Source organism: Nicotiana sylvestris, chromosome 8, assembly GCF_000393655.2.
Source record: "Nicotiana sylvestris chromosome 8, ASM39365v2, whole genome shotgun sequence".
NCBI classification, from domain to species: domain Eukaryota; kingdom Viridiplantae; phylum Streptophyta; class Magnoliopsida; order Solanales; family Solanaceae; genus Nicotiana; species Nicotiana sylvestris.
The window spans coordinates 4,854,487-4,926,575 of NC_091064.1; the positions used below are offsets into that span (position 1 = coordinate 4,854,487).

At 36.6% G+C, this 72,089-nt stretch overlaps 3 protein-coding genes across 3 annotated transcripts; all 3 read right to left on the minus strand.

The window, feature by feature from the left end:
• Window positions 1-23,879: 23,879 nt before the first annotated feature.
• LOC104224690 (protochlorophyllide reductase-like) lies at window positions 23,880-28,015 on the minus strand. The gene is made up of 5 exons (XM_009776373.2): window positions 27,832-28,015; window positions 27,504-27,602; window positions 26,167-26,692; window positions 25,210-25,568; window positions 23,880-24,246 (listed from the first exon to the last, which is right to left on the minus strand). Exons 1-5 carry the CDS (start codon window positions 27,883-27,885, stop codon window positions 24,091-24,093), a joined length of 1,194 nt encoding a protein of 397 aa, XP_009774675.1. The 5' UTR covers window positions 27,886-28,015; the 3' UTR covers window positions 23,880-24,090.
• A 1,054-nt stretch (window positions 28,016-29,069) lies between these two features.
• LOC104224691 (uncharacterized) lies at window positions 29,070-35,089 on the minus strand. Its single transcript, XM_009776374.2, has 7 exons — window positions 33,262-35,089; window positions 32,142-32,232; window positions 31,768-31,925; window positions 31,584-31,635; window positions 31,396-31,478; window positions 30,692-30,785; window positions 29,070-30,145 (listed from the first exon to the last, which is right to left on the minus strand). The coding sequence occupies exons 1-7, from the start codon at window positions 34,795-34,797 to the stop codon at window positions 29,541-29,543; spliced, it is 2,619 nt and encodes an 872-aa protein (XP_009774676.1). The 5' UTR covers window positions 34,798-35,089; the 3' UTR covers window positions 29,070-29,540.
• A 14,618-nt stretch (window positions 35,090-49,707) lies between these two features.
• LOC138874631 (uncharacterized) lies at window positions 49,708-52,770 on the minus strand. The gene is made up of 5 exons (XM_070153402.1): window positions 52,466-52,770; window positions 51,325-51,634; window positions 51,038-51,132; window positions 50,502-50,621; window positions 49,708-50,230 (listed from the first exon to the last, which is right to left on the minus strand). The coding sequence occupies exons 1-5, from the start codon at window positions 52,768-52,770 to the stop codon at window positions 49,708-49,710; spliced, it is 1,353 nt and encodes a 450-aa protein (XP_070009503.1).
• Window positions 52,771-72,089: the final 19,319 nt, after the last annotated feature.

Genomic DNA, 72,089 nt, shown 5'->3' on the forward strand with positions numbered 1-72,089 from the left:
GTTTACAAATTATTACAGACCATTTGAATGAATTACATAAGTAGATAAGAAAAATAAGAAGTTATCCTATAGGGAGCCTACAAATAGGCCCAGATTTCCAAAGCCTCTGATAGCCTCAAATGCCCAAATTCCATAGACAATGTCATTGTCTAGGTGCGTCAGAGTTCCCTAAGCATCTCAAGAATCCTGGGCAGTGCTCACACCTAGACTTGGTACCCAAATTGAGTAAGAGCAGTGTGGAAGGGACAACCTCAGTGTGCCAGAGTTCAGAGGGTTCTCAAGAGGATCCCAAGGCAGTACACACACTGGAGGGGGCAGAACCTAATGACTTAGGAGTAGAATGAGAGTGCTTGACACGGTTGGAAAGGTTTTAGTGGGAAAACAGTGTTTAAAAAGAGATTTGCTTGAAATAATTAGTAAAGCAATAGAGGAGTTATTCAATGAGACAGTTTTGAAAAGAGTAGGGCAATCAACAAGCGATAGACCAACCTCAAAACCAAAACAGGTTCACTATCACACATAGAACAAAGAACCAAGACAGGTTTAGCACCACAAGCCTTCGCACAGGGGTAAATGGGAATTGGGGACAGGTGAAGCACATAATAGTAAACACAAAGCAGACAGAAGTCTTTGGAATTGGTACATATATGCTTAGAAACACTGACTAGACATCGTCACAGAATCAACAATACTTAAGGGGTTTAGTATAGGATCAACATGATTTAAAATCAATCCCATGATCATACAAGTTTAGGAGTGCAGACTACTTTACAAGGAGATTCATATCAGAATCCAGATAGAGCAAGATTACATGGAGACAGACTACATAGAAGGGGTAACATGATCATACTGATCCTAAGGAAGGGGAGTACATAACATGCTAATCATGTAAACATATTAACTACAAGTTTCACAGCAAAATCATAAGTAAAAGCAAACTAGAAATAGGATGAGTTGAAGTAATAAAAGGACCATATTGTTTTTTTGGAACTTGAATTGAAATTAGAACATACCAGTAAAGAAGGTAGTAAACACAAAGTGAGGAGCAAGAGAGTAGAGTAATCAGCCTTCGCTTGCAGCCGGCTGACTTAGAACAATAGCAAGTAACCAGAGAAAAGAGAGCAGAAGAGAGTTTTTGTGTGAGAGAGAGTTTTGAACCAATCAGTTTTCTTTTTTTTTTGTTAATGAGAGTGTGTGTGTATATATAGTAGTTCGAAAATTAGGTAAAATAAGGCAAGAATCACAGTAGTATAGTAATTATGGAACCAAATACTAATCAGAATCAAATCAATGAAAGTACTCATTTAATTAAGGAGTAATCAACCAACGGTAATAGGCAGAAAATGTTTAAGGAAAGAAATCAAGTAGGGCATCAGGTACAAAATATACAATTAGGGGTAAGTAAATAAGGGTTCAATTAAGGAAACAACTAGTAAAGAATCAGTAAAATACTCGGTTAACCAAATAAGGTAAGAAAATAAAATAAAGTTGTAGAATACGGAAATAATCAAAAATCAGCATATAGTAAATCAGTGAATCAAGGACTCGAAATTACTGATTTAAGGAGAGTAACAGGGGTTCCCATGAATAAGCAAATAAACCAAGTTTAAACAGGAGAATCGAAGGTCTAAAGGGAAGTTTTCAAATCAAGCCAAGAAACAGGGAGCTGAGAGTCAATCAAAGAGAGAGTTTTAGCATATAAATAGAGTGAGGTAGAAGTAACCAAACATAGCAAGCAAAAAGGCCAGTATTGACTAGTCAAGATGAACAAAACACATAGAGGTGATATAAGAGTTAGGCTAAAAACTCAGTAGGAACATATTCGAAGCAAGTTAGTCACAGAAACTCAAACAAGCAACGATCAGTCATGCTAACACACAGAACCAAACGAAGAAAATCTAGAAAATTAGGGATTTTAACATAGTAGAGTTGAAGAGGTAGTAAAATCAAAGAATCAGTCGAAATATGTTAGAGATAGAAGTTTAGACATAAAGAATCAGTTTAAACAAAATTTTAAAAGAAGTTCTGAAACCCTAATTTTTAGAAGAAGGCAAAAACACTTGAAATCAACGATTCTGGTAAAAGAGTTCCGAGGACAGTGTAAAACATTAATGAAACAAACTCGAATCGTCCTAGATCTGTACAGATCTAAGAGATATAGGAAGAAAATAGGGGTTCAGAAGAAATCCATATAGAGATGAAAGAACCTGTCTAGAATCCCAAGAATCGTAACAAATACAACATGATTTTGCTCGAAAACACACTGGAGTAGCCAAGAACAGATGAGTGATGAACCCTAGATGCAAGTCGACATGGCCCAGGGCCCTTGAAGACCTTAGAGAAGGCAAGCATGGTATTGGAGAAGCCATTGGAGGCTTAGGAGTCAATAAGAGATCACCGGAGAAGACCGGAGAAGAGAGGTTGGGGGTTTGAAAGGCTAGGGTTCGGTTGCGTTACTTAGAGAGGAGAGGAGATGAGAGAATACAGAGGCGTCGGTCTATGAAAAATGGTTAAGGTTAGGGGTCGTTTACAATTAAAAAAGGAAGGAACGAACGAGAAGATCAACGCCCAGGATTTGACGGGTCTTGGGTCGGGTAATTTCATTTAGGGCCTGGGTCGGGTAATTTGATTAGGAATTGGGCTGGGTATTGGGTTTAATTGAGGCTATGATTGAAATATAATCTGGCTATATTTTAAATAGCTAATTTATTCCTATATAATTTATAATAAATAACAGATAATTTCTGAAAAATAGTTTTGTGTACTAAAATAATTTAAAATAGATATTTAACATTTTAAAAATATATAAGATCAATTTTATGCATATAAATGTAATGATACATTAATGAGGCTAATATCGTAATTATATGCAATTTAGCTTTAAAAATGCAAAATGCAATTATAAAAATGCACTAAAAATATTTCAATAATATTTTGGCATAAATATAGAATTTATATGACTAAATCACCACAGAAATAATTTGAGGGATAATTATTGGGGATTTTATGAGTAAAAGGGAAGGAAATAAATCAATTTAAAATCTTTAAAATTATAGGAAAATTATAAAAAAAAACTTGTGCATGCTTATATATGCATATATATGCTTTTTTGAAAGTATCTATGCATATTAAAAATATATAGGGAAAAATTGGGTATCAATAGTTCGTGACTGGGGTAACGCGAACGCGATGCACAATTAATCTGAGCACCAGTAGCAGCTATGACAACAAAAATTCTAAGTCTCAAACATCCCGAACCCCATCCGAAACTCACCCGAACCCTCGAGGCTCCAAACCAAACATGCATACTAACCTAAAAACATCATACAGACATGTTCGTGTGATCAAATCACCAAAATAACACCTAAAACTATAAGTTTAGCATCAAAATCAAAGAAAAATCTCAAGAACTCTTAAGTTTCAAATTTCACAACCGAGGGTCCGATTCACGTTATATGAATTCCGTTTCTTACCAAATTTTACAGGCACAACTTAAATACCATATAAGACCTGTACCGTGCTCTGGAACCAAAATACGGGCCGAATACCATCAAATTCAAACATCTTTAAATTTTCAAAAACTCTTATAATTTCAATGAAACAATTTTCTTCAAAAATTCATTTCTCGGGCTTGGGACCTCGGAATTCAATTCCGGGCATACGCCCAAGTCCCATATTTTTCTACAGACCCTACTGGACCGTCGAATCACGGGTCCGGGTTTGTTTACCCAAAATATTGACCGAAGTCAACTTAAATTTAATTTTTTTGGCAAAATTAGCATTTCCCTCAAATTTTACATAAAAGCTTTACGAATTTATGCCCGGACTGCGCTATCGATGTGAGATAAAAGGAGATTTTTAAGGCCTCAGAACACATAATTGACTTTTAATCCAAGTGATGACCTTTTGGGTCATCATATTTATTAACTAACTAACCAACATAGTTAATGATTACAATAACAATTAACTATAGTTAAGTATCAGCTTGTTGATTCAATCCTGCATCAAGAACAAATACGGTATCCCAAGAACGAGGTTAAAGCTTATTTACCCTGTAGGATATTCACGGTATCTTCTTAAAGTTCCATCACATTATTATTTCCTCTTTTAGACTCTTACTTATTTTATTTTGTTTCTAGACTCTTCGAAACCTAAGATTCTATTTTAGTATTCCATAAATCACTAATACAAGTTATTACATTAATTAATGAGTATGAATTAGTTAGCTGTTAGATCTGCTTAATTAGGTCTCCTCGTTAGACGTAGTTTATTCATATAGATCAGGAGGACCACTTATAATTAGTTTATTTTCTTCATATCAATTATTGAAAATGCACTCAAACAATGATTACTTAATATTTTAAACAATATTGTCTCATATCTACTACAAGTTGATAAGAAATCATGTGTTAAAGAGGCATTTTCAAAAGAGTACGTACAACAAATTTATAACAGTAACTTTTTATACTAGGAAATTTATTCATATACTGGAATTAACCAACATTCACGGGCGGAGGTAGAGTGTGGAATGTGAATTCGGCCGAAACCAGTAGATTTTGTTCAAATCTTGTATTAGTCTTAAAAAATGTGTGGAATATATACAAATTATCAATTTAGAACCCAATAACTTAAAAAAATTACAATTCCGAACTCATAAACATTTACTTTCGTGATGATAGTTAACATGAGAAAGAATTTTAAAGCTTTTATAATCCAAAAAATCAGCAGTTTGCTTAATTTAATTTGACTTTTGTGCTTTATGATTATGAGTTTAACTTCTATATACATTATCGATTATTCACACAATCAGATTATTTAAAAGTAACTACAATTAACTTTATCCAACAACAATGATTGTAACTTAAAATAAATACTCCTAGCAAGTAACATGGTATAAGAGGTCAAATTTCACGGACAATGTAAAAAAAAAAAATTATGGCATATATAAATAACTCCTTAAAACTTGTATAATATATATATATATATATATATATATATATATATATATATATATATATATTTGATTGTGAATTCAATTATCATTAAATTTTACTTGTCGATATAAAAACTCATAAACTTTAAATTATGAATCCATCTCTATACTGGCAACATATTAGGCATGCACAGTAGGGCTGTTCATTCGGATCGGATATCCGAAATCCGAACCGATCCATTCAATTTTGGATTTCGGATTTCGGATTGTGTTTATTAAAATTTCGGATTGTGTTTATTAAAATTTCGGATTTCGGATCGGATTCGGATTGGTTTATTTTAATCCGATCCGATCCGAAATCCGAAATTATTAGGTAATGTGTAAATACTACACTTTAATTTCGGATAGTCAGTACTTCCTTTACATCTTCTTCCAAGTTATTATCTTTACAATTGCTAGATTTAGCTATATTGGTACCGTAGTACTCTCATAATCGCATAAACATGAATTTTTCTTAATATCTCGCCTCTTTTACAAAGAAAATATACATATTAGTTTGTAACCTTGAGGCATAATAATATTCGAAATCCGATCCGATCCAATCTTTAAAATCCAATCCAATCCGATATAATTCGGATCGGATTCGGATTGCATTTTCTAGAATCCGAAATCCTAAATCCGAATCCAAAATGTACGAAATCCGATCCGATCCGATCCATGCACAGAGCATCTCTCTTTTTCTCTCTATGTACAAACAAATATGAGGCATCTGCGAACATGCTTTTGCTCTGAAGACGTAAGCATATACGATATATTTTAATCTTGGAAGCTTCATATTTTATTTTGTTAGAAGAATTAACTTAAATAGTCACTAGTATATATATAATTTATGTAGATCAGCTAGGAAAACTAAACAATGAATTTAAGTTTTATACATTAATGGTGTAAAAAAATTATACAATTAAGTCATTTTAAAAGTTAATTGTGCATAACTCTGTTTATTAAACATTCATTGGTAACTTATAATAAATAATACGATTACCTACTAAAATCAATAGATTAAATATACACATCTCGTATAAAAATTTATAATACTGACGCCTGACGGTAGATATAATTTAAATCCTTTTATTATATATCTGTGATAATTCCCTTCTTTTTTTAAGCTTTACAAATTTGTGTTTGTACATTCTGCATCCAACCCAAGATATAGGCTACATGCGTCTCACACGACATTATTGACATTGCTTGTTTTGCTTTCATCTTTCTGTTTTGTTTATATAATTAATTATTTATATTTAGTACTCAAAGTATTTCATCAGAATTTTCCGATTTGTGAATATAATATATATATATATATATATATATATATATATATATATATATGTGTGTGTGTATTTTAAAAAATATTTTTCATTTACAAATCAAATAAAAAAATATTTTTAAATTGACTCCATCGTGCCAAACTAACTCAATGTCTTAAGTTAAAATAGATGTTATACCAATTAAACAAAGAAAAGATTCCATTGGTAATTAAGCCTGTATATGACTATATGGTGCTGAAGTAGATTCGCGATGACAGCTCAGAGTGAAAGTAACATTCTTAACAACTAAGGATTATTATCATGATACTTTTATTGAGTTTAAGTTTTATAAAGTTATTATAAGTTGATAACAAGTATATATTAATGATAAACATTAATGATTAATCTGATAAAAATAAAAACTAACCTAATATATATATATATATATATATATATATATATTATAAGTTAAAATTCACTAAGCATTGTCTATATCAGAGATGGACGCACAATACAGGTTGAGGGGTTATTGGCACCTGAAAATTACGTCAAAGATTTTACGTATACTTGCAAATAACTTCAAAAGATAGTTGGTATTAGTATAGGCCATCGTATTAATCTTTATGAGCAATAATAAATTTATATTGAATGTCATGGTGCCTCACGAATGTGGAATCCTGGGTCCGCCCGTGTCTACATATATAACTATAATCCTATTTTTTTTCCTTTTTACAATTTAAAGTCGCCCAAATTTACACGGCTCTTCATCTAGTTATTCATTCACTAGTTAATTTGACCGCGCGAAGCGCGGTCCTCAAGATTGATTTCATTATAATTTTATTGACATCCACATATTTTTATTCAAATAATAACATATCTGCATCTCAAGAGCATTCAATGAATTATCAGGGAAATAGTACTCTCTAAACAATCTTATTTTTTGCATAATCTGATAATCTTACATTTTGAACTCCGTGTCTCGTGATCTTTTAATCTCTGTTGCTAGCCAACCTACAAGAATCAGACGTAATAGAAGAAGAAACAATAATAAAGAAATCCTAAAAGACATTACTTATGAACCTAAATACATTTTTTCTTATTAGTAAGAACTCACACATTTACATACCCAAAAAAAATAATCCAACCAGTTAAGTACCATGTTACCACCCTGAAGTTCAATGCATATGAATAAACCAAATTAATAACTGAGTAATACAATAACATAAAAAATAAAAAATAAAAAAAATTAGGAAAGCATATTAAAATGCTAAAACTCATAAACAATTGAGTTGGCTAATATCATGCTTCTCATCGTATAAAATTAGTAAACAAACGTAAGATCTAACATAAGAGTTGGACCTTTTTATAAGCCAAAACATTCTTGAATTATTATGCATATTGAATCTCCATTGAAATTAGCTATAAAGGTGAGCAATTATTTTTGTAACGGTTAAAGAAAAGAGTATGGTGTAATTAAAAGAATAAAAGGCTGACTTTGAAACGGATGATCTTAGTTTTGTAACTGTCATTTTTTCTATTCCTCTATTTATCATTATCATGGAACTACAATTAAAACATTAATTTTTTGGTTTAAATAATTAAATATAGTACTAAAATGAGAGAAAACTCTTAAAAAATCGAGAAAAAAGATAAATCATATCCTAGATTAGGAGAGCTACCACATCAGTTTTCTCGTTCACTACTTTATACTTTATATATAGAGAGAGATTCAATACATAATTGAAAACAGAAATTAAGAATTGTAACGTTTGTATAATTAGAAACATGATTGAATACTAAAAGTCATTAAGGAGATCTAAACGTGTAACGAAAAAGATTAAAAAAACAAAGAAGAATAAAAAGAAGCGAAAAAAGTAGTGGGAAAAGGACTTGATAAAGGTGGAAACACGGGTGTAAAGAAATAAATGATAATAACGAATGACATAAATAGGTTGTGTTGAATTTTCTCATTTTGTAGACATCAAATGAGGGGAAAAAATCAAAAAAAAAAAAAAAAGGAGAAAAAAGATACGGTACTTTCATGGCTTATGAGATGTGTCACATCATCTGTCACGACCCAGAATTCCCACTTTTAGGAATCGTGATGGCGCCTATTAATGTGAGCTAGGCAAGCCAAACCTTTGATCTAATTACTTCATTAACCGATTATTTCTTTATAACAAATATAAGGCGATAACGTGATAACAGCGAAAATTCAAATTTAAGCGGAAAACAACAAAAATAAAATATATGAAAATTGTATTTGTTACAAATACTTAAGCCTTAACCAACTAAAACCTGGTGTCACAGTGTCACAGACTGTCTAAGATTGCTACATACATAGTCTGAAGAAATAACAGTATACTGTTTCTGAATAGAAGAAAGATGAAACAGGAAATAGGGATAGAGGGAGACGCCAGGGCCTGCGGACGCCTGCAGGTCTACCTTGGATCTCCGGGTGGACTAAAGGTAGCTTCCACCCTACGGTCCAAAAAATGCTCGGGGATCTACACATAGTGCAGAGTGTAGTATCAGCACAACCGACCCCATGTGCTGGTAAGTGTCTAGCCTAACTTCGGCGAAGTAGTGACGAGGCTAGGACCAGACTACCAAATAAACATGTGCAGTTCAAATACATATACAGCGGAAAGAAATACAAAAATAACCAGTCAATATGGGAGGGGAAGCATGCTATGGGGGAGATAACAATTTCGAATAGAAAGACATCAAGTAATGAAAGGAACAATATAACCCGGATATCAACAAAGAATCAGAACTCAACAAATGTACGGCATCACCCTTCGTGCTTTTACTCTCGTCCTCACCAAAGCAATCATATAATAAAATATACACGGCATCACCCTTCATGTTTTTACTCTTTTTTCTCACTATATAATCAATATAATCGGCACGGAATGGTACATTGTGCGACACGGCATCACCCTTCGTGCTTTACACTCTTTCCTCACAATCATACACGGTATCATCATTCGTGCTTTACACTCTTTCCTCACAAAACAAACAATGCACGGCATCACCCTTCGTGTTTTAACTCTCTTCCTCACCCAAACAACAATCACAAATAATAGAGCAAGGGAACAAATGAAGTTGCAATAAAAATTCTAGCAAAGGAACAACAATTCAACAATTTAATCCTGACAAGGGAACAACATCAATAACATCAACATCCCGGCAAGGGAGATAACAAATAAATCAACAATATCCCGGCAAGGGTGACAACACAATTCTCTTCTCTTTCTCACTTCTGCTTCACTATTCACTTCACAACTCGAGCCAATGCTCTGGAGGTTCAATTATCACTTATACTTTCACAATTTGTTATACAACTCGAGAGAACGCTCCTCAAGGTTCATAGATCACAATTCCTTCTACAAACTTTATACCGCAAATAGAAACCACCACTAAGGCATGAAAGATACAACGAAGTCATGATAATCACAATATAAAGATTAACGGGCATGCTAGACACCAACGTATAGATACTCGTCACCGTGCCTATACGTCGTACTCAACAATTACAACATAGCAAATAGGACTCAACTCCTAATCCCTCAAGCTAAGGTTATACCAAACACTTACCTAGAACTTCCACGGCCAACTTAATCCTCAAACACCGCCTTTCCATTCGAATTCAGCTCCAAATCAATTGTATCTAGACATAATCGACTTAATAACATCAATAAATGCTAAACAATCCAATTCTAATACTTAATTATAGCTTTCTAATCATTCTTCTCAAAAATCCAAAAATCGACCTAGGGTCCGCTTGGTCAAAATACGAGGTTCGGACCAAAACCCGATCACCCATTCACCCACGAGCCTAAATATATAATTTGTTTTGAAATCCGACCCCAAAACGAGGTCAAATTCCCAAATAATCAAAAAGCCTTAACTCTACCCAAATCCCTAATTTTCTACCCTTAATCACATGTTTTAGGCCTAGAAATCTAGTGGGTGTTGATAAAAATGAAAGAAAACGAGCTTAGGATTACATACCTATGAAGCTATGGTAAAGTTCTTCAAAAATCGCCCAAGAGGTGTGGAGAAGATGAAGTTTGTGAAAAATAATGAAAATCCCGTATGGCATTCTGTTTTTGAAACTTAAAATAATTGGGTGAAATTGGTCATCGCGTTCGCAATGAGTTAGTTCTGACAGACCTTCGCGTTCGTGGAAGATGGCTCGCGTTCGCGGAGCTTTGGCTCCTCAAGCCTACGCGTTCGCGGGCCAGTGGCTGTATTCGCGATGCACAAAATGGTGACCCCTCCCCAGGCCTTTAACCTTACGCGTTCGCGAGTGCATGGATGCGTTCGCGAAGGGTATTCCCCCCTCAGCCTCGCGTTCGCGAAGAAGAAATCTGGCACCTGGGAGATTTGCCTTACGCGAGAAGGACCACGCGAACGCGAAGAGTAAAATCCCTGGGCACTGAACAGCAAAAACCTGCAACTTTTTGAGTTCCAAAAACCTTCTGAAACACACCCGAGCCCTCGGGGCTCAAAACCAAACATACGTACTAACTCAATAACATCATACGAACTTATCCGTGAGATCAAATCGCCAAAATAACCTCAATAACAACGAATTAAACCTCAAAATCGATGAAATATTTCAAAAATTCTTAAAGCATCAAACTTTGCATTTACGGTCCGAATCATGTCAAACGGATTCCGTTTCTTACCAAACTTCACAGAGCCTTAAATCACATATAAGACCTGTACCGAACGCCGGAATCAAAATACGGGCCCAATACCAACACGTTCTAATCAAAATTCATTTCCAAAACCTTTAAACCATTTCAGAAAACAATTTCCTTTAAAAATCATTTCTCGGGCTTGGGATCTCGGAATTCGATTCCGGGCATATGCCCAAGTCTCATATTTTCCTACGGACCCTCCGGGACCGTCAAATCACGGGTTTGGGTCCGTTTACCCAAAATGTTGATCGGAGTCAAATTAATTCATTTTATAGTTAAAATTTATTATTTTTCACAGATTTTCACATTTAGGCTTTCCGGCTACGCGTCCGGACTGCGCACGCAAATCGAGGTGATGCTAAGAGAGGCTTTTAAGACCTCGGAACGTGAAATTTTATTTTTAAACACCTTTCGGGTCATCACATCATCTTTTTTATTCCCAACTTTATATATATTCTCAATTTGCATGTCTTGATTCTTATTGGATCTAGCGGGCAGCAACATGCATGCATATGTACAGTTCATACTGTTCTTAGTATGGAAAAACATCATTTTTAGTTTGTCTTTTCGAATGCAGAAACGGTAGAAAACAACGTTTCCAATATTATCTTTTTTTTTTTTTTAAAAAATGTAGCTGAATTTGAAAATGGGTAGGGACAGTTCAAAGAATAAAACAAAAGCCATTTTTTTTTTTACTACGTAGACATATGTTACAGAAGAACTGAATATCAGTGGCAAGAAGCTTAGGAATTTATTTAAGGGTGTTCAAATTTAAAAAAAGTAAAAAAAATTCTCGATAAATATATAGTATATACATCTAGACTTAAGGATGTTATAATAAAAATAGAACCGAAAAACCGCACCAAATTGAAAAGCCAAACCAAACCGATGAAAAAACCTGATTAGGTTTGGTATTGCGTAAAAGAAACCGTACCAAACCGATATGATAAATTTATAAGTTTTATATATACTTTTTAGACTTTTTATAGAATTTTCTTTAAAAAAATATTTACGATTCTCTTATGGGATGTAATATTTAGTTAAATATGAAGTGCTCTATATTTATTAACTATAAATAATGGGTTGTATGATCAATTTCTTATCAAGTGTTAGTGAAATGTGTTAATCTCCTTCGTTCTTCCATATTCATATGTCAAGATCTATTAAATTCCTATATCTTTTTTGAATTTGAAATGGTATTACGATAATTTAAAATTAAATAGAACATATCATTATATAGGTTCATATTTATTTTTATGATTAATTATTAAATTTAGTTAACCTTGAAAGTGTACATCAACGTAAAATTATTGTCAGATACGACTAAAAAATAACTATCATGTATTACTAAAAAAATTCTTCCATAAGAATATTTTAATAGATTATATATTTGTTAATTTTTACTAAACATATATTTACTTATAAAAATATTTAACAAAGTAAGATTGAAATAATATTCATATAACAAAAAACCTGAAAACACCAAATATCCAAACCGATATAGTTGGTTTGGTTTGGTTTTGATAAAAACCGAACCAACAGGGGTCCAGAGGCGGAGCTGAGATTTGAACCTTATGGGTTCGGGATTATAATCCTTTCAAGTTACCGGGTTCTAAATTAATAATTTGTACAAATTTATTGGATTTTTAATATAAATACAGAGTTTGAACAAAAGATACTGGATTCGGCTGAACCCGCAAATAACATCGTAGCTCCGCCCCTGACCCGGTCCATGTGCACCCCCTACTAATTTAGTACAACGAGAAGGAGTTTACTATGGTCAGTGCAGCGAGATTTGTAGAACAAATCATGCCTTTATGCCTATCGTCGTAGAAGCTATTCCTAGGAAAGATTATGGGTCTCGGGTATCCAACCAATTAATCCCACAAACCAGGAAAGCTTAAGTGGAAAAGAGAGAGGAGGGTGAGGGAAGCCACTAAATTGAGGCCTCCGCTCGCTCACTCTAACGCTCTGCTTCGTAGACAAGGCTCGTGTATTTTACTCACCACTATTTTTAAACCTAATATTTTACCTAAATATACAGTATAATTTTCGACGAAGGGTTGTCCCTTTTAAGACATGTATCTTTTCCCCTAGTGTGTGTGTGTATATACACACACACACCAACAACAACAACAACTCAGTATAATCCCACTTAGTGGGGTCTGGGGAGGGTAGTGTGTACGCAGACCTTACCCCTACCCTAGGGTAGAAAGGCTATTTCCAAATAGACCCCGGCATTCTTCCCTCCAAGAACTTTCCACCTTGCTCTTGGGAAGACTCGAACTCACAACCTCTTGGTTGGGTGGGGGAGGCATTCAGTTTTCGTATAATCCATGTTACTCGGCGTTGCAGGCAAAAAAATACAAGATATTGCACAAGGAAATTCTTACTTCATAATTTACCGATCTAGAAAAGATGTTATACATTAGGAACGGGGGCGGATGGAGAGTATTAATTACGAGTTCAGATGAATCCAAAAGATTTTGCATAGATCCAGTAATTATATTACAAAACCCAATTTATACATACATACATACACATTTAATTGCGAACACAACAATTAAAACGACTATGGATTTGGTGGTAAGTTTAAAACCCATAAATTCCAATTCTTAGCTCCGCCTCTATGTACATATGCATGTTCGTTACGTGCTATATTTTAACTAGCCAGTTTGTTAACAACTTTTTTAGGGGAAAAGGAAGGATGAGTGAATCGTTCAATTAATTGGTGAGAACTAGTTTGTGTTTGACTAATTAATTTTAAAAAAATATTTTTGAGCAGTAATTAATATTCTCTAAGCTTTTAAAAGTGTTTTTAAGTGTATTTTTCTCAAAAATGTTATTCGAAAAAGTGCTTTTGGTAAAAAAAAAATCTACTTTTCAAAAATTTCTTCTGTTTCTATTCAAAAATACTTTTCCATCTAAAAACTTAACCCAACACCTTAATTTTCGAAAAAATATTTTTGACAAAAAGAAAAGCGCTTCAGGGTTTGAAAAGAAGCTTGGCCAAAAAGCTATACTAAAGAAGAAAAAAGAGATAAGTGAACTAGGTTGGCGGCTGCAGCTAATTAAGATGGCTAATCATGTGGTTAATTACCTTAATTATTTTGGTGATGGTGGTTAAGCTGTCATTGTCTTTATGTCTGTCCAAGAAAATAAATGCCGTACGTTTCACATGTGAGAGAGATAAGCAGGGCAAAGTTTCAGACAGTATGGGATGCCAATATAGTGAATGATGGCAGAAGATTAAAGTACGTACCTATCTTGTGTACTTCCATTGTCGAATTAGGTACATAGAAATGCGTACAAGCTTATCTACTCTCTCTTTTCAATCTTCTACTATAAAGCAAATACTAATAAAAAATAAAAATTAACGACGGATAAATTCTGTAGCTAAATAGCAAAATCTATTATTATTCCTACTTAGCAATTTACTATCGATAAATTATCAAAAAATTCTATTAGCTATGTATACGGCTAAAATCGGAGAATCCGACTTTATGATCATTATGACATTCCATAGCATGTCTCCAGGAGGCTCGAGGCACAACTCGAGATTCGACCCCGGAAGTTCCCTATGCTCGATCCCGGGGCAGCGCAAATCGGTGGCTATCATGGACAAGCGAAAAATTCTCAAGGCACGTGGTCAAAGCTGACAACGCCTGCAAGAATAGTACAAGTTCGTATCGGACCATTAAGTAGTTGTACCAGCTACGTTTCTTTGTAATAATTATACATGTACCATGTTGGGATTCCCCCTCTTATATAAAGGGGACCATTATCATTTATTGCACATATGATATTCAATACAAGAACAAAAACATTCTCTTCTCTCTAACTTAAACATTCTTCATTGTCTTTCCTTTGATTTATTGCTTACATTTATTGTGTTTCATTGATTGTTCTTCATTTATTACACATCATTGATCATAAAAAGCCATCATCAAGGCCCTCAGAATTGTTGGTTCTTCGTCGACCATTCCCAGTTAGGCACTTTAGCTTGACCTCGAGGCCCAGCGTAGGCCAGCTCGAGACCCCGATTTACGGCTATTCGGTTTGCACAACATATTGTTCTTGAGCTCTTATCTCATTCCCCTAACTCTCGCTTAACAACTAGCACTAAGATAAATCACGTATTTTTAGAACCACAAAATCAAATATAATTGCAATTACCATTTTCAAGGTAAACAAGCTACGAGCAATTTAGCGACAGGTTAACGGCGAAGTTCATAGCTAATTTTATTTTTTTTAGTAGTGTAACTAGCAGCAAATACTAATAGGCAGATCAAAAATTTTGGATACGTTGAACTTTAGCGGCCAACAGAGGCAAATCCAAGATTTAAATTTTTTTGGTTCCTATCGTAATTTTAAATTAATATACAATAATAATTGGGTTCACAATTAGATCTTTATATATATTTGTGAATTTCTTAATAAAAATACAGCATCTATACAAAAGTTACTGTGTTCCCGAGAACTCAGTAATCACACTCTAGATTCGCCACTGACGGCCAACATTCACTATCATAGTAACTTTTATAAGGATTCACCATGAATTAACAGTTTACGCTAGTTGTCAGCCTACTGGAATCCTCCTCATTTATCTAGACATGCAATATGAGCAAGCTCATAAAGGAGAGTTTTTAATTACGAGGAAAAAATATGAAATAAAAAAAAAAACGCATATAGTCATCGACGGATCTAGCCTTAACCTTATGAGTTCCCGTGAATCCAGTTGTTTTTGCCGAAACTGTATATTTGTATCAATAAATTCACTAAATATTTATAAATATTTGACTGTGTACCCAATTATTATTTATATATAACTCAGTTAGGATAACGTAGTGATGGTATATACTAAAACTACGCCGTTTAATGGAGTGTGTAAACCATGTTATTTTTATCTAATTCTTTTATCACATTATGCGTCGGATTAACTCTTGAGAATTGGATGAATTATTTAAAACAAAAAAGTGGCTACGAAGTCAAATAGTTGGATCAAACATGGAAGTGTTAAAAATGAAATATGAGAGTTTTATGACCCAATTTGACAATTCAAAGTTTTATGAGAGTTTTAAGGTGAGTTGAGAAATGTTCATTGTCTAATCTGTTCAACTCAAATAAATCCTAAATTGAAGAGCTTTTGCAGATCTTTTCCTTACTATTTTTTTTTTTTGGTCAAAATAGTGTGGGCTGGTTGCTTTTTGAACTAATAGTTGAAAATTAGTCGGTGTTTGTAAAATAATTGAAAAAAGCCATTATTAATGCGAAGCTAAAATCTGGACAAATAAATTGTTAGCTGAACCACAAAAAAGTCCAGCATCATATATTGAATTATGGAACACCTTCATATAAAACTCCAGCATATTATATTGAAATTCCAGTATTTTATGAATTCTAGCACATATGCTGGAATTTTATATGTAAAAAGTTCGAAGATTTTTTTCGGATTTTAATTAAAGGTATTTTTGTCCAGATTTTATCACTACATAAAAAGTGGCTAAATTTTGATTAATTTTAAAATTATAGATAATTTTTAATTAGCAATTATAAATCAGACTAATCCTGAAATTTCACTATTTTTAAAAAATTAATTCTCCTACAGGTTGAGTTGGGCCAATAATATGGCCCAAGTTATTGCAACATCCCTGGTGAGTTGATTTGGGATATACCTATTTTGACGTAAAAATAGCAAGGGCTAACTAGTTTTCAGACTGGTCATTCAAAAATAGTCAGTATTTGTAAAGTCATTGAAAAATAGCCACTATTTTGTTGTAACACGGAGAGTTCCAGCATAATATACTGAAGATCGGTGCACTTGTGTATGAACTTCCAACATATTATGCTGGAACTCTAACACAGAAAGTTCCAGCATAATATATTGGAGATTGGAGCACTTGTGTATGAACTTCTAGCATATTATGTTGGACCGGTATATTATACTGGAACTCCGGTATATTATGTTGGAAGTCCAGTATAATATACTGGAGTTCCAGCATATTATGCTGGAGTATTTTCCAGATTTTGAACAGTATTTTTGTTCAGATTTATCTTTACATGAAAAATGGCTAAATTCCGATTACTTTTAAAACTATGGCTATTTTTAAATGACCACTTGTAAATCTGGATATTTTTAAATTTCTCCCTATTTTGACGTTTCAATGAATGTTTAAATCTAACTAATCATTCTAAATAGATAAAACTAGTTGCACAGTTATATGGGTCATCAATATTGATACCCAAAAAAAAGTTATACAATGACTATGGTTTTGGTTTGATTTTAGGATAATTTTGTTTTTGGGTGTGAACTTGCTTTTAACTTGAATTCTGTGTTCTGAGGCCTTGAAAACCTCATTTAGCGTCACCTCGAGTTGTGTGCGTAGTCCGGGCGCTTGACCGGAATGCTTAAATGTGAAAATCTGTGAAAATCTGTGAAAATGATAAGTTTTGACTGTAAAATGAATTAATTTGACTTCGGTCAACATTTTGGGTAAATGGACCCGGACCCATGATATGACGGTCCCGGAGTGTCCGTAGAAAAATATGGGACTTGGGCGTAGCCCAGAATCGAATTCCGAGGTCCCAAGCCCGAGAAATGAATTTTTAAAGAAAATTATTTTCTGAAATTGTTTAAAGGAATTTGAAATGAAATTGGATTAGAACATGATGGTATCAGGCCCGTATTTTGGGTCTGGCGCTTGTTACAAGTCTTATATATGATTTAAGATGTTTTGTGAAATTTGCTGAGAAACGGATGTCATTTGACGTGATTCGGACCTAAATTGCTAAAACGGATGTTTTAAGAAGTTTGAGATAATTCTTTGATTTTGAGGTTTAATTTGATGTTAATGAAGCTATTTTGGCGATTTGATCGCACGGATAAGTTCATATGATGTTTTTGAGTTAGTACGTATGTTTGGTTTGGAGCCCCGAGGGCTCGGGTGAGTTTCGGATGGGTTTCGGAAAGTTTTTGAACTTAAGAAAAGTTGCAAATTTTGCAGTTCAGTGCACAGGGAAATTGTTCTTCGCGTTCGCGTGGTCCCACTCGCGAACGCGTAAGGCAAAAATCCCAAGTGCCAGTTTTCTTCTTCGCGAACGCGAAGCCTGAGACGGGAACGCGAGGCTGAGGGGGGAATACCCTTCGCGAACGCGTCCAGGCACTCGCGAACGCGTAAGGCAATGGGCCTGGGGAGGGAGTTCTCACTTATTCTATACAAACACGGCCACTGGACCGCGAAAGCGAAGGCTCGAGGGGTCAAAGCTCCGCGAACGCGAGCCCAATGTCGCGAACGTGAAGGTCACTTAGGTCTAACCCATCGCGAACGCGACAGGCCTATCGTGAACGCGATGAAGACTTGTCCAATGGTCATAAAACAGAAGCAAAAACGGGACTTAATCAAAATTTCATAACTTCTTCATCTCAACTCCAAATTGGCGATTTTTGAAAGGGGATTTCACCACCAATTTATAGGTATGTAATCTTAGACTCATTTTCTTCAATTTCCATTAACACCCATTAGATTTCTAGGATTAAATCATGTAATTAAGGGTAGAAAATTAGAGATTTGGGTAGAGTTAGGGCTTTTTGATTATTTGTGATTTAGACCTCATTTTGGGATCAGATTTGAAAACAAATTATATATTCGGTCTCGTGGGTGAATTGGTGATCGGGTTTTGGTCCGAACCTCGTGTTTTGACCAAGCGGGTCCGGGGTCAATTTTTGACTTTTTGGGAAGAATGATTAGAAAGTTATAATTAAGCATCGGAATTGGATTGTTTAGCGTTTATTGATGTTATGAAGTCGATTATGTATAGATACGATTGTTTTGGAGCCAAATTCGAAAGGAAAGGCGGTGTTTGAGGCTTGAGTTGGTCGTGGAAGTTCGAGGTAAGTGTTTGGTCTAACCTTAGCTTGAGGGATTAGGAGTTGAGTCTTATTTGCTATGTGGTAATTATTGAGTACGACGTATAGGCATGGTGACGAGTATCTATATGTTGGTGTCTAGCATACTCGTGAGTATTTATATTGTGATTATCATGACTTCGTTGTATCCTTCATGCCTTGGTGATGGTTTCTAATTGTTGTATAAAGTTTGTGGAAATAATTGTGACCTATGAACATTGAGGAGCGTTGACTCAAGTTGTATAACGAATTGTGAAAGGATATGAGACGATTGACCCCTTTGGAGCACTGGCTCAAGTGGTAAAGTGAGTTATTAAGTAAAAGTGAAAGAAAGAGAAAGAGTTATCAAATTGTTCCCTTGCCGGGATGTTTGTTATTTTGTCAATTATCTCCCTTGCCGGGATGCTGAGATTATTGATGTTGTTCCCTTGCCGAGATATAATTGTTTAATTGTGTTCTCTTGCCGGGATTTCTATCATTATTTATTTACTCCCTTGCCCCTTTTGTTGTGATTATTGTTTGGGTGAGTAAGAGTGCTAAAGCACGAAGGGTAATGTCGTGCATTGTTTGTTTCGTGAGGAAAGAGTGTAAAGCACGAAGGGTGATGCTGTGCCGTACGATGTACCATTCCGTACCTATTATATTGATTTCATGGTGAGGATGAGAGTAAAAGCACAAAGGGTGATGCCGTGCAATTTATATTGATTCTTATGGTGAGGATGAGAGTAAAAGCATGACGGGTGATGCCGTGCACTTGTCTTTAATTTTCCTGATTCTTGTTGATAATTGAGTTATGTTGTCCTTTACGTTTATTTATTGATTCTCTGTTGTTAGTTGATTTTATTTCGAGGTTATAGGTTCTTTTACTCTATTTGCCTTGTGATTGTTGTTTGGGTGAGGAAGAGCGTAAAGCACAAAGGGTGATGCCATGTATTGTTTTGATGAGACAGAGTAAAAGCACGAAGGATGATGACGTGCACTGATTTCCTAACTTTTATTGATAATTGTGTTACAGTTTCTCTACACTAAATTGTTGGCTTCCTGTTGATACTTGTTGTACCCCGCAGCATGGTATCCCCTTCTTATTTTCAATTGAACTGTAGTGATCCTCATATTTATTTGTTACTTGTCTATTACTATTTGATGCTTCCCCGCAGTATGTTTCTCCCTTCCATACTTGACTGTATATGACTGTTTCTTTCCGTACTTCTTTTATGCTGTATATAGTAAAATTGCACAAGTTTATTTGGTAGTCTGGTCCTAGCCTCGTCACTACTTCGCCGAGGTTAGGCTAGGCACTTACCAGCACATGGGGTCGATTGTGCTGATACTATACTCTATGCTCTTTTGTGTAGACCCCAGTGTTGTGGACTTCGGACCGCGGTGGGATTGCTGATTCTTGCTCATCAGACGACCCGAGGTAGTCCTGCAGGCATCCGCAGGCCTTGGCATCTTCTTCTATCTACTATTCCTGTTTCTTTCATGCATTTCCAGAGATAGTGTTGTATTTATTTCTTTCAGACCTTTATTTGTAGTATTCTTAGACCGTTGTGAAATTGTGACACCAGATTTTGGGTGGTTGAGACTTAAGTAATTATAATAGACATAGAATTCAGATGTTTAATGGTTATCTTCCGCTTAATTATTTAAAGTTCCGATGTTTTCATGTTATCGTTTTATAATTGTTAAAAAGAAGTAATTTGATAATGAAGTAAGCAGTTAAGGATTGGCTTGCCTAACTCTCATTAGTAGGCGCCATCACGACTCCCGAAGGTAAAAAATCCGGGTCGTGACAAGTTGAGACTCAAACAGTTGTATTGGATTCATGTTCAGCTAGCTTATTGTTTTTTCTTCCGCTTATGTTAAATTCCGCTGTTTAAATGTTATTACTTCGCAATTGTTAATGAATATAAAATGGGTAAAAAAAAGTAAATTGTTCACATAATTGGCTTGCCTAGCTCACATTAGTAGGTGTCATCATGACTCCCGAGGATGGAAAATACCGATCGTGACACTGGGACTTTATGATGGCAGGTTGATTAATTTGTGGATTATATTAAATTATTCTTGGGAAGATCATATGTTCATCCTGACTACACTTCCTTGCTTCACAGAGTCGGATTCAGGAATTGAAATTTATGATCCTTGCAGTGATTTCGAATTATTATACAATAATAAATGGGTTCACCATCAAATATAGTATAAATATTATACGTTATTACATTATCGACAATCTCTTTCCTAGTAAAATTTATCCTTCTAGAGTAGGAATCACTTTACTATATATGACTGGAAAGTTCTAATACTTGAAATATACTTTATTCTGGCCACGTAACAACAACAACAACAACAACAACAACCCAGTAAAATTCTACTAATGGGGTCTGGGGACGATAATGTGTATGCAGACCTTACCCCTACCCAAAGGAGTAGAGAGGTTATTTCCGAAAGACCCTCGGCTCAAGAGAATAAAAAGACAAAATAAAACAATATTAGTTTCACCACATAAATTATAGGAAAAATAGGAACAATATAAAATCCAGAAAAAATAATATTCTTGCCACATAAAGGGGAGTAAAACAGATAATTGAACTAACAATATGCTCATGAGCCATCACTTCATTTAATTTCAAAGTAAATTAGTGACATTTTCCATCAGCTTATTACACTATCAAAGTAAATTAGTAACTTCAAAGCAATATCAAAATATTTGACAATTCTACTTATATACAGCTTGTTGATATGAGGCCAAGGGCCTAGTGATGATGCCACGAGATGACTTGATATTGTGTTTGGACCGCAAGGGGCCTCTCGAGGAGTCTGCACACCCTCAAATGAGCGCGGGTACCCATTGTGATGTGAGATATGGCCTGAGGGGCTGGTATTGTTATGAGATATTGCCCGAGGAGCGGATTTGTTGATACTGTGCCCGAGGGGCGAACCTTTGTGTGTTTATTTTTCCTTAATTGCTTGTCATTTACCTGCTTAAATTGTTGAAAAAGGGTTTTCGTGAAGTTTAATTCGAGTTAAATGTCTTTCACATATCTTTCACTGGTTTTACTGCTTTATTATAGTCTGCAAATGTGCCTTACGCGATTTCATGATTTCAGTCTTTATTTATGATTATTACTCACTGAGTTGGAGTACTCACTTTACTCCCTGCACCTCGTGTATAGATTCAGGCGTTGCTGATCCTGCTAGTGCGAGTTGAGAGCTCCCAGCAGATTTCGGAGTCCATGAGGTAGTTGTTTGGCGTCCGCAGTCCCGTGTTTCTCCCCCTTTATCATTCTATCTCTTATTAGACATTTTGTAATAGCTTATAGACTTTTCAGACTTGTATTAGGATTGGTAGATGTTCATGACTAGTGACACCCCAGTATCGGGCTGTGTTGAGTTGTTCTTCCGCATATTTGTACTGTTGACTGCTTAAACCTTTATTTTATCATGCTTTATACTTGAATCTTATTATTTAACTGTTTAAAGTTGGAAAGGGAAGTGTCGGCTGGCCTTATCTTCACGAAAGGCGCCATCACGATTGGGTCGGAGTTTAGGGTCGTGACATCTTTGCAACAACATCCAATTCAAACAAATAATGTTTTTTGAAAACCCAAATTCGAATTCAAAGCTTTTTAATAGTTGTCAATGGTGAATTCGTGGGTGGGTACAAAATACGTAGGGGAGGGGGAGGGGATGTGGAGAAAAAAAAACGTGGGAGAGTAGAAGATATGTTAGAATAATTTTAGGACACTAATTATTATCATTAATTCTCTTAAAATGTATATAAATGGTAATTGAGTATATAAAATATAATTATAGTAAAACTTGAATAGAAAGGGTAGTATAGTTTCATATAGTGTATAGGAATATAAAAGTCTCTTTGGGTTATACCTATTTTGACGTTTCAATGAATGTTTTACTCTACTAATCATTCCAAACAGATAAAACTAGTTGCGTAGTTATATGGGTCATCAATATTATGGGTCATCAATATTGACACCCAAACAAAAGGTATATAATGACTATGGTTTTGGTTTGATTTTAGGAGAATTTTGTTTTTGGGACTTTAAGTTGGCAGGTTGAAATATATAAATCAAGGTCCAATCCTAAGGATAGAGCAACGAAGGAACTTAATCAGACGAGAGATGAAATCCACCAAGCTTTAATGGAGATAGCAGATTTGAAAGCTCCAGGATGTGACGGGCTTAATGCTTTCTTTTTCAAGAAAGCATGGTGAGAAATTCAAAAATAGTCAGATTTACTAGTGGTCATTCAAAAATAGCTACAGTTTCAAAAGTAATCGAAATCTAGTCACTTTTCATGTAAAGATAAATCTGAACGAAAACATTGTTTAGAATCCGGAAAAATAATCCAGTATAATATACTGGAGATTGGAGCACCGGTTGTTTATACTGGAACTTTCCACGTATTGGAGTTCCAGAATTTGTATAAGATCATCTCTAAAATCTTAACAAAGAGACTATAGGTTGTTATGGAGGACGTAGTGGATAACTGTTAGTTTGCTTTTGTACCAGGCAGGGTCATTACCGATAACATAATACTTAGTCATGAATTGGTGAAGGGTTATGGAAGAAAAGGAATATTCCTAGGGGTTTTTGCTTTGTCTTGTAAATACTTTTTCCCCAGTAATAATAAATTTAATTACCAAAAAATGTTGGCAGGTTGATTAATTTGTGGATTATATTAACTTATTCTTGGGAAGTTCATATGTTCATCCTGGCTGCACTTCCTTGCTTCACAGAGTCGGATTCAAGAATTTAACTTCCTTGCTTCACATAGTCGGATTCAAGAATTGAAATTTATAGTCCTTACCGTGATTTCGAATTAACATACAATAATAAATGGGTTCACCATGTAAATATTTTACGTTATTACATTATCCGCGATCTCTTTCCCAGTAAAAATTATCCTTCCAGAGTAGGATCACTTTACTATATATGACTGCAAAGTTCTAATACTTGAAATATACTTTATTCTGGGCACATAAAGGGAAGTAAAACAGATAATTGAACTAACAATATGCTCATGAGCCATCACTTCATTTAACTTCAAAGTAAATTAGTGACATTTTCCATCAGAAAATAACATTTATTTTCAATCCTAACTAAAGGTGACAGTTCTCTTTACAACAGCCTAGAAATTCCGATACAAATTTTCACTCATCAACTCTTCTTTTCTTGTTTGCCTTGGCAATGGTTAAGGTTATAGTCCGAAAAGTTAAGCCAAACCGACGAGTTTCTCACTGACTTCCCATACTTTACGCGCTTTCTCTACATCACTAGCTTCTTCAGACAACTGGTTCTCAAATGAAGCTGAATCTTTGTTCCAGCTCCAGTACACACCTGATTTAGTCAGGCTTGGATCACTTACAACCTGCATAAGATAAATAAAACAACAGCTTAAGTTAACTAATTAGAAACCGATAGTGAGATGTTCGTCAATCAACTACGTCTCAGTCCCAAACTAGTCAGCCTAATCTACAGTTGAAAAATCAGGAATTTCGCTAAGAATGTTCAAGTATGTATACAGTCAAACCTCTCCATAACAACATCGTTTGTTCTGATATTTTTTTGCTGCTATAGTGAACTGTTGTTATGGAGGACATATATTATAACATAACACAACAATCGGTACCGAGAAAGCCTTGGTGTTTATAGTGAATGACTGTTATATGGGGGCGTTGTTATAGCGAGTCTGACTGTATATGTACAAAAAGCAATAATATTTGACCTATATACACAGTATAATTTTCAGGCGAAGGGTGGTTATTTGAGTCATCTAGATTAATTCCGTTCTATTCAAGCCCAAAATTGAATTAGAATAAATGCATCCGTCAATCAACTATCTCTCAATCCCAAGTCAATGGCGAAGTCAGCAATTTCGCTAAGGGTGTTCAAGATTAAACATATATGTGTGAAAGTGATATTTGATGAAAGGGAGCCTTGAAGCAACGGTAAAGTTGTTTCCATGTGACCTATGGGTCAGGGTTTCGAGCCGTGGAAGCAGCCACTAGTTCTTGCATTAGGGTAGGTCGTCTACATCACACCCCTTGAGGTACGGCCCTTCCCCGGATCCTCCATGAATGCGGAATGCCTTGTGCACCGGACTGTCTTGTCTTGTGTTAAAGTGATAGTTGACCGATAAAAATATTTTTCCGGCAAGGGTATTCAACTGATCAGCCTTCAGCAGGCTGTAGCTCAGTCCCTGCTTAGCTATATGAATCATCTATATTCATTCTGTTTTATTCAGGTCCAAAACAAAGAGTTAGATAAATGCATCTTATTTTGGACAAGGTTTGCTGTTATTGTTTTTATTAATACTAATAAGTATTGTTACCTGAGCAAGTCGTTTTCCAGCTTCTGTCTCAGAGACAAATCCCTTAGTAATATACTTCTGGAATGGAGGGAAAAGGAGCCTAAACAAGGGAATATGTTCTCTGAATAGCCCTGTTGTTGCAATGCAGCCAGGGTAAAGAGAGGCAAATGTAATGCCAGTTTCTTCGTGGTATCGACGATGGAATTCCTGCATTGTGAGCATGTTACAGACCTTGCTGTCTTTGTACGCTTTGGCGCCATCAAATTCCCCACCATCGATCATCGCTGAACTGTTAATACCATTTAAACCCCCGGCCATACCCCTCAAGTCACCGAGATTCGCCTTTGGAGGTACATTTCCAGCCAAAGTATTTGTGTTCCCTGTCATGTGTTTTTAGTCAAGAAAAGTTAGTCTCCCTCTACAAAGAGTATACAAGAGAACAATAACAACAACCACAACCCAGTGGATTCCCGTAAGTTGGGTTAGAGGGTAGGATGTACGCAACCTTACCCTTACCTGGGCAGAGAGGCTGTTTCCGATAGACGTTCAGCTAAAAAAGAGAATGGTTTTGAGAAAATAGATGAATATATAAGGTGGAACCAACTAAAAGAGATCGTATTTCACTAAAACAAGAAGGACAAAGTGGCTTTGACAAAGAAGGGCGTCTATCTAGATTAGTTTCTTAGTAAGAGATAAGGCAATAAGCAAGCAGGGGCGGATGTAGAGTGGCGTTACCAAGTTCATCTGAACCAAGTACTTTTGACACACAACATAAATTTTTGTTTAAAAGTTCATTAAATTTGCAGCAAATGATAGGTTTAAACCAACAAAATCAATGCTAAAAGTTCTAAAGGTTGAACGGATAGATTTTAAATTCTGGATCCGCCTCTGTAAGCAAGGGCATAGCAAATAGGTGAGAGCGCTATTGCGCTTATGGGAAACTATTGTAATACTCAATGTGTTAAGTGTTTCAGTTACCTGTAATTGAACCAACAATTATGAGTCTTTTTGAAGGGTAATCAGATTGCTTCAAGTCGTCAAGCAACAATCTTGAAAGAAGGAAATGTCCAAGATGATTAGTGCCAACACTAATCTCAAATCCTTCAGCTGTGAATGAAGGCTCTTTAGCAGTAGGTTGATAGACAGCTGCATTAGCAACCAACACATCAAGAGGGCGACCGGACCTCCTGAAGTTATCGACAAACTGGCGAACGCTGTCAAGCGACGCAAGGTCTAAATGCATGATGGTGTAATTCTCCTTAGGCATACCAACTGATTTTGCAGCTTTCTCAGCTTTTAAAAAGTCCCTACAAGCCATAATCACATGCCATTTTCCGGTCTCGGATAGTGCTTTTGCTGTGGCCAGGCCTAATCCTGAAGAGGCTCCAGTGACTATTACACATCCTTTTCTTAAAGTTTTCTTTCCTGCTGGAGAATTAGTGGTTACATCTGGAGATGCAACCATTGTTGCCCTTACTGCTCCATTGGACAATCTTCTTTGGCTCTGTAAGAAATCAAATATCAGTAAAATTCACTTATTTTCACACAAGGACACTAGGAGTGACTAACATGATTTTTAACATTGAATAATACTCCCTTCATTCCAATCTTTATGAATCTTTTTTTCAATGTTGAGACGCTACAAAATATTTCACGATTCTTTTTTTCTTTTAAATGACCAAGAATCACTGAGGATCAGTGACGCATGGTTCAAAACACAGCGGATAATGTGTCCGCCCCTCTACCTTTCTTCCCTTAAATACCAGGATTTTGATTGCAGTAGGATTCAAACCCGTAACATGCGTCTAATCACACATCACGCATTGCGCTCTTACCACTAGACCAAAGCCCTGAGGCAAAATATTTGACAATTCTACTTCTATACATCTTTCAAATGTTGTCCAAATTCAGTAAATTGCTCATATTTAGCCATTAGAAGGGGAGCGTTGGAGCAACTGTAAAGTTGTCTCCGTGTGACCTATAGGTCAAAGGTTCGGACCGTAGAAGCAGCCAGTAATGCTTGCATTAGGGTAGGCTGTCTACATCACACCCCTTGGGGTGCGGCACTTCCCTGGATCTTGCGTTAACGCAAGGTGCCTTGTACACCGGACTACTTTTTGCTCATATTTAGCCATTATTGTGATGTTTGCTCTATCAAACTAACTTTTCAATCACTACTTTAATACCTTGTTCCACCACCACTATTGTAATATACGTGTCAAAGTAACATCTTAAAATCCATGTCTATTACATATCATCACATAGAAATTAGAATGAAATTGAGCTGGAGAGTATCAATGTGCTACATTTGGTACCTTGACTTTGAATGAAGAGGAGCCAAAATCAGATTTAGAATAGTCAGAGAGCGAAACTCCAAAAAGACTAGAATTCTTCAAGTTTGCACTAGCTTTGCCCTGCAAAATTACAAAATGAGTAAAAGAAAGAATTAGTAATGTAGCTTCAGATTCCAATTGCAGACTAAAATACAAGCAAAGCAATGTATTATGTTGCTCGAACTCTCCAAAAATACTGTGGCGCGTCAAATCCTCCAAAAGTTCCAAATATGCACTACTTTTGGAGGATCCGACACCACAATATTTTTGAAGAATCCGAGCAACATATTTTCTTGACGGAAAATATTACCTCTTTGGAAATGGAGAAAGCAGAAGGAACCAAAGCAGCAGCCTGAAGAGCCATGAAAATGTTCAAGAAAATAAAAGGGGTTGGTCTAAAGTCAGCTAAAGATATTAAAAGAAGTGTTTGAACTACTGATATTGGCAAAGTTTTGGTCAGTTATATATACAGTGGAATTGAGGGCTGTAACAGTGATTTGAGACAAAATAATAATGTCATTTTGGATATGAAAGTAGGGGTTGGATAAGATAGTTTTTTATGGAAGTATCTGCCACATCAATTTATAGCCACCAATCAGAATTGAAGGTTTAGATTTTCTCTGATATTTTTGGAACTTTTTTCTCATTGGATGGATACAAGAAAAAGGATACTTATTTTATTTTGGCTCTCTGCCCAAAGCAATCTACTTCCATAGGTATGGGCTTCAGCATGGAAAATCTGAAGACAAAAGACAGCTAACTCTCCATGCATTTGGGATATTTAATACTTTTAGGAATATTCAATAAAATGCTTCTTAAAAATTAAAATTAATATGCTTTTCTTTTGTTTTAAATTTAGAAAGGTTTTTCTGGAAGACAATTTTACTTGAATAGATTGTTACAAAATACAAAAATATAAAATTATAACTAGAGGTATCACGTTCGAGTCCTGAGAATAGAAAAAATCTTGGTCGAGAGCTTTTTCCTTTTAAATGCCTTTATTCGACACGAATTCGAAAATAGTCCGTGCTCCATTATGAGTACCAAACACTTGGTGAAAACCCAAAAAAAAAAAAAAAAGTTTTGTTTGGTTGTAACTTCATTAAGAAAAGCAATTTGGTGGTTTTTTCTTGATTTTGAAAAATAGCATTGTCACAACTAAACAAATTCGATTTCAGAAAATAAAATTAAAATAAAAATATTTAGCTTATAATATTAAATTGAGACAAGCTTAAATGTAGCAGCTTGAACTTATTTGGGATTGATGCGTAGTAGTGGTGGCGGCGGCTACAAATGATCTAAACTTTCTTGAATACATGCTTTAAAAAGCTAGCAACTATCACACCTCGCAAAGCTTGAACTTATTTGGGATTGATGCGTAGTAGTGGTGGTGGCGGCTACAAATGATCTAAACTTTCTTGAATACATGCTTTAAAAAGCTAGCAACTATCACACCTCGCAAACCAATAACTACTGATCTTTAATACAATAACTACGCTTCAGTCTCAAACACGTCGGGATGGACAAGAGAAAGGCGAGGATGTCAAGTACAACAGAAACCATTCATTCTTATGCATACAAAGCCTGCTTGAATGAATTATAAAAGAATTGTGTTTCAATTAAATGGACAATGAAATTACAAGATTTTCAACTCTACAATTGCTGATTACAGAAAAAACTAGTAGTATATTTTTCTAACAAAGCTGTACCTTCTTTTTTTTTCCTTTTCATTATACTATCCTCAGATCATGATAGATCTTTCCTCTTTCTTTTTGCCCTACTTTTCCCCCTAAACAATGCCTAGTCAGGCAGGGTCCTTATCTGAGTCTTTGATACAAAAGAAAGAAAAATTGCTTATATTACATATCTCACCAATATCTGTACAAATTTTGACAATTTGGCTGTAGCTGTGTATTGTGGCATCTCGACCAACACAACCGAGACGTTCTCGCTTTGTGCATGGGTCATGCTAATCTTCTCTGTATTATTCCAATCATCACGAAGACTTCCATTTTGGCTCTAAAACCGGATTGGTAAGCCAAAATTTTGGAAAGTCCTGATCTCCCCTCGGTGGCTTGCAGTTACAATGACCAAACCCCAGCAAGATTTTGTTTGATTTAAACCACTGGAAAAGTCAATACTAGAATCTGTACTTACTCGAGGACTACGATATTTAGTAGCTAGAAGAAGTTTTTCCTCGGGCCATGTTGCTGAGATTCTATCAAAAAAGTAGTTGTTCGTGGCACTAGATATGGTTCCATGAAGAGGACTGTTACTACAGCCAGAAGTCAATGGCGAGCACTCGTTACCATTCTCTTCAACGGGTGAAGGTGGATGGTTAGCAGTGGAAACCTCGTCAAGACCAACATGATCACTTTGTTCCCCCGAAGATGTACTTTGAAATCTCCAAGTGTCTGTCATGCCAGGCCAAGGAATGGCTACTGAAACATCTTGAGAATGAAAATGCTCATAAGACTGTGTAATAGTAACACCTTTATTCCTGCTTGGTCGAGAGTCGTTTTCGTGTTTCCAGATATAGACATGTGAATCCTCGCTGGCACAGACCACATATCTAGCATCAGCTGTCATAGAGGCTGAGATATGCCTACTTGTATTGCGAAAACCTGTCATAGTTCGTGCTAACTCAATGACGAGGAAGAGTACACGAAACTTAAAATGAAAATTGTGCATAATAGAAAAACAAGCATACACAATTCCTAAATAGCTAAAAGTTCACGCAGTGGAAAAGATTGTTTAGCAGCACAAAGAAAGGAGAAATAGCAAAAGGTTCAGACTCCTCAAAAAAGATCAACTCACACAGTATAAACAACTAATATCTTATTCATAAGATATCTCGTATAATAGCAAAGCATTCTCGTACTTTATATAACCATACATATATGACATAAACCCACAAAATCAAACCAAATTCCCATCAATCTATACTTCTCGGTCATAGGTATAGTCAAAGCACCGAAGGTAAGTTGACCAAAATTCGGTGTGGATCCCACACCCATGTCGTGTTGACAGGGGTGCGGCAAGGATTTTGAAGAGTCCGCGCAACATAGACTAGTGGTCAAGTCAACCAAAGTTGAAACCTTAATCAGTTCTAACATAGCAGTATCAATGCAAGCTACAAGCTTTACAAGGTAATACGGCAGTTAATGTACCTTTGAACTTGTGAACAAGATCAGCACCATCAACAACCCGAACTCTTGAGTCTGCAGATGTTATAAGCACTTGCGATGTACTTCCTGGCACAAACTGTTCATCAAGAAATACCAGTCACTAATTAATTCACAAGTTGAAGACCCAAACTTACTTGGACTGCTTCATCCATTAAAAATATTGACCGACTTCCTATTTTGGATTGTCCCAAAAGTGTATTCGCTTTCATAAAACGAAAACTTTTTCCTATACTTTTCAATATTTTAGTATGCAATATGTATGTGAGACACACTTCTATACTGAAGAAAAGTTCAACTCTTTCAAAATTTAATTTTATCTCAAATACATTGACCAAATTCAGTTTAATATAATATAAATGTATTTAGCTCCTAATCTACAACACTAGAATGTGCAAACACCTCTTTGTCCGTGTACCCGACTACCTATTTTTTTACCCAGTATTTATTATTTTTTTTAAAAGGTAACATATCATTATTTAATATTTATTTTATTTAGCTTGAAAGAACCTTGATAAATTATTTTCTTGACCTTTTAGAATACAAAACTACAGTAAAAATTTAAAAGTCAGATAAAGATATGCACAGATATAGCATATGCAAAGTAACTTGTTAATACAACAAAAGTTCGTACAGATGAACTTGCAAAGATAAGCTCCAGCATCAGCAATCAACTAAAATTACTGTACCTGGAAACCAGTAATTTTCCTCTGATGAGTCTTCTTTTTCTTATTCTGCAGATTGATTTTCGCTTTTTGCTGTAGTTTATTATCTGAAAGCAGAGAAGTATAAAGTATTAACACGTGGAGTACATAACTTTCCTCTAGAGAAGAAGATGGGAATAAAGAGGGGACAGCAAAGGCACAATAAGTGAAACCTGATGTGTTATACAAATGACAGCTCCCCTTGTATGACCCAACAAATGCACCCTTGAAAAAAAAGTTACAAAAACACATTTGAAACTTAAACTGTAAAATATGCATATCCAGGACATTTGGTTTTCGCCTTATAATAGGATTGGCATAACATCAGAGCAAGATCTATGTTCAGCAGACTCTAACCTGACCATCTGGTGTGTAGCACGCAGCAGTGACCATCTCATGCAGATCGTTCCAATCAACAACTTGCCGCTCCGGAATGCTCCATATGCGAACCTTAGAATCTAGGGACCCACTGATGAAGTATCTATCATCAACAGGGTTAAACTGGATGCAGGTTACTGAATCGAGGCAAGGAAATCAAGAAAACATTGCAATCAGCCAATTAGTGAAAAAGTTCCAATATATGCATTCATCTATTAACATACTAATTTCTAGGCTATACACTACAATGTCTTCCTTTCTACAGAATCTTTAGACTGAAACTAAGAACATTGAACTCCAAAACTGGCCTGGGGAGTACACCGATGAAAAAATAAGAGTTCAGGTACACATACCATAGTCACTGTGTGAGAAGATCTTCAAACAAGATTTGCTAGAAAGTTCCCAAAGCCGCACTGTTTTGTCCATCGATGATGAGAGCAATTGCTGGTAAAGGGAAGTGGGAGGAAAACCATTAACGAGATGCACCCAGGAAAAATTACCAAAAAATAGAGCTCATTTAATCAATGTAGGAACTTATTGGGCATCTGGATACAAATTTTTTAAGAGAACTATTACAAGAAATTCTTAGGGGTTACCACTCATCAGTATTTTTTTAAATGTACTGAAAATGTTAATAAAGAATATCAAACAGCGATTACAAGGGATGAGTAGTACAACTCCAACAATATGTCTCTTAGTACACTATCTACATGTGAAAGAACTAAGGAAATTAACAATCTACTTCCTGTACATTTTCATTTGTATGCCAAAAGGCTAAGAGAGCTAAACATCTATGCTTTAAGGTACAAATACTTTCCCTTTTGCCTTCAGAATATCTCTAATTTCTTTCCTTCCACACAGTCCACCATATAGCCGCTGGTATAGTGCTCCACAATTTTTTGTCGCTTTTTTGTAGTCCTTTTCTATTCCAACAATGTCGGACGTATGCACCATCTGACTTCAAGCAAATTTAAAAAACATGTACCATATATGGATTGTGATTCTGCAGTGGATGAATTAAGTGTTTTGCATCTTCATAATCTTCTTCACACATTACACGTCAGTTGTGAATGGTCATACCTCTTATTTGAAGACCGTGTTGAGTCAAGCAAGCCTCTCTGGCAACTACCATGAAAAACACTCTACCTTGTAAGGTACTTTATTTCTCCATATCAATTTCCATGGCCATATTAGTTCTTGTTTTCTACTTTGAGACAATACTTTATACCCAGACTTTACTAAGAAAAGGCCATCCTTATGTTCCTTCCGTAATAAGAGCACAAATATCAACAAATCAATCAACTAATCCTAACACCTTAATGCAAAATATGAAAATAAGTTGGTATCAACTTCACAAATCTTCTGTATCCATTATGTCAATTATTATCCCATACTAAATTAAGTAGGATAAAAATTAGAATACCAGCTAAAACAATTAGATATATAAGATAAAAGTTAAGAAGGGCAGCTAACCTCCGACTTGGACCACGAGAGGTCAAGCACATCATCCAAATGACCCTCAAATGAACAGATAGGCTTTTCTGAAAGCCTAAAAACAGTCTCTGGCACCAAAACATGGTCAAAGCCTATTGATTTTCGACCTATAGATGACCTTCCTCTTCTTTTCTTCTCAAAATGACCATCAAAATTTGGCGACATAGTAGTTGGCTCTGGAGATCCAGTAGCCGAAAACAATAGATTCAAATTCCCGTCTTCTCGTTTATCCAACAATAGATCACCTTTCCTCTCTGATGATGTAACCTTCCTAACATGTATGACGCGGTCCTCACCAGCACTAGCAAGATATTTTCCATCCAAACTAAATTGAATAGTCCAAATAGAACCATTGTGTGCTTGTATCTCTTGGCTCTTATAAAGAGCAGTAAGTTCTTTGCTGGATTTCCCATATTGTCGAACGCTAACTCTTTCAGATCCATTAAGGGAACCATCCTGACTATCATCTGTGGCTGAGCTTGACCTTTGGCCACCTTTCTCAGAAGAAGTGTCCCTCTCGTCACTACTTCGCCGCTCCTTATGACCTGTTACCGAGCTAGCCACATTTCTAATGCTCTTTAGCCAGCTTCCCCTTTTCTTAGTCTTAAGCCCACCTCCAGCAATCCCATTCATATTATCCAAATTATTATTATTATTATTATCATTGTTCCCGTCTTCCACATTTTGTCGTCTCATCAATTCCTGAACAATTGGTGAAGTTCCAACACACATATCAAATTCTTCCATAGTCAACTGCTTACCTGTACTGACTTCCTTAAGTTTGTTCCACATCCCGTCCTCTCTCACTTCATTGACCACAAACTTCTTCCCATTATCCAGATCCTTTATAGTGCACACCGTCTCCTCAATTTCAACGTCTCCATTCGATTCCAAATCGTCCTCCTCCTCTACCTCACCATTTCCCAACAAATTACAGCTGTCATTGTCCCTCGAATCAGCTCTAATCGCCACCGCTGCAGATCCATTGCCATTATGTAATTGATCCACATTTCCATTATTATGTACAACTATACTGTCACTGCCATTAACACATAGAATGTCACTACTTTTATGAACTGAAGAACACGAAGGAAAATTAGAGGAATTGGAATCGCCATCTAATTTTGATCGAACGATCCCAGAAACACTACATTTGCTACTAATACTACTACTACTACTAGTTTGACACTTCAAATGAAGCGATGAAACCGATCTGTAACTAAGACCCATTTGACGAAAAAGACGAAAACGGCGTTCTTCAATAGAGGAAGGTTCAGAGATCCACACATCATAGTTGTTTAAAATGCCCATTGGGAATTTAGGAACTGATTTCAGTGGGTCCGAAATAGCATAATTTGGGGACCCCAAATTGGAAATAGGATATTTATCCTCGTCTTCGTCTTCCGAAGGCGAAGAAGAGGAACAAGAAGTGTGGGTAGAAGAGAGTAAACGATCAAGAGAGTCGTGAAAGTAGTCGTTCTCTTCGTATTCTTCAACTTCTATGGTTTTGCTCATTCTTCTCCTCCTACGTTTGGAGCCGGCATTCCCATGAAAATGCCTCGCAATCAACTCCAAGACTGAGATCCAGCTATAAACTTAGCTCACAGTAATGTGTACAAAGTATCTCTGCGTGTATAAATATGAGTATTGTGGGAAAACGGGGAGATTGTGGGGTTAGCTTTGGGAACTCAGATCCGATGATGGGTTTAGAGAGAGAGAGAGTGTGTGTCTGTGTGAGAGAGAAAGGTACTGAAGCCCTATGCAGGGGGAAGTGAAGAAGAAAGAGAAATGACTCGATAAGACCAAAGGAAAAAAGACAGAAAGAAATGAAGAAAAACAATAAGTGCTCCATTTAAATGGGGGCAAGTTGCAAATATTTTAATTTTAATTTTGTATTCGATACTCGACTTAAAGCCCGATTATATCTCAATTCGCATTGTGTAAGGCCTATCGGGGAAATACTTCCTATCAAGTATTTTTCATGCTCAGGACTCAAACCCAAAATCTTCTGGTTAAGAGAGAACCATTACATCCACTGCTTCACTTCCTTTTGTGGTTATAAATTTTAAGTCAATAATTGCTAGTACTACATATGTGTTTGGTCAAAAATATTCTTTATATAATATTTGTTTTTTTAAAAAAAAATTATTTGCTAAAAATATTTTTAATTAATGTATTCTAGTATTTGGAGAATGAATCATATATTTTGAACAAAATATTTTTTTAAAAAAATGATAATATTGTTGGTGAATCTTATAGTATTTAGATGGATAATAATGAAGTTGAAAGGATGGCATGTAGTAAAAACATAATTGCACTTGATGTTTGAATCAAATCAAACTAATTTATCATAATTAAATTATAAATCAAAATGAGAATATGAATTAATTAATTACGGTATAAATATTAATAGGGTTCGATCGAATTACAAATTCAATAGTTTTGATTCGAATTTTATATTTGTGCTCAGAAATCTATTGAATATGTATAACTGCTAAATTTCAAACGCAGCAACTCAAACGACCAATGGAATTACAAAAGTATTCCGAACCATAGAATTCAAATCGTGGATCCGCATTTAATTAAACTAATGTGTGGGATGAACAAGAAAATATACCAAAGATAATAAGTTTGTAATGGATGTTGGTGCATGGGTGTGAGGAATAAATAGAATTTAATAATGAAAATTAGTTCTTGAACAGCCAATGGCCTACTAATTGCTTTTAAGGGTGCGGGCATGGAGGAGTAATTGGTAATTGGTAAATTATCTAATGAAAAATCATACATTTAAAACAAGACACTCCACAAATTTTACAATATTCTTCCAAAGCTTAAATATTCTTATAATATAACATACAAAATCATGTATATATAATAATGAACTTTAAAAGTGAAACTTCAACATATTGTGTTGGAGCTCGAATTATATTTAGCTTGTCGATCATTTCAGTTTGTGTTTTTACTGCGGTATCTCGTTGTCGATATACAAACTGCGGTATCTCGTTGTCGATAATAAAACTATGTCATTTATACAAGGAATATTCTTTGTAATTTCCGTGAAACGAGCTCCTATATTTATTGAACTGTCAAATAGATTCACAAAAATTGAAAAATTATGTTCATTTTTTTCAAGAGATATCAAACAAAATATCAAGCAATTTAAGTAAAGAGAAAAGAAGCAAAATGTCAAGAGCCATAGAAACACACCACGTGGCTTGATTCCAAACAGCCTGTTTGAGCTTCCATGGGATGTACCTTTCTGATTTAATTGGTTGAAATAAATTCAAGAATCTAATGTGATTCCTAACCCAACATATTAGACTCTTCAGTTATATATATATATATATATATATATATATATATATATATATATATATATATATACACACACTTACACACGCCCGTTAAATTCAGAGGTAGATCCAAAATTTAAATTTTATGGGTTCATTTTTTAAGGTTTTTAGCATTGAACCGATTATATTTTTTTAGTTATGAGTTCATATCTACTATTTTTATAATTTTAATGAAGTTTTTATATAAATTTTTACTCTATGTTGAAACTTATGGGTTCAATTGAATCCTCCATAAATACACTACATACGCCTCTGGCTAAATCAGCAAAACCTGCATTTTGTAGCATCGGTAAATCAGCGGCAAAGATAAAATTTTCACTAAAGGAAATCAAAAATAAATAAATACACAAAGAACCTAAAAGAATTTATATTTATACTAAAAAAAATGTGAGCTAATATACACGTTCTACCCATACATTAAACCATGCATGCATGTGCTTTGTACAATAACCAAATAATTTGATTCAACTTGTAATTTAAAAGAAAAATACAGAAGAAGGGAAAGGAATAAGCAATTAATGAGAACATGATACAGAGAAGGCTCCAAACGAATTTGTAGAGCCAATGCCTTTTTTTTTTCCCCTTCGCTGTCCGGTATCTGCATTGGAGCCCGACTATATCCGGATTCGCATCGTGTAGGACCTCATTCGAGGGAAGCGCTCCCTATCAAGGATTTATAAACTGAGAGAATGATTTCAAGAACATCTTTACAAGATTAATAATAATTGATAAAAATATCGGATTTCAGAATATAGAGTCCAAGTGGTACAATAGTAGCATAACCAAAAAACTCACTAAGGGTGTTCAACGTATAATATATATGTATAACATGTAATATATAAATTTTTTTCGAATATATAATATATATGTATAACATGTAATTTAATTTAAATTTGTGGTACAACATGTACAGTTTTTAGATGCAATCTTGCTTTTCGAGCCCAAAATATATACTGCAATGTAATACAAGAATATATGAAAAATAGATGATAATTATGAAATGTATGGTCAAAGTGATAATATTAGAGCACTTGTGAGATAAACTTATAATAAATCTTGTTGGTTTAGTTGGAATTAATGTGGTCGTTTTTGAATTTGTTGAAAATATTTATTTTATTAAAAAACTGTTACCGCTAATTTTCTGTTGAAATATTAACCAAACAACTTTTTAGGAAAAGATTCAAGGGCAAGTTACACACATTTAGCCAGTCGACCAAAAATAATTACTCTCTTTTTAAATATACAAAAAAATATGCGTAACATATATACATATATATATATATATATATATATATACTTTTCCCAAGATTCAACAATTTCTCTGGGCCCACTTACTCGTCAAAATAGCACAGTATAGTCAGTTTTCGGACTGGTCATTCAAAAATAGCCACCGTTTACGAAGTTAATGAAAAATAGCCACTATTTTGCTGCAACAGAGACCGGTCCCGCATAATATACGGGAGTTCGGTGCATCTGTGTACGAACTCCAGCATATTATGTTGGACCGGTATACTTTGCTGACTCTTGTATAATATACGGGAGACTGGAGCACCGGTGCTCCAAACTCCAGTATATTATACTGGACATTTATACTTGTTGGAACTCGCGTATATTATGCTGGAGTTCTAGTGTAATTATGCTGGAACTCCAACATATATGTTGGAGTTCCAGCATAGTTATCCTGGAACTCCCGTATAATATGCTGGAGTTCAAGCATACTTATGCTGGAACTCCAGTATAATATACGGGTGTATTTTTCGGGTTTTGAACAGTGTTTTCGCTTAGATTTATCTTTACATGAATAGTGTCTAAATTTCGATTACTTTTGAAACTGTGGCTATTTTTGAATGACCAGTTGTAAATCTGACTATTTTTAAATTTCTCCCTCTACGCCCGGCCCATTCAGTTGTTACTAGTTGCAAGCAGATCGTCTTAGATTTAAATACAAGAGACGGCCCAACCCAATATTTAGTAGCACAATCCCATGGGCTCAACAGAAGGCTTATTTACAAAAATGGCCTTTTTAGGACGCTATTTAGATTTTAGCCTTATTTTGAAGAAGAAGTACAAATGTAGTCCTTGAGAAATTAATTCTTTCAGATAATATTAGACTCTGGGTCTAAGGTTTGCTAGTATAATTTTCAGTTTGCTCACAAAATATTAAATTGTGGTCTAATATTTGCAGACTTATAAAATTTTAGATTGTGATCTAACAATTCCTCATAAAATTTTCATTCTATTCAAAAAGGGTCTTTAGGTCATGGTCTAAAAGTTTCATTAATTATCAGAGAAATAAGAAAGCACTTAAATAACTAATACCAAAAAAAAGGACAACCGATGAAAATTTCACACACCAAGTATGTGCCAGATTTCACCAAGTATGAAAATAAAATATATTCACACATATTCTCTGATTATATCTTCTAAATCGCCCATAAGCAATTCATCCTTCCCTTCAAAAGGAGATTTTAATTATTCAAAATTTAACTATAAATTTGCACGTAAAGTTAAAATGTTGTAAATTTTTTCAATTGATGAAGATGTTTAATTTTTTTTCGTGGTATTTGTCGGTTTGTGTCCACCTCAAATATTTTTCACTAATATACTTCCCATCAGTATAACTATCGTATAGCTTTGCCGTAAAGAATTAAGCTGATGGAAAGAACCAACTAAACTTTTTTTTGTCTATGTTGTGGGTAGACATCGAAATTTTAACGGATCAAGCAAAATCTTAAATTCAGCTATGTCTTGATCAAAATATTCTCCCTCTTGTTTTCCTTTATGTACCACGTAGGTTTCTAAATGTTTAATTATCGTACAATATTGAAATGAATAGATGAACCAAATCATCTACTAATTCTCATTTTGATGATGAAATATTGGAAATTAACACAATAAAGACACGATATTCCATTCTCAACAAATTCAGGCTTTTTGTCTAACTAATGTACCTATCAATTCACATATCTTTACTTTGATCTTTTTTCATTTTTGACATTTCTTCTTTAGGTATAACAATTCGATTCATAGTCTTTGCTATGCCATTTTAAAGACCTACAACAGACCCGATTCTTATCCATTTTGTCTAAATTAACTTTAACTTTCTAGTTATTCTTTATGATCTACCCCACCGTAAAAGCAGGATTTCTATTCTATGCAGTTTTACCCTACATTTTGCAAGAGGCTGTTTTTACGGCTCGAACCCATCATCTCCTGGTCACATGACAACAACTTTACCAGTTACGCCAAGGCTTCCCTTCTAGATGTAAAATCTCTCGGTAAACATTAATTGGTAAATTGAAAAAAATGATTGAATTAAAAACTCCTTTCACATGTTAAAACTTATTCATGATACAAAACAATTTATACATTGTCACTTATCAGTATATATAGTTCAAGTCCTTTCAAAATTATTACTATCATATCTCAGGTTCAAATTTCAGCGGAGACAAAAAATATTAGGTGATTTATTTTATTTGTCCAAACCTTGGTGGACACAGTCTTTTGTGACTGATACTGGTGGGAGATAACATGTATTCCGTGAAATTATTCAAAATGCACGCAAGCTGACGTAGACACCACGATTTAAAAAAATTATTACTAATATCATTTTCACAAACAGAATAAATGCCAAGGTGAAATGTATCTGTAAAGTGTATCTACCCATTCTTTTTTCTCCAAATATAAGTGAATGGATATAAATCGAAGATAGAGTTTTTGATTTTTGTCTAAATTTGGTTAAGCAGTGAGATCAATATGAAATTAAGGTGCCGAGTTATCAATTCATACATAATGAAATGAGTCTTTGTCCACTACTTGCTAGAATATGTGCACAAAAGGAAAATAGAGTTTTTAATAAAGTCACATTCAAGATTTCAAATCCGTGTTACTTACTACTTTTTTGTGGTATTAATTGCATAAAATCTTGGTATATATAATTAAGTTATTTTTAAAAATCTTTCAACTATAAATATACATATTGCATATGCATTACATACATACATACATACATACATACATACATACATACATATATATATATATATATATATATATATATATATATATATATATATATATATATATATATAATGCACATGTATAGGAAACGTGCCAAACGGCCTAGTGACCAATACTTATTGTTTCGTCATAACATTTGGGGTTCATTTTTGGCGTTTCGGGTGTCATGCAACATGAATTTATAATTATATCCACTTTTTCGACTGTATTAGTACATGCTGGCTTTGTAAAAAAATATTTTAACGGACTCCTATTGACCTGGAATTTCGTAGGTCCATAGAAAATAGCCTAGTGACCAATACTCATTCTTCACAATGACTTTGGGGATCATTTTGTGGCATTTCGTGGTCATGCAACAGAAATTTATGATAATATACACTTTTTTGTATGTATTAGTACATACTGATTTTATAGAATTTTTTAATGGACTTCGATTGGCCTAAAATTTCGTATGTCCATAGGAAATCACCTAGTTACCAATACATATCACTTCGTCATGACTTTCAAGTTTATTTTTTGATGTTTCAGAGTCATGCAACACGAATTTATGATTATGTTCATTTTTTCGTGTGTATTAACATGTTGATTTTGTAGAATTTGTTTGAAGGACTCCGATTGGCTTGAAATTTTGTAGATCCATATGAAACAACCTAGTGAGCAATACTCATTTCTTTGCCATAAACTTAGTGTTCAGTTTATGGTGTTTCGGAGTCATAAAACACGCATGCATTATACGTATACCATATATATACATAAGGTTGTTTCTGATGTGCCCACAAAATTTTAGGCGATTCGGAGCCCGTGGCCCGAATTCATGAAGATGGCATGAACATTAATATACGAAAAATTGAAAATCGTCCTGAATTTCTGTTTTATGGCCCTAAAATGCCAAAACACGAGGAGCGGTCTTGGTAAAGTTATAACTATTGTTCATAAGGTCGTTTCTGATGGGTCCATAAAATTGCATAAAATTTTAAGCAAGCACACGAAAAATTGAAATTCGTTCTAAATTCTTATGCCATGGTCCTAAAATGACAAAAATAAGAAACAATCATGGAGAAGCAATGACTATTGTTCATTAGCTCATTTCTGATGGAACCATTAAATTTTAGGCGATTCGAAGCCTAATACTCGAATTCATGAAGATGGTGTGGATATTAGCACATGAAAAATTGGAAATCATCCTAAATTCCTATTTTATGACCCTAAAATGCCAAAAATTAGGAAAGGTTATGGAGAAGCAATGACTATTGTTCATTAGTTCATTTTTATGGCCCAACAAAATTTTGGGTGATTTGGAGCCCGTCGTCCGAATTCATAAAAATGGCGTGGACTAATGCACACGAAAAATAAAAAATTATCTTGGATTCCTATTTTATAGTCCTAAAATGCAAAAAACGAGGAACGGTCATGGCGAAGCAATGACTATTGTTCATTAGGCAGCTTCTGATAGGCCCACAAAATTTTAGGTGATTCAGAGCCCGTCATCCAATTCATTAAGATGACGTGGACATTATCACAAAAAATTAGAAATTATCTTGAAATCTCCATTCTATGGCCCTAAAATGTCAAAAACGAGGAACGGTCATGGCGAAGCAATGGTTATTGTTTATTGGGTCATTTTTTATGGGCTCACAATATTTTAAGCGATTCGAAGCCTGTCACCTGAATTCATGAAAATGACATAGACATTAGCACACAAAAAATCAAAAATCGTCCCGAATTCCTATATTATGGCCCTAAAACGCTAAAAATGAAAAACAGTCGTGGCGAAGAAATGAATTTTGTTCATTAGGTCATTTCTGATGGGCCCAAAAAAATTTAAGCGATTCAGAGCCCGACGCCTTCATTAATAAAGATGGCATGGACATTATCACTTGAGTTTATGAAAATGGCATAAACATTAGCACACGACAAATAAAAAATCGTCCCGAATTCCTATTTTATGGCCCTAAAATGATAAAAAATGGATAACAATCATGACAAAGAAATGAATGTTGTTCATTAGGTCATTTTTGGTGGGCCCAAAAAATTATAGGCGATTCAGAGCCTGTCGCCCCAATTAATGAAGATGGTATGGACATTAGCACATGAAAAATTAGAAATTGTCCTGAATTCCTAGTTTATGGCCTTAAAATGCCAAAAATGAGGATCATTCATGGAGAAGCAATGACTATTATTTCTTAGGTCGTTTTGATGGGCCCATAAAATTTTAGGCGATTTGGAGCTCGTCTCCTGAATTAATGAAGATGGCGATGAAAAATTAAAAATCGTTCTAAATTACTATTTTATGGACCCAAAACGCCAAAAAATAAGGAACTGTCATGGCGAAGTAATGACTAAGTTTTATTAAGTCATTTTAACGGACCCACAAAATTTTAGGCGATTCGGAGTCCATCGTCCGAATTCATAAAGATGGCGTGAGCATTAGCACACGGAAAATTGAAAATTGTGCTAAATTCCTGTTTTATTGCCCTAAAACTCCAAAAAATAAAGAACGATCACGCAAAGCAATGGCTATTGTTCAATAGGCCATTTTTGTTGGACCCATAAAGTTTTAGGCGATTCGGTGCCTGTCGCCCGAATTCGTGAAGATGACTTGGACATTAGCACGCGAAAAAATAAAAATCGTCCAGAAATACCTGATTTATGGTCCTAAAACGTTAAAAAATGAGGAACGAATATGGAAAATAATGATTATTGTTTATTAGTTCATGTTTGATAGGCCCAAGAATTTTTGGCGATTCATAGTCCGTTGCCCAAATTAGTGACAATGGCGTGGACATTAGCACACAAAATATTTGGAAATAATCTTGAATTCCTATTTTATGATCCTAAAACGCCAAAAAACGAGGAACACTCATGGCGAACCAATGACTATTGTTTATTAGATCATTTTTGATGGGTATACCAAATTTTAGGTGATTCGAAGCCCATCGCCCGAATTAATGAAGATGTCGTGGACATTAGTACAGGAAAAACTGAAATTGTCCTGAATTCATGTTTATGGCCCTAAAAATGCCAAAACATGAGGAATGGTCATGGCGAAGCTATAACCATTGATCATAAGGTCGTTTGTGATGACCCACAAAATCTTAGGAGATTCAAAGCCTGTTGCCCGATTCATGAAGATGGCGTGGATATTAGCACACGAAAAATTGAAAATCATCCTGAATTCATGTTTTATAGCCCTAAAATGACATAAAAAGGAACGGTCATGTCAAAGCAATGACTAAGTTTTATTAGTTCATTTCTAGTGGGCCCATAAAAGTTTAAGCGATTCAAAACCTATCACCCGAATTCATGAAGATGACGTGGACATTAGCACACAAAAAATTAGAAATCATCTTGAATTCAAATTCTATGGCCTTAAAACGCCAAAAAATGAGGATCTGTCATGGAAAAGCAATGACTAAGTTTCATTAGGTTGTTTTTAATGGACCCATAAAAATTTAGGAGATTCGGAGTCCATCGTCCGAATTCATGCATATGACGTAGATATTCGCACACGAAAAACTAGAAATTGTCTCCAATTCCTTATGAATCTAAAATGTCAGAAATGAGGAACGCTTATTGGCAAGCAATGATTAATGTTTATTAGGACATTTTTTATGGGCCCACAAAATTTTAGACGGTTCGAAGCCCGTATCCCAAATTAATTAAGATGACATGGAAATATGAAATCGTCTTGGATTCCTGTTTTATGGGCCTAAAGTGCTAAAAAATGAGAAATGATCACGGCGAAGCAATGACTATTGTTCATTAGATCATTTCTGATGGGCCCATAAGATTATTGGACATTCGGATTCCATTACCTGAATTCATGAAGATGTTAGATGCATGGACATTATCACATGAAAAATTGGAAATCGTCCTGAATTCTTATTTTATGGTCCTAAAATATCAAAATATGAGGAATGGTCATGCCAAAGCTATAACTATTGTTCATAAGGTCATTTCTGACAGGACCATAAAATATTAGGCGATTCAAACCCCGTTTCCCTATTCATAAAGATGACATAGACATTAGCATTCGAAAAATTGAAATCGTTCTGAAATTCTTATTTTATGGTTCTAAAATACCAAAAAAAAGGAACGGTCATGGTAAAGCAATGATTATTCATTAGATCATTTTCTATGATCCCACAAAATTTTATGCGATTCGAAGCTCGACGCCCGAATTGATGAAGATGACGTGGGCACACGAAAAATTTGAAATCGTCCTAAATTCATGCTTTATGGCCTTAAAATACCATAAAGCAAGGAAAATTCATAGCGAAGCAATGGCTATTCTTCATTGGGTCATTTTTTATTGGCCCACAAAATTTTAGGCGATTTGGAGCCCGTCACCCGAATTCATAAAGATGGCGCGGACATTCGCACACGGAAAATTGAAAATCATCCTGAATTCCTATTTTGTGGTCCTAAAACACCAAAATACGAGGAGCAATTATGGTGAAATAATGACTAATATTGATTAGGTCATTTCTAATGGGCCCACAAAATTTTAGGCGAGTTAGAGCCTATCACCTGAATTAATGATGACATGGACATTAGAACGTGAAAAATTAAAAATCGACCTGAATTCCCATTTTATATTCTTAAAATGCCAAAAAAGAGGAATAGTCATGGAGTGACAAAGACTCATTGCTTCGCCATGACATTTAGATTCATTTTTGGCGTTTTTGGGTCATGCAATATGAATTTATAATTGTATTCGTTTTTCGTATATATTAGTACATGTTGATTTTGTATAATTTTTTTTATGGATTTCGATTGGTCTGGAATTTTATAGGTCCATAAGGAATGATGGAGTGACTAATAATCAGCGCGTTGCCATAAATTTTGAGTTTATTTGATAGCATTTCGGAGTCATGCAATACGAATTTGTAATTATATATACTTTTTGTATATATTAGTACATGTTGATTTTATAGAATTTTTTGGACGGGCTTCGGTTGGCCTGAAGTTTCGTAGGTTTATAGAAAACGGCCTAGTGACCAATACTCATTGCTTTTCCATAACTATAGGATGCGTTTCAGGGTCATACAATACGAATTTATGATTATATTCATTTTTTCGTGTGTATTAGTATATACTGATTTTATAGAATATTGATGGACTCCGATTGACCTGAAGTTTCGTACGTCCATAAGAAACGGCCTAGTTACAAATATTCATATTTTTGCCGTAACTTTCGGGTTCAATTTTTGGCGTTTAACAGCTTGTTTGGATGGTTGTTATGTATAATTTCATAATGTATCGTAATACTGTATTGTATCGTTTTGATATATACAATGTGTGGATAGATTGCATTGCTTGTAGTCATTTCATGATATTATGAATTAAACAATATGAATATAAACTTGCAATATTATTTAAATAAAAGTAAGGTACGAGGTAAAATTATTATATAAAAAAATGGGTAAAGGATAAAATAAGATTATTTAATAATAAAGAAGAGCAAGATATGAAAAAAAAGGTAACGACACGGCCACACCGGATCGGTCATTCCATAAAGTGACACTTTTCATTATTATGTAACAACGGATTTAACGATACGATACAATATAATTTAAGTAACAATCAAACCAAACATTTTATTTGATATAACAATACGATACAATACAATAGGTAACAATCATCCAAACAAGTTGTAAGGGTCATGTAATACGAATTTATGATTATATCTACTTTATTGTGTGTATTAATACATGTTGATTTTGTAGGATTTTTTTGACAAACTTCGATTGGCCTGAAATTTCGTAGGTCCATAGAAAATGACCTAGTGACCAATATTTATTAGTTCGCCATGACTATCGGTTCATTTTATGGCATTTCATTGTCATGCAACTGTGACGACCCAATTTCTCCCTCCGTGAACCATCATGACGGTACCTAGTCGTAGCGACTAGGTAAGCCTAACACTTTGCGAAAATGAAACAAAGGCATGAACATTAACTACTAATAGTAAAAAAATTCTAATAAGTAACTGAATACCACTCGACATATACAATTATCACCTCTGAAATGTACGAAATAATTTCCAAAACCCGGAACACCGCTAGTCACAAGCTACTAAGGAGTCTTAACTGTTCTATACATCATTTCTACAGAAAGAAGGAAAAATGAACATAGGGGATAGATGGAAACTTCGAGGATCTGCCGCCGTGGCGTCATGGTTATTCTTGAAGTCTCCAATAAACAGCAGCGACTGTAACTAATTCTGAGGCTGGTAAGATGAACCTGGATCTGCATACAAAAAATATGTGCAGGAAAGGGCATGAGTACTCCACATTGGTACCCAGTAAGTGCAAAGCCTCACCTCGGTCGAGTATTAACGAGATCAGGTCAAGGCCCTAATGGTATATATATAATAAAAGTATAACAGAATAAAATATCACAGTAAGCATAAATATGGAAATTTAACAAGAATGTAAGCATAAAAGAACAACAGCTCAAAATACAGAGATAACAACAGGGGATCTCTCGAGATACCGTCTTGTAGTCCCAAACGTACATGTGCAGGGGGGTCTCTCAGAATACCGTTCTGTAGTCCCAAAGTAAATATGCAGTACAGGGGGATACCCCGAAATACCGTTCTGTAGTCCCAAAGTAAATATGCAGTACAGGGGGATACCCTGAAATACCGTTCCATAGTCCCAAAGTAAATATGCAACTCATCCAATAGAAATGATAGTTACAGCAAGAAAAACTACAGTTTAGACTAACCTCAAGTCAAGAAAAGCATGTAAGTTCACTAAACATGTTGCACAAAATTCAGATAGGCAGTTGAAACACGTAGGCATACTATTCTAAACTAAACATGATAATTACATATGCTAGTGTAGTTTGAATAAGGAGAAACAAGTTATAACTTAGTGAAAAACGGAGTTTTACATCAAATAGCTCGTGTACGTACTCGTAACCTCATGTACACGGCACTCACATATAAAAATAGTACCAAATCCTAAGAGGAGTTCCCCCACATAAGGTTAGACAAGCCACTTAGCTCGAACCAAGCTCAATCAATCCGTAACAATGCTCTTTCCACGAATGTTCGGCTCCGGATGGCCCAAATCCAATTGATATCTCTGAAAATCCCTCAAAATCTCGTCCAAAGTGTGCTTCTAAACTTATGTTTTGATAAAAATAGCTAACCCTCGTTTTTGAAATGTTTAAGTACTGCCTAGTGATTCCTTATTCGCAAATGCGGAAGGACCCTCACGTTCGTGAAGCACAACTTGCCTTGGCCCAGAATTTCTTCATCGCGTACGCGATGACCCTGTCGCGAATGCGAAGACTACTCAGCTCGAACGCGAAGACTACCCAGCTCGACCCTACACGAACGTGGGACCTACATCATGAACGTGTAGGCTAACCTTCCTAGTATTTCGCGAACGCGAAGCACAAAAACTCGCATGCCACAAAGTCCTCTTCGCGAACATGAGTCTCCTCTCGCGAACGCGATGAAGAAATTGTCTGCAACAAAACACCAGAAAAACTGCCAACTCCCAAAGTCCAAAAATGATTCGTTAAGCATCCGAAACACACACGAGGCCCCCGGGACTCAACCAAACATACTAACCAATCCTAAAACACTATACGCACTTAGTCGAGCCCTCAAATCACATCAAACAACGCTAAAAATCACGAAACACCCTCCAATTCAAATTTAAAGAACTTGAAACTTCAAAATTCCACAACCGATGTCGAAACCTATCAAACCACGTTTGATTGACCCTAAATTTTCTGGAATCAGAATCCAACCCCTATATCAAAAATTCCACTACCGGCTTAAAACTTCAAAAAATTCGACTTTCACCATTTCAAGCCTAAATGAGCTACAGACTTCCAAAACACAATCCGGATACACCACCAAGCCCAAAATCACTCAACGAATCTAACAAAATTGACGGAACTCCATTCCAGAGTCGTCTTTACATAGTTCCAACTATGGTCCAAATCTTAAGGCTTAAACCTCCATTTAGGGACTAAGTATCCCAAACACTTCCAAAAAACCAAAATGAAACTTCCCGGCAAGTCACAATAGCAGAAATAGATACGGGGAAAGCAGTTAATGGGGGATTGGGGCTCTAACTCTCAAAATGATCGGCCGGGTCGTTACATCCTCCCCTATACTTTCGGAGCATAGAAATATGGAATATCGGATGAACTCTTGCTAGGCTGGGAGGTAAGGCAAGCTCATAAGCGACCTCCCCAACTTTCTGCAACACCTCAAATGGACCAATGAACCTGGGGCTCAGCTTGCCCTTCTTTTCGAACCTCATAACACCCTTCATACGAGAAACCCGGAGCAAGACCCACTCTCCAACCATGAATGCAATATCGCAAACTTTCCGATCTGCATAACTCTTCTGTCTGGACAGGGATGTGCGAAGTCTATCATGAATCACCTTAACCTTCTCCAAGGCATCCTGAACCAAGTCCGTACCCAATAATCTGGCCTCTCCGCTCGAACCAACCTACTGGGGACCGATACCGTCTAGCATATAGAAACTCATATGGTGCCATTTGAATGTTGGATTGATAACTGTTGTTGTAGGCAAACTCTGCTAAGGGCAAAAACTGATACCAAGAAACCCCCAAACTCCATCACACATGCACAAAGCGTATCCTCTAGAATCTGAATAGTGCACTTGGACTGCCTGTCCGTTTGAGGTTGAAATGTTGTACTCAACTCCACCTGAGTACCAACATCATGTTGTACGGCTCTCCAAAACCATGATGTAAACTGCATACCCCAATCAGAGATGATAGATACCAGTATGCCATGAAGTCAGACAATATCACGGATATAAACTTGATCCAGCTACTCGGAAAAATAGGTAGTCATCACAGGAAGGAAATGAGTTGACTTGGTCAGCCTATCCACAATCACCCAAACTGCATCAAACTTCTTCTGAGTCCGTGGGAGTCCAACAACGAAATCTATAGTGATCCGCTCCTATTTCCACTCCGGGATCTTTAACTTCTGAAGCAATCCACCCGGTCACTGACGCTCATACTTCACCTGCTGGCAATTTAGACATCAGGCTACATATTCCATTATGTCCTTCTTCATTCGACGTCGCCAATAATGCTGCCTCAAGTCCTGGTACATCTTCGAGGCACCTAGATGAATATAGTACCACGAGCTATGAGCCTCCTGAAGAATCAACTCACGCAAACCATCAACATTAGGCACACATAGTCTTCCCTGAATCCTCAATGCACCATCATCCCCAATAGTAATCTCCTTAGCATCACCGTGCTGGACCGTGTCCTTCAAGACAAGCAGATGGGGATCATCATACTGACACTCCCTGATACTATCATAAAGAGAAGATCGAGATACTACACAAGCCAATACTCGACTCGGCTCAGAAATATCCAATCTTACAAACTGAATGGCTAAGGCCAGAACATCCAACGCCATGGGCCTCTCTGTTGCTTGTAGATATGCTAAACTCCCCAAACTCTCTGCTCGACGACTCAAAGCATCGACCACCACATTGGTCTTTCCAGAGTGGTACAAAATAGTGATATTGTAATCCTTAAGTAGCTCTAACCACCTTCTCTGATGCAAATTAAGATCCTTCTACTTGAACAGATGCTGCAAACTCCGGTGATCAGTGTAGATCTCACAAATGACACCATAAAAATAATGCCTCCAAATCTTCAAGGCATGAACAATCACAGCTAACTCGAGGTCATAGACAGGATAGTTCTTTTCATGCACCTTCAGCTATCTGGACGCGTAGGCAATCACCCTACAGTCCTGCATTAACACTGCGCCAAGGCCAACTCGAGACGCATCACAATAAACTGTATAAGACACCGAACCTGAAGGCAATACCAATACTGGGACTGTAGTCAAAACTGTCTTGAGCTTTTGAAAGCTCTCCTCGCACTCTTCTGTCCGCCTGAACGGAGTACCCTTCTAGGTCATCTTGGTCATAGGTACTGCAATAGATGAGAATCCCTCAACAAATCGATGGTAATACCCTGCCAAACCAAGGAAGCTCCGGACCTCTATAGCTGAGGACGATCTGGGCCAACTCTGCACCGCTTCCACTTTCTTCATATCTACCTTGATCCCTTCACTCGATACCACGTGACCCAAAAATGCCACAGAATCCAACCAGAACTCACATTTTGAGAACTTTGCATATAATTTCTTCTCTCTCAAGGTTTGAAGCACAGTCCTCAGGTGCTGCTCATACTCTTCTCGACTCCGAGAGTACACCAGAATATCGTCAATAAAGACAATGATGAATAAGTCAAGATAAGGCTGAAACACACAGTGCATCAAATGTATAAATACTGTTAGGGCATTGGTCAACCCAAATGACATGACAAGGAACTTGTAATGACCATACCGAATCCTGAAAGCAGTCTTCGGGATATCTGGCTCCCGAAACTTCAACTGGTGATAACCTGAATGCAAATCAATCTTGAAAAACACTCGGACACCCTGTAAATGATCAAACAGGTCATTAATATGAGGCAAAGGATACCGGTTCTTCACTGTAACTTTGTTGAACTAGCGATAATCAATGAACATACGCATAGAACCACCCTTTTTCTGCACAAACAAGACAGGAGCACCCTAAGGTGACATACTGGGCCGAATGAAGCCCTTATCAAGCAATTCCTGTAACTGTGCCTTCAACTCCTTCAACTCAAGAGGGGCCATACGATAAGGAGGAATAGAGATGGGCTGAATGCCTAGTAACAAATCAATGCCAAAATCAATATCTCTGTCGGGCGGCATGCCCGGAAGATCAGCTAGGAACACATCAGGTAAATCCCTCCCTACTGGGACTGAATCAACTGTAGGGGTATCAATAATGACATCTCTTATATAGGCTATATACGCGTCACATCCCTTCTCAACCATTCGTTGAGCTTTAAGAAATGAAATAACTCTGGTGGAGTGTAATCTAAGGTACATCTCCACTCTAATCCTGGTAAACCTGGCATAGACAATGTCACGGTCTTGGCGTGACAATCAAGAATGCATAATGGGGCAACAACCAGTCCATGCCCAAATAATATTAAAATTTACTATGCTGAGCAATAATAAATCGGCTCTGGTCTCAAAACCACTATGAGTAATCAAACACGACCAATACACGCGGTCCACAACAAGAGAATCTCCCACAAGAGTAGACATATAAATAGGGGAACGCAAGGAATCCCGAGATATGCCCAAATGCGGGGCAAAATAAGATGACACATAAGAATAAGTGGAACCTGGATCGAATAGAACCGATGCATCTCTATGACAGACCAGAACAATACCTGTAATGACAGAATCAGAAGCAACAACCTCTGTACGAGCAGGAAGGGCATAGTATCTAGCATGGCCTCGCCCTATAGGGTGACCTCTACCTCGAGCTGGCTGAGCAGGTAGAGTGGTAGCTGGTGTTGTAATCGTATCTTGGGAACCCTATGGAGTACGTTGTGGCTGAGAAGTCTGTCGAGGTGCACCGCTCCTAAGTCTGGGGCAATCCCGCACCATATGGTTAATGTCGCCATACTCAAAACAATCTCTAGGAGGGCATGGCGGTTGTGGCTGGCTCGGCCCAGGTCTGCTGGACTGACCTCTAAAAGTACCCCGTGCAGGAAGCACGCTAGATACTGGAGGTGCATAAATAAGGCTCCCGAGGTCTAGGAGGAGCCGGAATACCACTAGCGGCTGGAAGAGTTGAATGAACGAGGCGACTCACATAGCCCCTACTATGTCGAACTGTAACTAGGGAACGAGCACCAAAATAATGGCCAGACTCTCAAGACCTCATTACCTCTCTCTCTTCTCTCTCTCCCGAGCAAGCATGCCCTCCACTTTCTTGGCAATACTCACAACCCGTTGATATGAGATATCAATCTCTAACTCCCGGGCCATACTAGTCCTGATGCTGGGATGGAGTCCCTCAATAAAGCGACGGACCCTCTCTCGAACTGTAGAAATCAAGGCCGGTGCATGTCTAGCCAAGTCACTGAAATAGACTTCATACTCTGAGATAGTCATAGCACCTTGGCGTAACTGCTCGAAATCCATGCGCCATGTGTCCCTGAGGCTCTGAGGGACATAATCTCTCAAAAACATGTCCGAGAACTGAGTCCATGTAAGGGAAGTTGCCTCAGATGAACTGTCCAACTCATAAGTACGCCATCACTGATAGGCTGCTCCTCGAAACTGAAAGGTGGTGAAAGAAACCCCACTCGACTCTGCTATACCCATAGTACGGAGGATACAGTGGCACTCCTCCAAAAATCCCTGAGCATCCTTTGACGCTAGACCACTAAATGTAGGAGGGTCGTACTTCTTGTACCTCTCAAGCCTACGCTGCTCCACTACTGAAATTGTTACCCTACCCTCGGGCTGAACTGGGGCTACAAGTGGTACCGGTATAATCTCTGGAATCTGATCAACCTGAACTTATTGCTCTAGGTGCGGGTAGCGGAAGTCTATGCTCCTCCCCGGCCTGAGATGTGGCTGGAGCAAGGGGAATCAACCCTGCCTTAGCTTGAGTGCTGAACATGCTCATGAAATGTGCAAGGGTCTCCTGGAGAGCTCGTACAGTAGTGGTAGTAGTAGGCATCTCAGGTGCTTGTGCTCTGGTTGGAGCTACTGGTGGCTCCTCTGTAACAGCTCGGGCAGGTGCTCAGGTTGCACCACGTGGTCGTCCCTGGCCTCTACCCCAGCCCCGGCCTCTGACGGCACTAGGAGGGGGCACGAGTGCCTGGTCATCTCCGGTTGCACGTGTCCTCACTATCTGTGAAAGAATAGAAAACAAAATTTTAGAATTTCAAAGTCAATAATATCGCACGACAAGGAATCAAATGAAGTGGAATTTTCCTAACAGTTCCATAGCCTCCCGAAGATAAGTACGGATGATTCCGCACTGATCTGCGAGACTCTAATAAACTGACTTGTGACTCACGACTCCTATGAACCTAGAGCTCTGATACCAACTTGTCACGACCCAATTTATTCCTTTGTGAACCGTCGTGACGGCATCTAGTCTCTACGACTAGGCAAGCCTAACACTTTGCGGAAATGAAACAAAATCATGAACATTAACTACTAACAGTAACAAATATCTAATAAACAACTGAATGCCACTCGGCATATACAATTATAACCTTTGAAATGTACGAAACGATTCCCAAAACCCGAAATACCGCAAGTCACAAGCTACTAAGGAGTCTTAACTATTCTATACATCATTTCTACAGAAAAAAGAAAGAAAAATAAACATAAAGGGATAAATGGGGACTCCGAGGATCTGCGGGCGCGGACAGATGTACCTTGAAGTCACCAATAAGCAGCAACAACTGCAACTAGTGATGAGGCTGGTAATATGAACCTGGATCTGCACACAAAAAAATATGTGCAGGAAATGGCGTGAGTACTCCACAATGGTACCTAGTAAGTGTCAAGACTAACCTCGGTCGAGTAGTGACGAGATCAGGTTAGGGCCCTACTGGTATATATAATAAAAGTATAACAGAATGAAATATCGCAGTAAGCATAAATATGGAAATTTAACAAGAATGTAAGCATAGAAGAACAACAGCTCAGAACACAAAGATAACGACAGGGGATCTCCCGAGACACTGTCTCGTTGTACCAAACGTAAATGTACAGGGGGATCTCCCGGAATACCATTCCATAGTCCTAAAGTAAATATGCAGTACAAGGGGATCTCTTAGAATACCGTTCCGTAGTCCCAAAGTAAATATATAGTATATGAGAGTCTCCCGAAATACCGTTCCGTAGTTGCAAAGTAAATATGCAGCTCAACCAACAAAAATGATAGTTACAGTAAGAAAACCTATAGTTTAGACTAAGTTCAAGTCAATGAAAGCAGGTAATTACACTAAACATGCTGCACAGAGTTCAGATAGGCAGTTAAAACATGTAGGCATGCTATTCTAAACTAAACTGGATAGTTACATATGCTAGCTTGTTCTACGAAAAATGGAGTTTTACATCAAATAGCCCGTGTATGTACTCATCACCTTACGTACACGACGCTCACATATCAAAACAGTACCAAATCCTAAGAGGAGTTCCCCCACACAAGGTTAGGCAAGCCAGTTACCTCGAACCAAGCTCAATCAATCCGTAACAGTGCTCTTTTCATGAATATCCGGCTCCGGATGGCCCAAATCCAATTGATATCTCTAAAAATCCTTCAAATTCTTGTCCAAATCCGAGCTCCCAAACTAAAGCAGATAAAAATGACTAATCCTCGTTTTTGAAATGCTTAAGTACTGCCCAGTGATTCCTTCTTCGCGAACGCAGAAGGACCCTCGCGTTCGCGAAACACAACTTGCCTTGGCCCAGAATTTCTTTATCGCGAATGCAATGACCCTGTCGCGAACACGAAGACTACTCAGCTCGACCCTACGCGAACACGGGACCTACATCGCGAACGCATAGGCTAACCTTTTCAGTACTTCGCAGATGCAGGACCTCCTTCGCGAACACGAAGCATAAAAACTCGCCTGCCACAAAGTCCTTTTTGCGAACGTGAGTCTCCTCTCGCGAACACGATGAAGGAATTGACTGCAACAAAATACCAGAAAATCTGCCAACTCCCAAAGTTCAAAAATAATCCATTAAGCATCCGAAATACACCCGAGGCCCCCGGGACCTCAACCAAACATACCAACCAATCCTAAAATACTATACGAACTTAGTCGAGTCCTCAAAGCACATCAAAACAACGCTAAAATCACGAAACACTCTCCAATTCAAACTTAAAGAACTTGAAACTTTAAAATTCCACAACCGATGTCGAAACCTATCAAACCACGTCCGATTGACTCCAAATTTTGTACACAAGTCATAATCAACATTACGAACCTACTCCAACTTTCAGAATCAGAATCTGACCCCGATATAAAAAATTCCACTACCGGTCCAAAATACCAAAAAATTCTACTTTTACCATTTCAAGCCTAAATGAGCTACATAGCTCCAAAATACAATCCGTACATGCCTCTAAGCCCAAAATCACTCAATGAAGCTAATGCAATCAATGTAACTCCATTTTGGAGTCGTCTTCACACAGTTCCGACTACGATTCAAATCCTAAGGCTTAAACCTCCATTTAGGGACTAAGTGTCCCAAACACTTCCAAAAAACCAAAATGAAACCTCCCGACAAGTCACAATAACAGAAATAGATACGAAGAAAGCAGTTAATAGGGGATCAGAGCTCTAACTCTCAAAACGACCGGCTGGGTCGTTACAGTAACACGAACTTATGATTATATCCATTTTTTCATGTGTGTTCGTACAAACTAATTTTGTAAAAAATAATAATTTGACAGGCTCCGTTTGGCCTGGAATTTCGTAAGTCCATAGGAAACGACCAATACTCATCGGTTCGCCATGATTTTTGGGTTCACCTTTTGGCGTTTCAGGGCCATGCAACACGAATATATGATTATATCCACTTTTTCGTGTGTATTAGTGCATGTTGATTTTGTAGATTTTTTTTGATGGATTCCGATATGCCTGAAATTTTGTAGGTCCATAGGAAATTGCCTTGGCCAGTACTCATTGCTTCTCCATGAATTTCGAGTTTATTTTTCGGATTTCGTGGTCATGCTATACGAAATTGTTGTTATATCCACTTTTTTATAGAATTTTTTTGCCGGACTCCTATTGGCCTAAAATTTCGTAGGTCCATAGAAAACGGCATAGTGACCAGTACTCATTGCTTCTCTATGATTTTTAACTTCATTTTTTAGCGTTTCGTATATATATATATATATATGCTCTTGTTATTTTAGCCTAGACCTAATTTAGTTGCGTGAAACCCATAGAATTGTTGAAAAGATTGAATTATAAACTCTTAACTCAAACAAGGTAATGGGATTCAGTAGTTAAATAAACCCTAAACTCATATAATTAAAATTTGGAATCCACCTCTACCCCTTATCAAACTATAGAAGGCGTCTAATAGAGGTATACATGAGGTTACAATTAATTAAGTTGAACAACAACTTCCTAAAAGAGTGTCAATCGGCTGTGTATTGACATGTGCGTATGTGGTTTTTCTAACTGCTTAAATCAATGGAAAAGCAAAGTGTTCGTTTACATGTACAAAAATGGAAAATTGATTGAAATCTTCAATAGTGAGATTAAGACATGATTAAACACAGCTAATTAGTGAAAGCAACCATTAATTGACCATCACATTATCTCAAAATTCCGTTTGAAGTAAAGCAAAACTTGCTTATTTCAATTTTTTGTTTTGCAATTATTGGCTCTAATTTATTTTAATTATTTGAATTTACGGGTTATCTATACTTTTCCTTCTTCATTTTTTTTGAAAAATAAAAAGAATGAACAAATATTTAGGGTAAAAATTATTTTCCGCCCCTAAATTTGCTTTAAAAATCAACCTACTTCTCTAACTTTGAACAATTACATTCTCTTTCTCTTATCATAACAAAATAGTCTAACTCAGGAATACCTATTTTATTATTTATTATTAACATTTGAAATCGTAATTTAAAAGAAGATTGTTTGACTTCACATAAAACAATGATTATGTAAAATTAAATAAGACAAAGAAATTAGCAGCATTTTTGCTTTTTTTAAACGTAAACGCAAATTTTTTTTTTTTTTTTGGTCGAAATATGAGCAGTTGATTAAATCCAAGAAATGTCATTTTCATACATTTAATCTAGCCAGTCAGTTAGTCATATTTCAACTATATACATGCTAGCTCTCCTTTTTACACATAGCTAGCTTTATCAATTTTCGGGTTTATATTAAGAAAATTTATAACACGAAAATTTATATTATGTTCAATGACCAATTATAAATTGAATTAAATAAAATGACCCTACAAAAATCTCCTGTTTATATATGGAGAGCAAACCTCCGTTACTAGGAGAAGCATAAGTTGAGTGGCCTAATCAAGAAATTATTCCATAACATTAATTTAGAAGTGAAGTGTAAAAATATCTAATACTGTAAAAGACCTAATAATGATTAAAATTTGGAAAAAAGATACTGTATAGTCGCTCTTAAAATAATAGTCGAAAAAATATATATATATATTTTTTGTATATATATACATTATTTATGTTATATACAAATTTTATACACTTTTTCGGCTACCAAATATAAATAGTTTCTTTCGCGGGCTAAAAGTGATAATACCCCTTAAAATTTGAAACATAACAAAGTCTTGAATCTCATATGGCCGGGATGTCAAATAGGGAAAGAGGTATATGCTATGTTGCGTGGACTCTCAGAAAATGATGTCGCACTCGTGTCGTGCCGAATCTTCTAAAAATACATTACTTTTGAAAAATTCAGTACACAACTAAATATATTTTTAAAGAGTTTGAACAACAACAACAACAACAACAACTACCCAGTAAAATCCCACAAAGTGGGGTCTGGAGAGGGTAATGTGTACGCAGACCTTACCCCGATCCCGATAGGACAGAGAGATTGTTTCCGATAGACCCTCGGCTCAAAAAGACGGAAGAGTTTGAACAACACAATATATATATTGTTGGGAATAAACCCCCTACCAAAATAATATTCACGGTAATAAAAGAGGAATAATAATGTAGCACCGAGATACGGTAATTAACAAGAATAAAAGAGTAACAATGACACCAAGATTTTTACGTGGAAAACCCTTCTGAATAAGGGAAAAACCACGACCCCGAGAGGAGCAACTGATATCACTATAGTAAGAAATTTACACTTTGTAGGCCCGAGTAAAATACTACAAAGACCACTACAATACTCAAAAGAAATAACCCTCTTTTGATATTTCACCTCACTACAATATTGCTCACACTCTCTATTTTCTTAACAGACTATTTTCTTATACCCTGTCTGTGAAACCTCACTCTTTCTTTCTAGCTCTCAGATATATTTTCCTCTGAGATTGTGATAAAAGAATGAGAGCCGAAGCTCTCATTTTATAGGCAAAATATGCCTACCAACCTTGACCTTTCAACTTCTGCAGCCTATCATTTTTGACAGAAAAATGAGAAACGTGGGCTGCCTGCTTCTGCCAACTTTGAAAATGAAGAAGAAAGGAAGAAAAAAACTTCCTTAGATTAAGGGGCTGGACCCCACAAATCTCCCCCTCTAGTCCCATTCACCTGAAGGGGATAACACCGCAGTTTCTAGTTTGAGTGTATGCGGACAAGTTCTTTGCATAGCTCAAACTTGTCTCTTGGTACCACTTTGGTCAGCATATCCGCAGGATTTTCGCTTGTGTGAATCTTTTTGACCTGTAAAGATTCGTTCGCCACCTGCTCACGAATCCAATGATATCTCATATCTATGTGTTTGGTCCTTGCATGGTACATAGTGTTCTTGCTAAGGTCTATTGCACTTTGACTGTCACAATAGACGACATACTCTTTCTGATGCAATCCAAGCTCTTGAAGGAACCGTTTGAGCCATATCATCTCCTTGCCAGTTTCTGTAGCGGCAATGTACTCTGCTTCAGTTGTTGAAAGTGCAACACACTTCTGCAACTTAGACTGCCATGATATAGCTCCCCTGAAAATGTAAACAAATATCCAGTAGTGGATTTTCTGTTGTCAATGTCATCTGCCATATCAGCATCTGTATAGCCTTTCAAGATTGGATCAGATCCTCCAAAGCACAAACGATCTCCCATGGTACCTCTCAGGTACCTGAGTATCCCCTTGACTGCTTCCCAATGTTCCTTTCCAGGATTTTCAAGAAACCTGCTGACAACACCAACTGCGTGAGCAATATCAGGTCTAGTGCATACCATTGCATACATTAAGCTTCCGACTGCTGAAGAATAAGGAACTTTAGCCATGTTCCCTTTCTCCTCCACTGTTGTAGGACACATCTTCTTACTCAACTTTAGATGACCCAGCAAGAGGTGTGCTGACTGGCTTAGCATTCTTCATGTTGAAGCGTTCTAGTACACGTTCAATGTACTTCTCCTGAGATAGCCACAACTTTCTACTTGTTCTCTCTCGAACTATCTTCATCCCTAGAATTTGTTGTGCTGGGCCCAAGTCCTTCATATCAAATGACTTGGACAGATCTCCTTTCAACTTTGCTATCAACCCCTTGTCTTTTCCTACAATTAACATGTCATCCACATACAACAACAATATAATAAAGTTATTCTCAGAAAATCTTTTGAAGTATACACATGGATCAGAATAGGTCTTTAGGTATGTTTGACTTTTCATGAATGAGTCAAACTTCATGTACCACTGCCTTGGTGCCTGCTTCAATCCATAAAGACTCTTATTCAATTTGCACACCATGTGTTTCTTTCCAGCTACTTCAAATCCTTCTGGCTGCTCCATATAAATCTCCTCTTCCAAATCTCCATGAAGAAATGCAGTTTTCACATCCAATTGCTCCACTTCAAGATCTAGGCTAGCTGCTAAGCTCAAAATTGTTCGAATAGAAGTCATTTTGACAATAAGTGAGAAAATTTTGTCAAAATCAATACCTTTCTTTTGTTCGAAGCCTCTAACCACCAATCGAGCTTTGTATCTGACCAGCTTGCCATTTCCATCTTTCTTGAGTTTAAAGACCCATTTGCATTTGAGTGGTCTTTTACCCTTTGGAAGTTCAACCAGCTTGTATGTGCCATTTTTCTGTAGAGATTCCATCTCTTCTTGCATAGCTTTCATCCACTGGTTCTTTTCTGGATGGGACAACACCTCCTTAAGACTTTCTGGCTCCCCCTCATCACTGATGAGGACATACTCTGTGGAAGGGTACCTGCATGACTCTACCCTTGGCCTCTCTGATCTCCTCAGAGGTTGAGGTTGTTCTTCTCCCTGAGTGGGGTGCTCCACTTCCTCGACACCTTCATCAAGTTGCTCCCCCTGCTCAATAACCTCACCAGGTTGCTCCCCCTGCTCGGCAACCTCGTCGGTCGTACTTTCTGCACTTGTGGGATTGTTAGAAGTAGAAGGAATAGTAACAAAGTTAGGAATTATACCATTCTTCGCCTTTTCTGACATATCAGCAGCAGTTCCAACTTCACTTTCTCGGAAGACTACATCTCTGCTTCTGATGACCTTCTTCTTTACAGGATCCCACAGTCTGTACCCGAACTCTTCATCTTCATATCCGATAAATATGCAGGGAACAGATTTATCATCCAGCTTTGTTCTCTGCTCTTTTGGTACATGTGCAAAAGCTCTGCAACCGAACACCTTCAGATGCGAGTAGGACACCTCCTTGTTGGTCCAGACTCTCTCTGGGATTTCAAACGCCAACGGAACTGATGGACTCCTATTGATCAGGTAACAGGCTGTCTGAACTGCTTCACCCCAGAATGACTTAGGCAGTTTAGCCATTCTGAGCATGCTTCTCACCTTCTCCACAATGGTGCGGTTCATCCTCTCGGCTACGCCATTGTGCTGTGGGGTTCCAGGAACTGTCTTTTCATGTCTGATCCCATGACTTGAACAATACTCTTCAAATTCCCTTGAAGTGTACTCACCTCCATTGTCACTTCGGAGACGCTTTAGCTTTCGACCCGTCTCCCTTTCTACTAGAGCATGAAACTTCTGGAAAACTTGAAACACCTGATCTTTGGTTTTCAAAATATAAACCCATAATTTTCGTGAAGCATCATCAATAAAAGTAACAAAATATTTGTTACCGCCCATTGATTCAATTTCCATTGGGCCGCAAACATCAGAATATACTAAATCAAGTATATTCAATTTTCTTTCAGACGATGTCTGAAATGAGACTCTATGCTGCTTACCAAATAAACAGTAGTCACAAGGTTTTACCGTTGTACCTTTGGCATAAGAAATGAGTGATTTCTTGGCAAGAATCTGCAATCCCTTCTCGCTCATATGACCCATTCTTTTGTGCCACAAATCTACAGAAATCTCATCTTGTGCCGCGTTCAATTCACCTTGGCATATTTCTGCATTTGTCCTGTACAACGTGCCACGAGCAACTCCCTTTGCAATCACCAATGATCCCTTAGTGAGTCTCCACTTTTGATTCGCAAAATAGTTCTCGTATCCATCTCGGTCTAAAGCAATTCCCGAGATCAAGTTCATCCGCAAATCAGGTACATGCCGCACATCCTTTAGAACCAATGTGCATCCGACATTTGTCTTGATACAAATGTCACCAATCCCCGCAATCTTTGAGTAACTTGTGTTACCCATTTTCACTGTGCCGAAATCACCTGCTACATATCTGCAAAAAAGATCTCTTACCGGTGTGGCATGGTGAGATGCCGCTGTGTCAACCACCCATTCCGACTCTGGACCTGACAGGTGCATGCATTCCTCTTCCTCATTTATAAAGAGGACAACATTATCATTATTTTGCACCATGGCGGCTGTGTTGTCGTCATTCTTCTGGCCACTGGTTTCACCTTTGCCCTTCCTTGGATTTGGGCAATCTCTTTTGAAGTGACCTGGTTGATTACAGTTGTAGCAATTTCTGACTCTTGATTTGGATCGGTTCTTTGACTTCCCACGAGCTCCGGATCTACCATAGTTGTTCGAACTCCTTTGATAACTCCTGCCTCTACCTTCTGTGATGAGAGCATGTCCTTGATTTTCAGGCTTCTTTCTCATCTTCTCATTGAGTAGAAGAGCCGATGTGACATCTTTCAACTCAATAGTAGTCTTACCGTGCAGGATGGTTGTTGCCAAATTATCGTACGAAGATGGCAACGAGTTCAATAGCAAGATGGCTTTATCTTCTTCCTCGATTTTCACTCCGAGGTTGGCAAGCTGTGTGATTAGTCCGTTAAACACATTTAAATGTGACAAAAAATTCGTACCTTCACTCATGTGTAGGGCGTATAACTGCTTCTTCAGGTACAATTTATTTGTCAGCGTTTTGGACATGTATAGGCTTTCCAACCTTGTCCAAATTCCACGTGCAGTGTCTTCATCAATGATGTTATTTACCACATCATCTGATAAGTGCAACCTGATTGCACTAGCAGCTCTTTCATCCAAGTCAGCCCAATCCTCAGCTTTCATGGTATCAGGCTTTTTGGAATCAACATCTAGAACCTTGTGTAATCCTTGTTGGATGAGCAGATCTCTCATCCTTCTTTGCCATGTTGAGAAACCGTTATCTCCGTTGAATTTTGCTACCTCGTACTTTACTCCGGACATTTTTATTTTTCACCAAGTATAGTACTACCGACAGTGAATAGTATTTCAGTGAACGAGCAGAACCTGTGCTCTGATACCAGTTGTTGGGAATAAACCCCCTACCAAAATAATATTCACGATAATAAAAGAGGAATAATAATGTAGCACCGAGATACGGTAATTAACAAGAATAAAAGAGTAACAATGACACCAAGATTTTTACGTGGAAAACCCTTCTGAATAAGGGAAAACCACGACCCCGAGAGGAGCAACTGATATCACTATAGTAAGGAATTTACACTTTGTAGGCCCGAGTAAAATACTACAAAGACCACTAAAATACTCAAAAGAAATAACCCTCTTTTGATATTTCACCTCACTACAATATTGATCACACTCTCAATTTTCTTCACAGACTATTTTCTTATACCCTGTCTGTGAAGCCTCACTCTTTCTTTCTAGCTCTCAGATATATTTTCCTCTGAGATTGTGATAAAAGAATGTGAGCTGGAGCTCTTATTTTATAGGCAAAATATGCCTACCAACCTTGACCTTTCAACTTCTGGAGCCTGTCATTTTTTACAGAAAAATAAGAAACGTGGGCTGCCTACTTCTGCCAACTTTGAAAATGAAGAAGAAAGGAAGAAAACAACTTCCTTAGATTAAGGGGCTTAGATTAAGGGGCTGGACCCCACACACACATATATATATATATATATATATATATATATATATATATATATATATATATATCATGCAATGTGACTTCCCTGAAATCAGTTAAGGGAATGAGTGAAGTATGCTTTGTTGTGGCGTAATATTTGCAGGAGAAAATGGCCGTGTCATTTGAAACTTCTGTCCAATTCTCTCCTCTCGCTTTAAACTTCTGTCATTTTCTTTATACCCTTCTAAAATACATTGCTGTCAATTTACATTTATCTAGAAACTTTGGAATGACAAGTGTTACTTCAAGAATTTTATCCAACTGTAACTTCTAACGAGTTGGTTGGTTTGAAAATAAGTTATGTTAAGATTAATTATGCTGTGATTAATTATACTGAAATTAATTATGTTGGGATTCGCGATACTGGTGTTAGTTATGCTTGGATTGATTATCTTGATATTATTCTTTATTCACTGTTTGATATGTTATATTAATATAGGGATTATTAATTTTACTGCTTTATGAGATAACTTATCCTAGAATTACTATTCCACCCTCTGACAGGTATAAGTTATTCAAGTACTATTTTTAATCTTGCGATAACTTATCATAAGATTAGTAACCAAATAAGAGATAGATGGCATTAAATTTTTATCTTATGATTATTTTTACTTATCTATCATACCAAAGGACCCCTAAGAATTTTATATATAAGCGCGCAAACACATATATATTGTCAAAATGTCAAAAATTTATCCACTTGACCTATACGATTCATTTTGAAGCAATAGCGCAACAGAATTTTCTTTTTTTCGGTAATGAACAAAAAAGAGGGTCAATACAGACTAATATCAGGATAACCTTGGTTAATTTGAAGTTGGTGAATTGTCTTTAAATTTGAATAAAAATTAAGTCATAACTCTATATATGGGCCCGATACCATCAATTTCAAACATCTTTCATTTATAAAAACTCTTATATATTCCAGAAAACAATTTTCTTTAAAAATTTATTTCTCAGGCTTGAGACCTCGGAATTTGATTCCGGGCATATTCCCAAGTCCCAAATTTTACTACGGACCCTACGAGACCGTCGGATCACGGGCTCGGGTCCGTTTACCAAGAATGTTGACCAAAGTCAACTTAAATTTATTTTAAAAGTAAAGTTTATCTTTTTTCATAGATTTTCACATAATGACTTTCCTGATACACTCCCGAACTATGCACGCAAATCGAGGTGAGACAAAAAGAGGTTTTTAAGGCCTCGGAGCACAGAATCGACTTGTAAAACAAGTGATGATCTTTTGGGTCATCACACCCCAAACGGGTCAATCGGGTCGGTCTCACGGGCCACGGGCCCGGGCCGGTCCCTAAATAAAGTAAATATAGCACAGTATAGCCAGTTTTCGGACTGGTCATTCAAAAATAGCCAGCATTTACGAAGTCAATGTAAATAGCCACTATTTTGCTGCAACAGAGACCGGTCCAGCATAATATACTAAAGTTCGGTGCACATGTGTATGAACTCCAGCATATTATGTTGGACAAGTATACTTTGCTGACTCCAGTATAATATACTGGAGACTGGAGCACCGGTGCTCCAAACTCCAGTATATTATACTGGCCAATTATACTTGCTAGAACTCCACTATATTATGCTGGAGTTCTAGTGTGCTGGAACTCCAGTATAATATACTGGCGTATTTTTCGGGTTTTGAATAGTGTTTTCGCTCAGATTTATCTTTACATGAAAAGTGGCTAAATTTCGATTACTTTTAAACTGGACTATTTTTGAATGACCAGTTGTAAATCTGGCTATTTTTGAATTTCTCCCCTAAATAAACGGGCTAAACGGTCCCGGACTAAATGTGCTTTTTGTAAGAATCAGCCTGAGACCAGGCAAACTCATGGTCCCGGGCTAAACGGGTCGTGCCCACAGTCCAAACGAGCTAAATGGACCCAATGGCTATGCTGTAATTTTTTTTAATTAAATAGAACTTAGAGACAAAAAGATGTTAAAACAATATCTAAGTCAATGCTTTGTAATTTTATTTTTTGGTTCTGCAGCCCGGTACAAGTTTGTAATAATAATTAGGTTGAATCTGTAAAATTCGGTAAAGATCGGTATTGATTTGGTATAAAACGGACTTAAAATTGAGAAATTGGAAATTTTGGTGTTCTTGAATGATTTCATGAATTTGGGGTTTAATTCATAGTTTTTGATGTTATTTTGATGATTTGATTGCACGAGCAAGTCCGTATGATATTTTTAGGTTAGTGTGCATGTTTGGTTTGGAGCCCCGAGGGCTTGGGTGAGTTTTGGATAGGCCACATAGTGAAATTGGACTTAGGAGAATTGCTGGTGTGTTGCAGGCCTTTGATCTTGCATTTGCGAGATCAGGCATCGCAATTTCGATGCAAGCAGGGTTCGCAAATGCGTGGTTTTATCGCAAATGCGAAGAACCCCGGCCAGCCTTATCTCGCATTTGCGAGGTACACTTCGCAAATGCGAAGTCTTCAGTTAATGCCAGAAGTCGCAAATGCGACCCATGTATGACAAATGCGACATATTCTTCGCATTTGCGAAGTCAGCAGGTTTCTTAAGGGTTTACAATTGCGAACCCTGGTCGCAATTGCGACATCTGCAACATGCTAAATCATAACTTAGCCGAAATTTTTTCATTTTTCAAACCCTCTCAAACCTAAAACACCTTTGGGCGATTTTTCAAAGACAAGTACTCTTCCAAATCGATTGTAAGTCATTTCTAACTCGTTTTCATTAATCTTTAACATCTTTTCACATGATTTCAACTCAAAATCAAGGATTTTCATGGGGGAAATTGGGTGTTTTGGGTAGAACTTAGGTTTTTCAAATGTTGGGGATTTGGACCTCGATTTGAGGTCCGATTTCAAAACAAATTATATATTTGGGTTCGTGGGTGAATGGGTAATTGAGTTTTGGTTCGAACCTCTGATTTTGACCATGTGGGCCCGGGATCGATTTTTGACTTTTTGGGGAAATCATTGGAAAACCTATTTTCATGCATTAGAATTGATTCATTTAGCATTTATTGACATCGTTAAGTAAATTGTGTCTAGATACAAGCGAATTAGTGATGGAAACAAGAGGTAAAGTGGTAGTTGAGGCTTGAATTATGTTCGTGGCACCGAGGTAAGTGTTTGGTCTAACCTTAGCTTAAGGGATTTGGAGTCGTGTCTTATTTGCTATGTGTTAAGTGTTGAGTACGACGTATAGGCATGGTGACGAGTATCTATACGTGGGTGTCAAGCATACCCGTGAGTCTTATGCTATGATTAATGTGATTCCGATTCGTATTGTTTATGCTTTATATGATGATTTCTTTTGTTGAACAAGGCTTGTGAAAGTATTATTGGCAATTGTACATTTTAAAGCATTGACTCAAGTTGTGAATTGAGTTGTGAAGTAAATGTGGAAAAGAGAAGAGGTTTATGATATTGTCTCCCTTGCCGGGATGTTGTTACTTTTGATGTTATCTCCCTTGCCGGGATGTTATTGTTTTGATATTTTTTCCCTTACCGGGATATGCTTATTATAATATTGTTCCCTTTCCGGGATTTTATTGATTCCCTTGCCTTTATTGCTTTGTGATTGTTGTTTGGGTAAGGAAGAGTGTTAAAGCACGAAGGGTGATGCCATACATGTTATTTGTGAGAGAGTGTTAATGCACGAAGGGTGATGTTGTGCCGATTTTGTGAGGTTAAAGCACGAAGGGTGATGTCGTGACGCACGATGTACAATTTTGTGCCATGATATGAGTGATAGTGCACCAAGGATCATTCTGTGCCATGTTTATGTGAGGTAAAAGCACGAAGAGTGATGCCGTGCCGATTTTTATTGATTTTATGGTGATGACAAGAGTAAAAGCACGAAGGGTGATGCCGTGCACTTGTCTTTTATTTCTGATTCTTGTGGATGATTGAACTTTGGTGTTCCTTATATTTATCTACTGTTATTCTGTTATTACTTGATGTTCCCCGCAACATGTTTCCCCCTCCTATCCTTAATTGTACACTTTGACTTTATTTTCCGTTGTATATGATTTAACTACACAGGTTTGTTTGGTAGTCTGGTCCTAGCCTCGTCACTACTTCGCCGAGGTTAGGCTAGGCACTTACCAGCACATGGGGTCGGTTGTGCTAATACTACACTCTGCACTGGGTGCAGATCCCGATGCTGCAGCTTTTGGACCGCAGTGAGGTGGCTGCCTTCAGTCCATTCAGGCGACCCGAGGTAGTACTGTAGGCGTCCCCAGGCCTTGGTGTCTCCTTCTATCATTTCTTTCTGTTTTTACTTATTCAGAGACAGAGTCGTATATTTCTATTCAGACTTTATTTGTAGTATTCATAGATGGCCCGTGACATTGTGACACCAAATTCTGGGTAGAGGTTTACTTAGACTTCTGCAGTTTGTGTTATTATCAAATTTCGTCTTCCGCACTATTTTGTTTATTATTATTTCTGTTGCTTTTGTTATGTTGTTTTGGAATTGCTAAGGGATTAAAAATAAAAATGGTTAAATAATTGGACTAATTGGCTTGCCTAGCTTCTACTAGTAGGTGCCATCACGACTCCCGATGGCGAAAAATTCGGGTCGTGACATGGGGCCTGGCCCCGCCCGGCCCACTTTCCAGGCTTAAGGCAAGTCAAAGAGAAGGACTTGCAGGTTTTTAATTAAGCTAGCAAGCTTCTGAGAAATATACGTAATACCTTAGACAAATCTCACGTCGAGAAAGATAAAGAAAAATAAAGTGTTATATTAGGCAACATAAGTTTACATGAGACGCATGTTTTTGTATTTCACGATGACGTATATCAAGGAATAATTTTTGAGGTCCGCTAAGCCAAAATGAACAATACATGCGACAATCTTGCATGTCTTGTGACAACCGAAAATATAGTAAAAATTGCATGTGGTGCTCTATTTGGTTGCCCCTTTTTAACTTGTACCTGTTTTATTTTTTTGTTTGGATTCGTACCCATTTTTTGTGTTAAAAATGCTTTAAAAAAATGATTATGCCCTTATTTAATAAAAGACTACTTTCGGTAAAATTGACTGAAGTTTCAGATAAAATTCATGACAAAACTGTAGACTGCAGGACAAAACTTAAGATGTTTTGGTATTGAATTTTAGTAAATGAACTAAAACTTCAGTATGCATTAGCAAAAACTCATTAGAAAATTACATACTGCAGGACAAAAACATAAGCATGTTTAGTCTGAAGTTTTAGCAGATGAACTAAAATACTTCAGCTTGTTTAGACTGAATTTTCGGATAAAACTCTTGACAAAACTGTAGACTGCAGGACAAAACTTCAGCATGTTTTGGTATGAAGTTTTAGCAAATGAACTAAAAGACTTCAGCATGCATTAGCAAAAACTCATTAGAAAATTATATATTGCAAGACAAAAACTTAAGCATGTTTAGTCAGAAGTTTTAGCGAATGAACTAAAATACTTCAGCTTGTTTAGACTGAAATTTCGGATAAAACTCATAACAAAACTGTAGATCGCAGGACAAAACTTCAGCATGTTTTGGAATGGAGTTTTAGCAAATGAACTAAATAACTTCAACATGCATTAGTAAAAACTCATTAGAAAATTACATACTGCAGGACAAAAATTTAAGCATGTTTAGTCTGAAGTTTTAGCAAATAAACTAAAAAATTTCAGCATATTTAGACTGAAGTTTCGGATAAAACTCATGACAAAACTGTAGATTGCAGAACAAAACTTCAGCATGTGTTGGTATGAAATTTTAGCAAATGAACTAAATAACTTCAGCATGCATTAGCATCAAGTTTTTGTTTCAACGTGAAACAACTTCATGCTATACTAATATGAAGTTTTAGCTTCAACGTGAAACAACTTCATGCTACATTAGTATGAAGTTTAGCTTGTATTTGATTAAAACTCCAGACTTCAACGTGAAACAACTTTTTTCTATATCCTTCACGCATTAAATTTGAAGTTTTGAAAAGTTTGTGAAGATCTATAAGTGAAAACTTCATGCTATATTCGTCAAACAACTTCATGCAAGTGTGATTCTGAAGATGAATCTGGTTCAAATTTCTGGTTTTTTGATAAAGTTGCTGAGAGGAGAGGAGACCTTTTTTCACGAATGAGGTTGCAGATCACGCGATTAATGCGTGATGCAGGTTTTATATATTTTGTCAGGGGTATAATTGTTATATTATTACAGATTTTTTTATCAGTTGGCTGGCAAATCAATAATTTTTAAAAATAGGGTACAGGTTAAAAGGTGGTACAAATATAAAAGTATGACTGCAAATGCCCTGAAAATATATGTTTTGCATATAGGTCAAATTATTATTGTATGTATATAAGCTCAAACAGTCTTAACAAAATTCTTGATTTCATCAGAGTCATCAATTGGGATTATATAATAAGCTCGATTGTTCATTTTGATATAATAAAGGGAAAAAAGGCTTTAAACAAATAAAAGATAGCTATCTAGATACTAGAGTCATTGATGATTTAGTAAAGCTCAAAAGTCACGAGGGAAATGCAGGCAGTAAGTAGGAGGACGAGCACATGCATACTTTCACTAGTTTAATTATCAAAAGAAGCAAGCTAGGTTTCCCTATTACGTAGAAACTGATTGATACCATAGTATTTCATAAGATAGTACAACAAAAATGTTTCACTCAAAACTAAAAAATAAAGGTGGAGTGATCATAATTACTGTCCATTCTTAGTCAAATGTCTTGGGTTCGAGTTTTGGGTATGAATTTATTTTTAATATAGAACACTTTATCTTTTAAAGTAAAATTTTCTGACGCGAATCTGAATTAGTCGAGTCCCGATGAGAATATTGGACAACAAACGAAAAAAAAGGTTTGACTCGGAGCTCATGCAACTCACGTGGAAGGCTTAACGAAGCACATTTCAACGTTTATATTTCTTTCATATCTTGAGGATATTGTTGCCTTATCTTTATAAAAACTATGACGCATATATATCAATTAAGGATTTTACTTACGTATATTAAAAATGTACTTTTAATTTACAGTGCTATGACACTCAATTACAAACAAACTCTTAGCTAGCTAGTAATCCATTTTTCTTTTTTCTTCAAATTTGGTGCAAACAAAATAGTATTAATTGTATATATTTTTTGCGTGAGAATCACAAACGAAAATGTTCAATGTTTACCCTCAAAATCAGATAACAATTGAATTTGTAAGTGATTTTAAGGATACGTGGATTAACTTGACATAAAGTGATAAATTTAGTTGCGATTAAAATAGACAATAATAAAGTAAATTCAGACCACACGAATTGAACAATTACATCCTTGGGAGATTGACCACCCTCAAACTGGATGAACTTCGATTGGTAACAAGGCACAGTTGAATAAGAACTTAAAGAGAAAAATAATGTATTACTTTGGAATACGTGTTACAATGTGTTTTACAAGTAATCAGACCCCCTCTATATAGCAGGGGAGTCCTACTTTAGGTACAATTCTATAAAAGGTAAAAATCTCCTGATTTGCTGATTTGCCAGTTCCTTATTAATATGTGTCGAGATTTCCGCCGTAATATCCGACCGGTCACAGATACTTCGGCCTTCTGTTATTTTGGTCTTCTGTTAGTTGCATTGACAATGTTTCCTCGAGCTCGTTCGAGGTTAGGGTTGATTTCGGGATCATAGACTCAATGTTCTCGAGGACGGACATTCTAATCTCGGGTTCTGGCCTAGTGGGACCAGGGGTCGATCTTCAGTCTCTTATGTTCCGAGCCTAATCTACCATGTCGTAGACGAGCCCGATTTCTACCGTATACAGATAGTCCCCCTATTTTTCGGAGAGTAGACGACGAGAAACGATATGTGCTCTCGATTCTCACCTAGATATCCTATGACAGAAATGACAAAATAAATGAAACGCCGCGTCAGTCAAGTCTTAATGGCATTAAATGCTCGTCAATTGCTGGTCGGCCTCTCCTGAATGCGAACCGTAAGTGTCCCCATATTTATTCATTCAAACTTTATATCCAACCTCTTTACCCTTGTTCCTTAGAAATTTCTCTATTTTCTGGCACTCATACTCTGATTCTTTAAGATCTTTTGTGAAGACTTTTGCTCCTCATTACCCCAATCATCAAGATTACTGCTGTAACTCCCTCTTCTCCTTTCCCCCTCCATTTTAAAAAGAAATGGCGAAGACTTTAAAAATCGTTCCCCCAAAAGAAACTCCTTCTACATCACAGCCGGCCGTTAAAGAGACCGTTCCACGTACTGCTATTGAGGAACCAGCGGAGTAACCTCCTTTGAGCACGTTCATCCCTGGTGATTGCTCGGTAACCTCCGATTTTAAGGTTGAAAAACCTTTATCTGTATCAGGCCGGTGTGAGAAGGTCTCAAGGTACATCTGCTCGATCACTAAAGAAATTATCCCCATGGTAAAAAAGGATTGTAACTAGGTTGGCAAGGACGTGGTGGTTCCCAGGCTCGATGAATATATCACCACCCATGCCGAGGAATACTTATATGTTTACACTTATCCCTTTATGTTGGGTCCCTTGGACCCGGTCATCACCGACTTCTGCAAAAG

What these genes read in the sequence shown, in the direction of transcription:
- LOC104224690 (XM_009776373.2), bottom strand. Translation starts at nt 27,885, where the DNA reads ATGGCTCTTCAGGCTGCTGCTTTGGTTCCTTCTGCTTTCTCCATTTCC. An exon ending in CTTTCTCCATTTCCAAAGAG is followed by an intron (nt 27,603 to 27,831) that starts GTAATATTTTCC and finishes GTAATTTTGCAG; the next exon opens with GGCAAAGCTAGTGCAAACTT. An exon ending in AATTGTTGGTTCAATTACAG is followed by an intron (nt 25,569 to 26,166) that starts GTAACTGAAACA and finishes AACACATGACAG; the next exon opens with GGAACACAAATACTTTGGCT.
- LOC104224691 (XM_009776374.2), bottom strand. Translation starts at nt 34,797, where the DNA reads ATGAGCAAAACCATAGAAGTTGAAGAATACGAAGAGAACGACTACTTT. An exon ending in CTTCTCACACAGTGACTATG is followed by an intron (nt 31,926 to 32,141) that starts GTATGTGTACCT and finishes GCCTCGATTCAG; the next exon opens with TAACCTGCATCCAGTTTAAC. An exon ending in TCATTTGTATAACACATCAG is followed by an intron (nt 31,479 to 31,583) that starts GTTTCACTTATT and finishes CTCTGCTTTCAG; the next exon opens with ATAATAAACTACAGCAAAAA.
- LOC138874631 (XM_070153402.1), bottom strand. Translation starts at nt 52,770, where the DNA reads ATGTTTTTGAGAGATTATGTCCCTCAGAGCCTCAGGGACACATGGCGC. An exon ending in GAGAGAGAGAAGAGAGAGAG is followed by an intron (nt 51,635 to 52,465) that starts GTAATGAGGTCT and finishes TGTCTATGCCAG; the next exon opens with GTTTACCAGGATTAGAGTGG. An exon ending in AAGACTGCTTTCAGGATTCG is followed by an intron (nt 50,622 to 51,037) that starts GTATGGTCATTA and finishes CATCTATTGCAG; the next exon opens with TACCTATGACCAAGATGACC.